The sequence below is a fragment of the Hyperoodon ampullatus genome (assembly GCF_949752795.1).
Source record: "Hyperoodon ampullatus genome assembly, chromosome: 2".
NCBI classification, from domain to species: Eukaryota; Metazoa; Chordata; class Mammalia; order Artiodactyla; family Ziphiidae; genus Hyperoodon; species Hyperoodon ampullatus.
The window spans coordinates 99,500,435-99,572,340 of NC_136915.1; the positions used below are offsets into that span (position 1 = coordinate 99,500,435).

Here is a 71,906-nt window from a genome sequence, read left to right on the forward strand (position 1 = left end):
TACATTTTACATTTTTGTGAAACTGTTAACACCATCCATCTCCAGAATTTTTTTTCATCTTCCCAAACTGAAACTCCATACCTGTTAAACACTAACTCCCAATCTCCCCGCCCCTGGCAACCACCATTCTACTTTCTGTCTATGAATTTAATTATTAACTACTGTAGGTACTTCATGAATGTGGAATCATACAGTATTTGTCCTTTTGTGAGTGGCTTATTTCACTTATTATGTCCTCGAAGTTGATGCTTGTTGTAGCAGGTATCACAATTTCCATTTAAAGCTGAATAATATTCCATTGTATGTACATACTACACTTTGTTTATCCATTCATCTGTTGATGGACACTTGGGTTGCTTCCACTTTTGGCCTGTTGTGAATAATGCTGCTGTGAACCTGGGTGTACTACAAATATGTGGTTGAATCCCTGCTTTCAGCTCTCTTGGGTATATACCCAGAAGTGGAATTGCTAGATTATATGGTAATCGTATTTTTAATTTTTTTGAGGAATTGCCATCGTTTTTCCACATTCCCACCAGCAGTGCACAAAGGTTCTAATTTTTCCACATCCTCACCAACACTTGTTATTTTCTGGTTTCTAAATTTGTTTTGTTTTGTTTTCTTTTGTTAATAGCCATCCTAATGGATGTAAAGTGGTATTTCATTGTGGTTTTGATTTACATTTCCCTAATGATTAGTGATGTCGAGTATCTTTTCATGTGCTTATTGGCCATTTGTGTATCTTCTTTGGAGAAGTGTCTATTCAAGTCCTTTGCTCATTTTGTTTGTTTTTTTTTTTGTTGTTGTCCTTGAGGTTTAGCAGTTCTTTTTTCTGAATATTAACCCCTTATCAGATATATGATTTACAAATATTTTCTCCCATTCCATCTGTTGCCATTTTATACCATTGGTTGTGTCCTTTGATGCACAGAAGTTTTAAATTTTGATGTAGTCCAGTTCATCTATTTTTGCTTTTGTTGCCTGTACTTTTTATGTAATATCCAAGAAATCATTGCCAAATCCAATGTCATGAAACTTTTCCCTATATTTTCTTCTAAGAGTTCTATGGTTTTGCTCTTATGTTTATATCTTTGATCTATTTTGAATTAATTTTTGTATATAGCGTAAGGTCAGGGTCCAACTTAATTCTTTTGCATGTGAATATCCAGTTTTCCCAATACCATATGTTGAAAAGACTGCCCTTTCCTCATTGAATGGTATTAATACCCTTGCCAGAAATCATTTTACCATTTATGAAAAGGTTTATTTCTGGTTTATCTCTTATTCTACAGATTTTGATATGGTGTGTTTATTTTCATTCTGTTGAAAATACTAATTTCCCTTTTGATTTTTTTCCTTGAATCAAGGATTATTTAGATGTATATTATTATAGTTTCCAGATACTTCGGGATTTTCTTGATGTCTTTCTATTACTGATTCCAGTGTGATCAGAAAACATACTTGTATGATTTAAATTTCTTTAAATTTACTGAGACTTATTTATAGTCCAGATTATGATCTATCTTTTTAAATGTTCCATATGCCCTTAAAGATAATATATATTTTGTTGTTATTCATGAAGTATTGTAAAAGTATCAGTTAGATCCAATTGATTGGTGGTATTGTTCAGTTCAGCTATGTCCTTTCTGATTTTCTGCCTGCTGTATCTATCAATTACTGATAAAGGGGTGCTGGAGTCTCTGGGTATAATGGTAGATTCATCAGTTTTTCCTTGTTGTTCATCTGTTTTCTCGTTGTTCTAGAGCCGGGCTCTAGAGCGCAGGCTCAGTAGTTGTGGTGCATGGGCTTAGTTGCTCTGCGGCATGTGGGATCTTCCCGGACCAGGGATCGAACCCGTGTCCACTGCACTGGCAGGCGGATTCTTAACCACTGCGCCACCAGGGAAGTCCCCAAAGTGCGTTTCTTGATCCACTCTGACAGTCTCTTTCTTTTAATTGGTGTATTTAGAGTTGATTTTTGACTAGCGGTTTTTAATGTAGTTGGATTAATAGCTCCCATAGGTGTTACTGTTTTCTGTTCGTTGCCCTTGTTTCCTTTTTGTCTTCTACTCTTTTTCTGCTACCTTCTGATTTTAACTGAGCATTTTATGTGATTTCATTTTTTCTTTTCTCTTACCATATCAATTAGACTTTTTTTTTTTAGTGGTTGCACTTGAATTTGAAATATACATTTACCACTAATCCAAGCCCAGTGTCATGTAGAACTATACCACTTCACAGATAATACAGGTACTTTATAACAGTTTCCAATTCCTAAAATCCTTTATAATGTGCTGTCATTCATTTTACGCATCCATAAACTATAATCATCTAATACATTATTGCTATTATTTAAAATTGTTGTCTGTTAGATCAATTAAGAATAAGAAAAATAAAAGATTTTATTTTACCTTCATATGTTCATATTTAGGTCCAAGTTTCTGGCTTAAATCATTTCCCTTCTTTTAAAGAACTTCTTTTAATATTTCTTGCAGAGCAGATCTATGGCAACAAATTCCACTGAATTTTTGTTTGAGAAAGTCTGTATTTCTCTGTTATTTGAAGGCTAACTTTGCTGGATTTGCAGAATTGTCACTTGATGGGGTTTTTTCTTTCAACAGTTAAATATTTCACTTCATTCTCTTATTTTTGTGTAATTTCTGAAGAGAAGTCTCAGGTAATTCTCATTCTTGCTCCTCTAGAAGTTGGGTGGTTTTTACCCCCTCCAGCTTCTTTCAATATTTGTCTTTGATTTTCTGCAGTTTGAATATATTCCTGGGTGTAGATTTTTTGGTATTTATCCTGCTCAGTGTTCTCTGTTTGGTGTCTGTCTTCTGTTTATTATTTAGTAGCCTTTTTTCTCCCAACTCTTCACTCCTTTTGGCCCTATCTTTAAATATATCTGGAAGATAACTAATTCTAACCACTTCCACTGCTACTGCTTTGGTCCATATTGCCATCTTTTGGGTTTCATTTGCCTTCAAATAGTTCTCCCTGCCTCTGCCCTTGACCTCCTCCTTCCTTTCACCACACAACAGCTAGAGAGATCTGTCTAAAAGTTCAGTGGGAACTTGTCATCCTTTGATCAGAACCGTCCAGTGAGTTCCCATCTCATACCAAGTAAAAGCCAAAGTCCTTACTATGACTTAAAAGCCATCTTTAAGCTGTCTGTTTCATCACTTACCTTACCTCCTACTAATCATCTCATTACTTCCCTCCAATTAGGGTGCCATCTTTTCTCTTTATAGAAGTCACCAGACATCTCAAGGCTTTTCGATTTCCTTTAGAAAAGGAAAGTCTGCATGACTCTGTTCTCTTACTTACCATTGCCTTTAGGTCTTTACTTGAGTATCACTTTGTTTCAAACTACAAATCTTCCTGCCCTGTGAACTCCCTATACCCCCTTTCCTGCTTTATTTTTCCCCAGAACACTTTGCCAACTGACCTGTGTCTGGCAGGAGAGAGCATGGCACATGGAGAAAATGGAATAAAGCCAATTTGGCTGGAGCATTGAGAACGAGAGGGAGAACATTGTGAAATGAAGCTGGAGTGGGAATTAGGGATCAAACTGTGCAGACTCCTGTAGGCCATGTTAACATTTTTTGGCTTTATCCTTAAGGGTAGTGGCAAATCACTGAAGTATCTTAACTGGAGGGATTTGGGAAGAGGGTCGCTATCATGATTAAATATGCATTTTTATAAAGATCATTCTAGCTTCACTATGGGAAAAAGATTGGGGGGGTGAGGGGAATTAGATGTGAAGGGACCTGATGAGGGGCTGTTGCATTGATCTAGGTATAAACTTATGATAGCTTAGTCTACTGGGGGTGTTGATGGCCATCCAAAAAAGAATGTTTGGAACTGATTCTTATCAAGAAATCCATTTACAAACATATGTGGTCAGCAGTTCATAAATCTTAATTGCTAAATTAAGATCTCCCATTTATAGAATCTCCATTTAGTTCCATTATGAGAAAATAAAAATCTCTCATCCAGTGTTATTCTTCTTGAAAATAAATCCTAGAAATTCTATAAATCAATAGTCACATTTTTTTTGTATATTTCTTAGCATTAGGCACAGAATCCAAGATCCCTGATTAAGTTTAATTCTCATTTAATGGCCAGTTTTTAGACCTGATCAAATTGATTTGTCTCATGAAAGAAACTTTAAATAATTTTCTTATTACGTTTTTCTGACCTCCTCTCATCTCAAATATTAAGAACTTGATTAGAACTAAGATTGTCCTGAACAGGATATTTTAAAGACAAAGGTGTCTATGCCTGTATTATTTCTTTTCACAAAGCCAGTAATCTCTGGCAACAGGAACCTTCAGAGTTTTTGAGAATCAGAAACTCATGACTATCTGGCCATCCTAAGATAGATTTGAAGTTCGTAAAGCAAACAGGTTAATAAACTAGGGTCCTAGCAGTAGTTTTCTAATGTGGCAGTGTTTTTATCAAACCAAAATGTTGATCCTCTGTTTTCACTTTAGGAGGGGAAAGCATTTAACTTCTCCTATGTTTTAAGCACTTTATAGGTACCTAAAATATGTTATATTGTTTAATTATCAGGAACCAGTGAGGTATCTTAATCCAGCTTTGTTTCGTTAATAAGGAAATTACATATTAACAAATAACTTGCCCAGGCTCACACAGGGATCCAGATATGCCAGGGGTTCCTTTCGATCAGGGGTTGTTTGGGTTCCTTGGTCTCCACTTCTCCCTGTGTGTTTACGGTTTTCAAAGAACTGATGACCCTTCAATTCAATAAGGTTCAGAATCAATAAATTTTATTATGCTGCCTCCTGATTTGGGGTTCCTAATCTGACAGTACTATCCACTCTTGTCTTACATTACCTTTCCACAGTTCTTCTCAAAATATTGATACCAGTAACACTGTAGTTACAGTAGTAAAGCAGTGATAGTAGTAGTAGTTGTTTTTTAGCCATGCACTGTGCTAAGAGCTATGTATGCATTATCTCACTTGGTGTTCACAGCAAAGTTGCTGAACTATGTCCCTTATTTTAAGACTAACCCTCTCTATGTCTCAAGTCCCAGCCCCATTCCTTGCCCTCCTAACTGGACTCCCTGCTCCAGTTTCTCATTCCCTTTGTTCCTACATCCACAGTTCTCGTAAAAGTTTGTGGGGTTTTTTTCTTTTTTTTCCCTCAGATTATTCAAAAACCTTAGGTGACTTTCCTCCTCTGATAGGAAAGTTTCAAGTTCTTCGGCTATCATACAGGGACTGGTAGCTTGCTGGCCTGCTTACTGTTTAAATCACATCTGTACTCATTCCTTTCCCCTTACCTTTCCCCAAGCTTTCACTGTAAATGCTCAAGCCACCTAGACTTTAATAGTTTTTTTTTAATTAGACTTTTCATTCTCTTGAATCTGTGTGTTTTTTACATGGAATTCCATGTCTGTAATACTCCTACCCCACTCCCCTTCCTCTGCCTGACCTTCAAGAAATATATGTAAGGCATACGGTGAAAAATCTCCCTTCTTTCCTTGTCCCCTCATTCCTCAGTTTCCTTCCAAAGTTATTCTATGTGTATTCAAGTTTCTATGCACATATATGAGTAGAGGCAAGTTAGCATGTTAGAGTGTGAACTCAGGAACCAGGCTGCCACAGTTTGAATTGTGGATTCTCTTCCTAGATGTGTGGTTTGGGCAAATTACTAGTACCTACCTCATAAGGTTTTTGTGAGGATTTCTCACAGCAGTGCCTGGCATGTGGTAATAAGCTCTCAGTAAATGTATGCTATTAATATTGTTTGTTATTGTTATGTTACAAAGCATAATACATTGAAAGAGAATGGCATTTAATATCAGGATAGGTTTGAGTATAGCCGCCTAGTTACTTTGCCCCTAAGTCATTTAACTCAAGTTAAACCTTGGATGGTTTCCTTATCTTTATAGTGGGGGAAATCATATACAGTTTTGATTTTGGTGAACTAAAAAATATAAAGGAAAGAGCTTTGTACATGATAAAATGCTATATAGAGGTTAGTTGCTATTGGTCACATCATTTTAGTTTTCCTTCCAGGAAGGATCTTAGCATTTCAGTTGGTTATAAGAAGTGAAGTAGTCTTTAAGAATAAAGATTTCAGAAATTTGTGACAGGTATGCTGTTTTGCTTTAGAAATTATTTTAAATTCATACTTTTTCATTAGCTATGGCTTGCTTTAGTGTTAGTCTTAAATTTAAAAATTATGATTATATAATTTATGTGGCAATGCGCTTAAGGGAATAAAGTTAAATACCTCTTTTCATGGAAATGTATCTATCAGGATTCTAGAATTGATATACTTAGCATAAATTAGTAAACTTATTAATTTAGTAAGCCTTATCTTTTAAGGAAAAATTTTTTTTGTCAACATAGAAAGTATTAGTCACAGCCTATAAAATTTTCTTCATGGTTTACAAATGTTTTATTTGCCTGCGATGATAAAGATTGCTAAAGAATATTCATCTTACTAAGTAGATTGTACTACATATAAAAAGCAGTCTGCTTTGATGTAGTTTTTGATGATTTACTCTGTTGCTAAAAAAGAATAGGTGCTCACTTTTTTTTTTTTTTTTTTACAACTCATGGAGCACACGTCCTGCTCAAAGGCACAGAGTAAGGAATACTTTTGGATAATGTGATAGTCTCCCGTCTTCTATTTAATAGAGGCATTCCCAATATTCAGGATTTAGGAGGAAAAGTTGTAGACAGAGGTTAGTAAGTGGTAGAGCAGGATTCTAGTCAGGTAGTATGGATCATAAGTTCAGGCTTTTAAACATTTCACTATAATGCTGTGAGAAACAGAATGAGACTATGAACAATTACCAATAGCTTTGACAAAAAAATAAAAGAACTTCTGGAAATGAAAAATGTAAATAAAAATTTTTAAATTCAATGGATAGGTTTAACAATAGATTAGAATTCATGAGCTGGAAGATGACCTGAAAAATAAATTAACCAAAATAGAGAGACACAGATGGACAACATGTAAGAGGAGAAATGAGAATTAGAAAATTGGGGCAGAAATTGCTAGATTTCCTTGATTTCTTTCTCCTTTTAAGCAATAACTGTATTAGTTGGATGCTTTGCTGTCCAGCTACAGCTTCCATTTCACTGCCTTTCTGATAGTGAGATTTGACTCTGTGTCAAAGTTTCAGCAATTTGGATGCAAGTGGAAGTTATGTGTGCATAGGTTTTAGCCTTACGGTTTATGCCTATAAGAGGAATGAGATACTCCATTTCCCACCTCCTTCTTCCTTCCCATAGATTGGAATGTGGACACAGTGATGAACTATTTTTAGCTAGGTAGAAGAGGGCAATACTGTAAGGATGACAGAGCAGCAACAAGTTGTAAGAGCTTAGCTCTCTCAGACTGCTAAGCTGCCAAACCAGCCCTGGACTGTTCCTTTTTACTGTCATGTGTGAGAGAGAAAAAAAACTTGAATTTTGTTCAGGCCATTGTAGAGTCTCTTATTGCATCAGCCTAGTCTTGTATTAGTCTTAACTAATACAAGAAGAGCATGAGAAGATCTACCAGTTATCAAAGCAGAATATAGATGTGAAGAAAAGTCAAGTAGAAATAATATTTGAGGAGTTTATAATTGAGAATTTCTAAAATTGCAAATGGCACAAATTCAAGAAGTCAAATCCTAAACAGGAGAGAAAAAATTAAACCTAAACACTTCATAGTTAAATTTGCATATAGTCAGGGACCTTAAAAATAGCCAGAGGGATGGGCTTCTGGTGGCGCAGTGGTTAAGAATCCACCTGCCAATGCAGGGGACACGGGTTCGAGCCCTGGTCAGGGAAGATCCCACATGCTGCGGAGCAACCAAGCCCATGTGCCACAACTACTGAGCCTGCGCTCTAGAGCCCACGAACCACAACTACTGAAGTCCGCGTGCCTAGAGCCCGTGCTTCACAATAAGAGAAGCCACCGCAATGAGAAGCCCGTGCACCGCAACAAAGAGAAGCCCCCGCTCGCTGCAACTAGAGCAAGCCTGCGCACAGAAACAAAGACCCAACACAGCCAAAAATTAAATGAATAAAATAAATAAATAAATAGCCAGAGGGAGAAGACGGATTACCTTCAAAATATCTACTATTAGACTGGTTTATTGAAAGGAGAAATTGAAACTTGAAACCAGAAGAAAAGAATAACTACAGTGTGCTGAAAAGAAATAACTATTAAAGCTAAAATACCTTTCATGAGTGTAGGTACATAATAAAGTTTTCAGAAAAATTAAAACAGAGATTTTTATCTCCAGTAGAATATCATTAAGACAAATTCAGAAAGATACACTTTAGGTAGAAGGAAAAAGATCCCTGATGGAGGGTCTGAGATATTTGTTGGAAAAGAAGAAAGGCTGAAAATTAACGAGCTAGGAATTCAATCTAAATTAGAAACAAGACAGAATAAAGAAAGGAATGAAATAATAGACATAAAAGTAGAAATGAAATATAAAACGAGTGAACAATGAAGGATCAACATAGCTGAAGTTGATTCTTAGAAAAAGACTAATAGAGTTAACAAATCTGGTAAGATTGATCAAAAGAGAGAGAAGCCATAATAATAAGTATGAAAAAGGAGATGTAACTACAGATGCTACAGAGATTATTATAAAAGAAAAATGTACTCACTAATATGTTTTTTAAGGAATAATTTCAAATGGTAGGTTATTGCATGAGTTATCATAATAGTATAATAAGCCTTTCAAGACCACTTGTCAAATTTGCCAAAAATTTTTACTCCTGAAAAAGTAAGATCGTTGGATTAAATATTTTAATCCTTTACCTGAATTCTTAGAGAATGTCAAGGGAACAATGAATGGGATAACTGCCTCAGTCATAGTTTACTAAAGGTTTTAGTAAAAATTTGTTTAAGGATAATTGATGGGTCAGTGTCTTCTAAAGCAGTAGAATTTGTGTTCCTTTTTTGATACATAAAGAAGAAGTAGGGAAGTGTCATTTAGTAAGGAAATGTAAGAACCTAAGAAATTGTGGAAACCTTGTGCTTTTAAAAGTTTTTTTTTTAAGTTTTAGATACTTGTACCAAAAAGTGACAGCACAATACTGAAAATGATCTATAATTTAGTGTTTTCTTTTCTTTCTTTGTCTTTTAAAAAGATATCGTCACCAGCCCAATAGTTCATATTCACACTGTTCTATTGATTTAAACAGTGTGCTTAGAGAAGATGTTGACTTATGGGGACAAGTGCCTTATTTTCTGGAGGAGCAGTAGAAATAGTAGTGGTAACCTCTGTGGATAGGCACTCTGAAGCACACCAGTACATAAGAAAGTCCTAGGCTGACAGACATCTGTGGGCCTGGAGAGCAGCTGGTACAGATTACAGCAAGCTCCAAGAAGGATTTTCTTTGCGGGGTGGAGGGTGGGGAGAAGGAAATGAAATTCATAGATTATCCGGCAGGTTTGGGTGGAAAATATGTTGGTAGACAATTCCAGAATAAACACAAGTTATACGAAAAAGGAAATGTAATCTTAATATATTACTTTGCTATGTGTTATTTAAGAGAGCCAAAATTCTCATCTACCGTAAGAGCAATATGTAAAACTAAAAACCAAGAGATAGGAGTATAAATATCTTATTTAGAAGTATGGAGAACACTCAAAGAAAGAGCTAGAAGTTTGAAGTAGGTTAAGGGGATATAGTTACTGCTCTTTTTTGTTATAAGCCTTTTCGTAATGCCTGCTAGTAGTACTAATTAGCACATATTACTTTTAGTTTAAGAGAGTGTAAGACCTAAAGCTTTTGAGTAGGAGACAGAATGATTACAGAATTTGAAACTATCATCTGAAAAATGAAATAAGACTGCTTATTGAAAAAGAAGATATGGCGGGTGGAATAACTGTCTTCACATACTTGAAGGAGCGTAGACTAGAAGAGGAATTCTCTTTTTTCTGTTGGCATCAGAGACAGAGACCCAGTAAGTGGCCACTACAAAGAAACAGCAATGTAAAGAACGTTCTGACAATTAGGTTATCCAGAAATGGAATGGACTGTTTTGTGAGCATAGAATTCAAAGGGTTGGATGACCGTATCTGGAGATATTTTTAGAGTGAATTACCACAAAAGAAACACTTACTATGGTTCAGGCATTCTGTTGTTAAATACTGACTTCAGTATTTAAAACAAGAAAAGACAAAACCAGCTATTCATATAACATGTTATAAGATTTGCTACATGTAAATTAAATGCATTATTTTCTAAGTTTGTCATCATAGTCTTCATAGAATAAGCTTTTATCATTTGTGGTTTGCAAAATTAGGATTTAGGACGATTTCTTTTTATTGGGACTACTGATCTATTTTGTCTTCTTCCTATTATCTCTTCTTTACCTTTCTTTCCTGTTGTTTATTTTTCATATTCTGACTCTGGTTGATTGGTCAAGTTTTCTTTGCTCATTTTTCCTCTAGTGATTTTTAAGTTATGTGATTTAGTTGTTGACATTACATTTTTCACATGTTTAGATTTATATTTTTTTAATGTATAGAAAAAGAGAGATTCAGTATCTTTATCCTTTTCCCAAGAAGAGAAAACCTTTAACATGCCTTTCTTCCTATCTCCTCCCAAACAAAAAGGTTGAGATAATCAGTTTTATTTCCAGATTTTTGTACATATTTTAGTGATAATTAGATACCTAACTATAATTTTTACTGATTTATTTGCTTGGCATATTTCTTGTTCTTACACCTTTCTGTTTCTTGAATCATTTTCCTTTTTTTGTGTTGGAGTACCAACTCCAGTAATTTTTTTTAACATCTTTATTGGAATATAATTGCTTTACAATGGTGTGTTAGTTTCTGCTGTATCACAAAGTGAATCAGCTATATGTATACATATATCCCCATACCCCCTCCCTCTTGTGTCTCCCTCCCACCCTCCCTAACCCACCCCTCTAGGTGGTCACAGAGCAGAGCTGATCTCCCTGTGCTATGCGGCTGCTTCCCACTAGCTATCTGTTTTACATTTGGTAGTGTATATATGTCCATGTCACTCTCTCACTTCATCCCAGCTTACCCTTCGCCCTCCCCATATCCTCAAGTCCATTCTCTACATCTGCATCTTTATTCCTGTCCTGCCCCTAGGTTCTTCAGAACCATTTTTTTTTATTCCATATATATGTGTTAGCATATGGTATTTGTTTTTCTCTATCTAGTAATTTTTGATACGTATTCTTATTATCATTTAGTTCTAATTGTTTACTTTCCATCTTGATTTCTTCTTTGACCCATGTATTATTTAGAATTATGTTGTTTAACTTACATTTTGAGATTATGTAGTTATATTTTTGTATTGGTTCCTAGTTTAACTACAGTATTGTAGTTAGAATGTACGCTTTTATGATTTCAGTCCTTTGAAGTTTGTTGAGACCTGATTTATGGCCCAGCATTGTCTGTTCTAGTAAATAATCTGTGTGCAATTTAGAAAAATGTGTAATTTGCAGTTGTTGGGTGTGGTGTTCTATATATGTCTACTAGAGTAAGTTGATTTGTTATTTGATCAAATCTTTTATATATCCTTACTGATTTTTATCTTCCTTTTCTATAAGATACTGAGTTATGTGAAAATCTAATCATGATTGTGTATTTGACTAGTTTTTCATTTAGTTCTGTCAACTTCTGCTGTATGTATTTTGTCTTGTATTTTAATTTTTGCTGTTGAACATTTACTCACGTAATTAGTGATATTTGAATTATCCATTGTTTTCAGTTTGTCCATCTGTTCTTTGTTCCTTCCTTTTTTTCCTTTATTCCTTCTGTTTTTAGTTATCAAACCATTCAAAATGTAGTGGCTTAAAACAATAACCTTGTGTTATCGCCCGTAGTTTCTTGAGTATGGAATTAGGGAGTGGCTCAGCTAGGTAGATCTGGCCTAAGGTCTCTCCTTTGGGTGTTGCAGTCAAATGGTGGCTGTCTGGGATCATCTTCTTCATTCACAGGTCTGGGAGGACTCACAGCTGGGGTTCCTCCAGCAACTTTCTCGCATCTCTGTGGTCTCTCCAAAGCGGCAGCTTCAGGGCAGCCTTACAGCCTGGGCCCAAAGTCATGGCTGCAAAGATAAAGGTCCAGGAGGAAATTCTGGCACCCCTTCTAGCTTCAGAAGTCAGACAACACCACTTTTGCTATATTTTATTAAATCTGCCCATATTCAAGGGGAGAGGAATATGTTTTTCTCTAGAAGTTTTTTAGGATGAGATTTATCCTTCTTACCTCTTTCACACTTTCTATCTCCCCATCCTTTTGTTCTGCTCTGTTTGGGTGGGTTCAGTATATTGGTTCACTAACCTGCTTTTTTCAGCTATATCCATTTTTCTCTTCAGCCCAGCTACTGAACTTTTTTTTTTTTTTTTTTTTTTTTTTGCGGTACGCGGGCCTCTCACTGTTGTGGCCTCTCCCGTTGCGGAGCACAAGCTCCGGACACGCAGGCTCAGCGGCCATGGCTCACGGGCCTAGCCGGTCCGCGGCATGTGGGGTCTTCCCGGACCGGGGCACGAACCTGTGTCCCTTGCATCAGCAGGCAGACTCTTAACCACTGCGCCACCAGGGAAGCCCTGAACTTTTTTTTGATGCTCATATTTTTATTTTCTAGATTTCCAAAGTGTCTTTTATGTAGATTTAATAACTTCACAGGTTTCTTTAAGGATATTACATTTATTTTATAGCGTTTTATAGTCCCTCTTAACTCTGTTTTCTTTGGTTTTTGTTCTTCTGTTTGTTGAATTTATTGCCTCTGTCAAGTTGTTTTTCTCAAATCTGTGATTAATTGTCTGCTCTTTTTGAGAATCCCTACTGGCCTCTTCTATTTACAGGAGCTTACCTTCTTTAATTTGGGAAAGGGTAGGAAGTGCTGTTGGGCTGAGTATACCTGGCTTTAGAGTGTGAAGACTATTAATTTATAAACTTCATTTATAAGTACATTATGTCTGATCACTTTATCCCTATGTACATCCTCTCCCCAAAATACTAATCTTGAGAAGAATAAGAGGAGAAGGTATCAAGGAAGATATTCTCTCAATGAGATAATGTGATTTTATGTTACAAAAACAGTTGATGTTGCATTATGATGTACTATGAGGAACGTTGTTCTTTATTTTAGAAACTTAAGTCTTACCATCATTTCCATATTTATTCACCACCATCCCCACCCATCTCCAACATGTTGTGGTCAGTTGTCACATTTAAAATATTCACGGCTTCAGTAAATATTTAAAATAACCAACAGTATAACTGCTTGTTAAGCTTCAGTGTTCCTTAATGTAAAAAATGTTTTCTCCAAAATTTCTTGTCACAACTAAATTTCCTTTAATGAATTTTGTTTCATAGGTTCAGTTGTGCAGGAGAAACTATTTCGTGTTTTAATTAGTTTAAATATTTAAAAACAGAAACAACAAAGTTGGGGTCTATTTGCATCACAAGGAAATCAAGTTGTTACTTTATGAAATTTAGAAGTAGTTTTGCTGAAGTTCGAAGAGTGAAAAAATGTTATAACTTGGACCATAGTGTTAGGGATTCAAGATTGACTTAAAATGTAAGCATAGTGTAATGTTTATTCTTATCCTCCTTATTTGTCAGGGAATCTTAACCAGAGTGAGAAATTTTCTGGTGCTGTGTTGGGAGTGCACGGCACAAGAGATTTCCATAAAAAGGCATGGGATTTGCTTGGAAGAACATAGTAGTTTTCTAACTTGGCAGTAATGAGTTAGAACTAACTCCCTTTAAAAAGAAAATATTAATCTACATTATTCCTCATTGGGTATTTGTATGTGTTTTCTTATCTGAGCTATATTATTCTTGTATCTGCATTTGTGCATATGTATATACATTTATAATCCATGGTACTTGTTAGGTGTAAAGAAAATAATTTTCTATGCATACAGTATGTATGAAAAATGACTTTGGAAGTCGACTCTCTTACCCCTCGAGTTGAGGAACAGGGGACAAATATTTTGTCCTTACAGATTACCCATAATAATTTGGCAATGTCTGAGTGCTTTTCCCCAAATTCTATTGCCCTAAGAGGCAATTTGGGGAGCATAAATAAGCCTTACTATATTAGGATTCCCTCTCGAAAGGTACACATTTTTGGATGAGAGAGGTGATGAATTCACATCTCGTTAAAATGACAGCAATCCCCAGAGTAAGAATCACTGGGAGCCTCGAAAGGGGGTTACGGATATGGGGATCTGTCTGGTTGAAATACATGCGCTTGTGTTTAACAACTTTTTTTTTCCCCATAGAAATGAAAGAATTATTTGATACAGATAGGATTACTAGTATCCAGCACAAACCTCTCCCACGTCACTTTTTCCTCAGGTTTCCTGTCCATCTATGTAGTAAAATGTGGTTGTTTTTCAGCGCTCAGTTCTTAGCTTTCTTCTGTTTTCACTGAATAAATAAATTCTCTTTGGTTGATCTCATCTGCTATGGTTTCAACTACTACCATCTTTTATAACATCAGCTCCTAAGTCGTACCAACCCATTGGTTTCTACTGAGCTTCCAGACTTGGATTTTTAAATATCTATCAGATGTATCTATCAGATATCTACCTGCTTTTGCCATAGGAATCTCACACTTAATTTTTGGCAGAAGGCATTAACTTTCTTTTTAAACCTTCTTTTTATATTTCCGGTCTTAATTGGAGGTATGCCGCCAGCCACCTAATTTGCCCAAGGTAGATATCTAAGAGTTATCCTCAGCTGTTCTTCATTCCCCTTAATAATAACCTCTAGTCAGCTACGGAGTCTTGTCAGTTTTACCTTCAGTAAACCACTGCCCCCTCTTCAGCCCTAGTGCTACTATACAGGCCTGTGTCATTTTCCACCTGAGCTATTACAGTACCTTCCTAACTATTCTCCCTGCCCCTCTAGTCTCTCTTTCCTTCAGTCTATTTTATATACTGTTATCAGTTATCTTTCCAGAATATATATGTTTATAATTTTTTTAAAAATCCTTGTTCCCAATTCATCACACCACCACACCCCCACTCCCCCTGCCACTTTCCCCCCTTGGTATCCATACGTTTGTTCTCTACATCTGTGATGATGAATTGGGAGATTGGGATTGACATATATACACTAATATGTATAAAATAGATAACTAATAAGAACCTGCTATTTAAAAAAATAAAATTCAAATATTAAAAAAAAGTAATAAAACTTGACTTTTACAAAAAAAAATCATTGTTTACTCCTCATTGCTTACTAGATAAAAAGTAAACTCCTTAATGTGGCAAATGCCTTTGCAAGCATAACCCAGTCTCCATACCTGGCTTCATTATCCATACCTTATTTTTAAACCCTGTGTTTTACCCATGCTGAGCTATGTGGCATTCCCTAAATCTTCTGTATTTAATAGTTTGGAGTATTTGCTCAAGCTGTTCCTCTGCTTAGCATGCCCTTTCCTACACACCTATAACACTCCTCTTCTATTTTTCACTTATCTTTTATGTAACTTCCATTGAAGAGCTATCCTGTATTTATTTATAAGTATTTATTTCTTATTGGATGCTATTGTAAATGGTATTTAAAAAATTTTATTGCCAGTTCTTTTCCAGTATATGGAAATACAATTGCTTTTTTTTGTATCAGTCTTTTATCCTGAAGCCACTTATTAGTCTGGTAGCTTTTTTGTATATTCCTTAGAATTTTCTACATACAGGATCATGTCATCTATGAAAAAAGTTTCACTTCTTCCTTGTGCATAGGCTAGAACCTACTATACATAGCTTAGTACAGTGTTGAACAGAAGCAGTAAGAGTGGTCATATTGGTAGAAGAAAAAGAAAAACCATGTAATATCAATAGATGCAGGAAAAGTATTTGAAAAAAATCTAACATCCATTCCTGAGAACCCATATAAACAAAAGCTCTTAAGAGTGTAAAGAAGACCTGAAACCAAAAAGTTTGAGAACAGTCTGACTAGAGTAACCTAAAATGCTAACTGCTTAGAATAGGTAGGGATTCATAATTTAAGGTCCCCAGCACTTGTATGGGGGGGGGGAGATACATCTTTATTGATTGATTGATTGATTGATTGGGCTGGCCAAAAAGTTTGTTCAGTGTTTTCCATAAGATGGCTCTAGTAGCACTTAGTTGTCTTTAACTTCATTTGAAACAATTTTGTTAGATTGTATTGTGACAACTGTCATATCAGCGTGCACTTGAAAAAAAGACATCAAAATTGGTGAATTTTTGTGTAGCCATTTTAATATTGAAGATGGAAGGAAAACAACATTTTTGGCATATTATGCTTTATTATTTGAAGAAAGGTAAAAACGCAACTGAAACGCAAAAAAAGATTTGTGCAGTGTATGGAGAAGGTGCTGTTACTGATCAAACGTGTCGAAAGTGGTTTGCGAAGTTTTGTGCTGGAGATTTCTCGCTGGACGATTCTGCACTGTCAGGTAGACCAGTTGAAGTTGATAGCGATCAAATCAAGACATTAATTGAGAACAATCAATGTTATAACACGTGGGAGATAGCCAACATACTCAAAATATGCAAATCAAGTGTTGAAAATCATTTGCACCAGCTTGGTTATGTTAATCGCTTTGATGTTTGTGTTCCATGTAAGTTGAGTGGAAAAAAACCTTCTTGACAGTATTTATTATCGCATGTGATTCTCTACTCAAACATAACGAAAACGTTCCGTTATTTAAAACAAATTATGACGAGCCATGAAAAGTGGATACTGTACAATAATGTGGAACAGAAGAGATCATGGGGCAAGCGAAATGAACCACCACCAACCACACCAAGGGCTGGTCTTCATCCAAAGAAGGTGATTTTGTGTATATGGTGGGATTGGAAGGGAGTCCTCTATTATGAGCTCCTTCCGGAAAGCCAGAGGATTAATTCCCACAAGAACTGCTCCCAATTAGATCAAATGAAAGCAGCACTCAACAAAAGGCATCCGGAATTAGTCAACAGAAAACGCATAATCTTCCATCAGGATAATGCAAGACCGCATGTTTCTTTGATGACCAGGCAAAAACTGTTACAACTTAGCTGGGAAGTTATGATTCATCCGCTGTATTCACCAGACGTTGCACCTTCAGATTTCCATTTATTTCGGTCTTTACAAAATTCTCTTAATGGAAAAAATTTCAATTCCCTGGAAGACTGTAAAAGGTACCTGGACAGTTCTTTGTTCAAAAAGATAAAAAGTTTTGGGAAGATGGAATTACGAAGTTGCCTGAAAAATGGCAAAAGGTAGTGAAATAAAACGGTGAATACATTCATTGTTCAATAAAGTTCTTGGTGAAAATGAAAAATGTATCTTTTATTTTTACCTTAAAACCGAAGGAACTTTTTGGCCAACCCTATATTTATTGGCCCGGCCACACAGCTTGTGGGATGTGCCCCCTGCATTGGAAGTGCTGAGTCCCAACCACAGGACCGCCAGGGAATTCCCAAGATACATCTTTTTTACTAACCTCTAAATGAAATTGAGTATTTGTTTCTATTTTGAATGCAGGCAACATACCACAGTGGTAATGTAAGCACCAACTGTGACTTTGTCACCAATAAATGTTACTTCTAACTTTTCTTGTATTTGTTTGTTTCTTGAGGACAACATATAATTAAGTCTTGCTTTTTTATCTTACCTTTGAATTTGAATGTTGGATATTAGAATAGATGATTTACATTTAATGTAATGATGTGGTTGCCTTTTAATTCTATCCTATTTGTTTTGTATTTCTCCCATCTTTTCTTTGTTCTTTTCTGCTCGTTTGTATTTTTCCTGCTATTTTGTGGATGAGTTGATTTTTGTTTTTTTTTAGTATTCCATTTTATCTCAGCTACTGGCTTATTAGCTATGCCTCTTCTCCTCCATACCCCCCCACCCCCAGTTGCTTTAGGATATACACTATGCATCTTTAATGTATAATTATTTACCTTCAAATAATATACTACTCCAGATATAATGTAAGAACCTTGAACATTATACTTCCAGTTCCCTTCCCTTTCTTGTGCTATTATTGTAATATATTTTACTTCTACGTATGTTGTAAACCCTGTGGTACATTGTTATTTTTGCTTTAAGAGGCCAAAAAAGTCTTGTAGATTTACTCTCACCATTTCTGGTACTTTTTATTTCTTTAGTAATGTCATTTCTTTTTCTTTTTTAAAATTAATTAATTATTTATATTTTTGGCTGCATTGGGTGTTTGTTGCTGTGCACGGGCTTTCTCTAGTTGTGGCACATGGGGGCTACTCTTCGTTGTGTACTGACTTCTCATTGTGGTGGCTTCTCTTGTTGTGGAGCACGGGCTCTAGGCACATGGGCTTCAGTAGTTATGGCACACAGGCTCAGTAGTTGTGGTGCATGGGCTTAGTTGCTCTGCGGCATGTGGGATCTTCCCGGACCAGGGCTCAAACCCATGTCCCCTGCATAGGCAGGTAGATTCTTTAACCACTGTGCCACCAGGGAAGCCCCAATTGTCATTTCTTTATGTAGGTCCACATTTCCATCTGTTATCATTTTCTTCCACCTGAAGATTTTTTTTTGCTTTTTTTAAGTGCAGGCTGGTGAACTTTTTTCTTCCCCCAGCTTTTCTTTCTTTTTTTGGATCTGAAAAAAAAATTTATTTCACTTTCATTTTTGAAGGATACATTAATTGTATTTAGCATTCTAGGTTGACCATATTTTTCTTTAAGCATTTGGAAGATGTATTTTCTTCTGTCTTGCATAGCTTCTCGAGAAAGTCTATATATTTTCTTAACTTTGTTCCTCTGTAGCTAAACTTTTTCCTTTGGCTTCTTGTAAGATTTTCTCTCTTTGACAGTTTTTCAGGAATTTGATTATTGTGCCTTGTGCTTTTCTTTCTATTTATACTAAGGAGAGGGCTCATTGAGTTTCTTGGATCTATGGATTTATAGTTTTTATCAAATTTTGAAAGTATTTTATTATTTATTTTATTATTCAACCCCCCCACCCCACTCCAGTTACACACATATACTTGATAGCTGTGGTTTTCCTCTTCTTTTATTTTTCTTCTTTTCTTTTCTCTCTCCCTCTCCTTCCATCTCCCCACTCTTTACCCTCCTCACCAACTTTTTTCTATCTTCCTCTCAGTTCCTCTGAAATTTCCTTCTGCAGTATTTAATATAATGTTAATCCCATCTGGTTATATTTCCATTTCAGATACTGTTTTTGAACACTAGAAGTTCATTTTGGTTCTTTTATGTCTATTGTTTCTCTCCTCATATTTTCCTTAAATCCTTGAGCATATTTATCAAAGCAGTTTTAGAGTCCTCATTGGCTAATTCCATTATCTCACTTCTGGGTCTGTTTCAGTTGACTCATTCCACCCTAGTTTCAGGTCATATTTTCTTTCTTTCTTATGTGTCTATTAATTTTTATTGGATGCTGTGGACATTGAAAATTTTATATTGTTGAATGGTGGAATTTTTTTTTTCTTTAAAAAAATCTTGGACTTGTTCTGACAGGCAGTTGTTATCTATGGATTGACTCAATCCTTTTGAGGCTTATTTTTAAGGCTTTTTAGGAAGCATGTAGAGTATTTTTTATTCCAGGGTTTGTTTACTCCTGTACTAAGTATGAATATTCTGGGGTTTCAAGTGAATTGCCTATTTTTCAACAAGGAAGACTCTTCTGGTCAGAATGTCAGTATTTCCCAGCACTCTGGGAATTGCTCAGCTTACAGATTACTATTTATTCTTTGCCTTACCTCATGGAGTTTCATCCTGCATGCCTGGCTTAGTGTTTGGCCGCAGACTCAGGTGGACCCCTGTGCAGATTTCTGGAGTTTTCTGTGCATAACTCCCACTTCTCTGGTAACTTCTCTGCTTGAGTTTTTTCTCCCTGCATCACAATCTGAAAAGTACCTCTAGGCAGAAAGCCAGGGCAGGTGTAGATCTCACTTCATTTCCTTCCCATCTCTCAGAGATCACAGTGCTATACTGCTTATTGTCCAATGATGTCTTGCAAACAGTTGTTTCATATATTTTGTTTGGTGTTTTAGCTGTTTATTGTGGGATGGAAAGTTCATTCCTATTTACACCATCATGGTCATTGGAAATTCTTTTGTATCTTTTTAAGATAATCATGGAGATAAAAAATAAAGTTTTTATTTCTTCCCCACCCCGTCCCAGCAATTTCGGCCTTATGAAATAAGCCAGCAGTACCTACCTACAGAGTTTTAACAATTTCATCTACATTTTCCCATTTGTATCATAATAATATTTCAGGTAACAGTTTATGTGGTTCACCAATAATACAGTAATGAACAAAACAGTATAGAATTATATATGATATTTTAAGCAAATAAAATAGCATTTTCATTATATTCAAGCTTATGAGTGAACTTTTCAAAAAGTATGTAAGTTTAAGTGATAGCTTCGTAAAGAGTCGGGCTCGTGATTGTAGCTATAACTACTAGTTTTAATCATCTTATTTTCTGATCAAATACGAAGTAACATGAACAGGCTAATGATTGATGACTAGTCAAAGATAATCTGTAATGAATTAAAATGCCTGGCAGTGGTCCTATAAATTTATATTAAAATATTCATGGTTTTGTTGTATAGCCTCTGTCTTCTTCTTGATAGTTTTAAGGGAAAAAACAAACAAAAAACAAAATGTCATGTTATTTCAGGTAACAGTGGTACATTCTTAGGCTATTCTTAGCATGCTTATTAATTTTTGATTTTTTTTTCCCCCAGATTGTCAGTATTTAAAAAGACCACATCATGCGTGAGTACAAGCTAGTGGTCCTTGGTTCAGGAGGCGTGGGGAAGTCTGCTCTGGTAAGTTAGCCACCTAACTATAATTAATTAATATAATACAAGAAGAATGGTGATATTTTCTTGCTTTACTACTTCTAGTCAATCAAGAGAAAAGGTGGCAGTATGTTTTATATGCCTAATATCTGGCCTACCAGGGTACAAGGACTCATTCAGTAACCATGGATGTGTAGTTTTATAATGGTGGCTCATTCATTCTTTCATTTATCAAATATTTATTGGCTACCTATTTTATGTTAAGCACTAGTGTTTGTGATTCAAAGAGGAATAAAATTGTTTTCATTGTTAAGGAGCTTACATTCTAGTATGGGAGACTGATTATTACAAGTACCAGTGGAGTAAGTCCTACCCTACCCCCATCCCAGACTTAAGTGGAATAAAGGTCATTTTTTTGTACACATGCTGTATTTATTTAGTAAGTGTTCATTGAGCTTCTATAACGTCAGACTCTAAAGTTACAACAGTCACAGTCTCCCTCACAGAGCTTACATTATAGTGGAGGAGATGTAATAGATACACAATTAATCAAAGAACTACTTGATTATAATTGTGAGAGAGATACTTTGAAAGAAACGTGTATATTGTTTTTTTTTTTTTTTTTTTTTTTTTTTTTTTTTTTTTTTTTGCGGTATGCGGGCCTCTCACTGTTGTGGCCACTCCCGTTGCAGAGCACAGGCTCCGGACGCGCAGGCTCAGCGGCCATGGCTCACGGGCCCAGCCGCTCCGCGGCATGTGGGATCTTCCCAGACCGGGGCACGAACCCGTATCCCCTGCATCGGCAGGCGGACTCTCAACCACTGCGCCACCAGGGAAGCCCGTGTATATTGTTAAGAGACCCCTATGACAAGGGAACCTAAATTAGCATTTGAACAACTGAGAAGGGTCACAGTTGCTGGGATAAGAGTGAACTGGGAAGAAAGTAGAGGGAAATGAGGTGAGAGATAAGCAGGGGCCAGATCATGACTTGAAGACCATGTAAGAACTTGGAATTTATTCCTGATGACAATGAGAAGCTGTTGAAGGTAGGGTTTTTGGAGGGCGGTGGTGGTGACAGATTTGGATATATGTTTTAAAGAGAGCACTTTGTTCTATAAAGAGTAATTTAGAAGACAGGCAGAGAAGATGTGGGAAACAAGTTGGGAGTTAATGCAATACACCACATTATTGTTTGTGGAAGCTTATATTAGCAGTGAAGAAGAGAAAAGTAGATATTTTGAGAGTTAAATAGGAGATAGAATTGACAATTAACTTAGTGCTAGATTGATATGGGGTCTAGGAGAGAAGGAGCTGTCGAGGGTGACTCCCAAATTTCACAGTCGAGCTACTGATTTTATGAATGGACCGTTAAAGAAGTAGAAGGAAAGCACTGGAGAATGAGCAGATTTGAGAGTGAAAATCAAGAGTCATGTCAAATGTCATGTGCTTGTGAGATGTTTGAGTAAATACATCAAATAACCATCAGATCCTCAAGACAATAGCTTAAAAGAGAGACTTGTGTTATGATTTGGGTTGCCATGAATATATCTATGGTATTTATTTCATGGGAATTACATTACTGTTAGGAGTGTAATTTAGTACCTCTGTGGTGAATGTTTGCGAGTATCTGTTATTTTATTATTATTTTTTTTTATTTTTTAACATCTTTATTAAAGTATAATTGCTTTACAATGGTGTGTCAGTTTCTGCTTTATAACAAAGTGAATCAGTTATACATATACATATGTCCCCATATCTCTTCCCTCTTGGTATCCGTTATTTTAAATGCATGTAACTTTCAATTCAGCAAGTCCCTTTCTGGAAATGTATCCCACACATAAGTTCACATATACAAAATGACATGGTCAAGGATGTCTATGACAACATTCTTTACAGTGGCAAGAGTTTGGAAACAACCTAAATGTCTACCAGTAGGGGCTAAATAAGTTTTGAATACGTATTTTGAGTAGAATACTATAAACCATTAAAAAGAATGCAGCAGCTGTGTATATACTGATAATTAATGATATCTAAGCTGTATTACTTAGGAGGAAAAAGATACCAAGCAGTGTAGAGTACCATATGTGTTTTATAAGAAAGGAAGAATGAGGAGGGAGATATTATAAAAGAACAGAGGCTATTTTTGCAAGGTTCAATAAGCTACAGATAACATATCAATTACTTCCTTGGGAGTGGAATTGGAAAAGGTGGTAAATAGAATTAGTTACCATTACATATGTTTTTGTGTCTTTTGCATTTTGTCCTATGTCCATGAATTACCTTTTTAAAATAAATTAATTTAAAATCCATAGGAATTAACTAGAGACTAGGGAGAGACTAGAGAGAGAAGAGAACTCAGGACTGGGCTCTGAGTACCTCTCAACCTTTAAAGAGTAGGTAGGATTGGAGGATCCAGCATAAAAGAATGTATCTTGTACTTGAATGTAAATAATGTACCTTTACTTGACTGCTCAGAAGTCATAGCATAGTAGCTGGATGTGATAAAAGCAGCTACAGTAAGGTGATGATGCCATAACCATCCTGGGGGGGGTTGAAGAGTAAATGAGAGCTGAGGAAATGGAACCACCATTATAGATAGTTGAAGAAGTTTACTATATTCAAATTAATCTATTTAATTCAAGCTAAAATAGTGTATAAAATATTCCTCTGGCTAATTGAAGTGTGAATGACCTCAGTCCACATTCTTACCCTTGATTTTAGGCAGTGATGTACCAGACCCCGTTCTAAAGCTATCTAGGAAATATTTCACAACCATCTTCTGTACTTCTTTTCATTTACTGAATGGTAAAATACCTAGTTTCCCATCTTTGCTTATAGAAATTTTAGAGATAAAAGTAGATTATCTGAAAAAGATGAGTAGGTAATGTTTTCCTATGCAAAGAGTAAGGCTTTGGAATCAGGAAGACATATGTTTGAATCTCAGCTGGCAAATCAGAAAAATAACTACTTCTGGGGTGAATATGAAATTTGAATGTCATTATAAATTTAATAAACTCAATAAATTTTAATTCCCTCTTCTGTTTTCCCCCACAATTAGAAAGACTGTTTCAAGACTTTTTAAAATTTACAACCATTTGTCTCTCTCCTTTGAGGGTATGAGATAAAACTTGCTATAGATACATAGAGGGGTAATAGGAGTTTAAATACTGATAAATTTTCACATTTTAGTAAATTAGAATCCATGTCCTTATTTGTATCTTCGTTGTATTTTAAAACTTAATACAGTAATTATTTTAACAGTGTAGTGTCAGCAGCAGCATTGCTGACAGTCTTTAACATGACCACCTCCTTTTATAAGTGTACTCTTAATTATGAATGTATCCTTATGTTGAAAAATAATGACACTTCACATTTGCATGTTTACACAGAGTTTTCATATAATTACATTTAACCGTTACCACTTTGCGAAGTTAAGTAACATTTAAGAGGGGCTGATTTTTCTTTTAAGTCCTTAACTTTTGTCTGCTTTTTTTAAATTTCTAGACAGTTCAATTTGTTCAGGGAATTTTTGTTGAAAAATATGACCCAACGATAGAAGATTCCTACAGAAAGGTAAAATATGAAACTTGTATACACATGCTTACAAGTAGTTTCTTATGACTTTAAAACTTGATCCATGGAATTGCTTTTTTGAAAATAGTTTTGAGAAATGATACAGATGTTCTGTATTTGTTTTTAAAAGTTTCACCAAGACAAAATACTTTTCGTAGAACACTGCTTATTAGCTATAGAAAGCTCCATGTTCTGTTACTGATTAGTAATCTGTTCTTTAATGTACACATTTTCCTGGTGGGAATTCTTTTAATGTAGAAGAATTGCATATAAATAGGTATATTTTTGATTACTCTTTTTGTGAACTAAAATTAAGAACACTTTATGCTTGAAGTTATATAGTAACTGAAAGTTATTTTTGTTTAGTTGCATAATAACTTAAAAAATATTTCTCCTTTAAACTGTAAAAAGTTAAAGAGTTGGATTCTGTATAATACTCTAAGGGTGGATACATGACATTGTACATTTGTCCCAACCCATAGAAAGTGTAATATCAAGAGTAAAACTGCTAACTGTGGACTTTGCATGATAATGATGTGTTGATACATGAAAGTTCATTGATTCTCACAAATGTACCGCTCTGATGCAGGATGCTGATAGTGGGGGAGGCTAGCAGGGAGCAGGAAAAGGGTGTATGGAAACTCTGTACTTTCTGCTCAGTGTTGCTGTGAACCAAAAGCTGCTTTCCAAAAAGTAAAGCTTATTTAAAAGGAAAAAAAAATTTAATAGTTGGTCTTGACAAAAAATACTATTTTATTTAACTATAAGACTAGCTAGAATTGTGGAGAATTTTCATGATTTTATTTCCCAAGTATGTTATGGGGGGGAAGAGACAGTGTTGTAAGAAGGCCTAGTAACCAATGATATACCCCACTGCCCCCCAAAAAGATTGACCTGCTTTTCAACAAATAAGGAAGGATTGCTTTGGTAGATGTTTTAAAATTTACCTTTAAATAGTGCTATAACTTTTGCTGAATTAAGTTCATCAAGCCTACTGGCAGAGCAGTTTCGTTATCTGTAAATTGGAAACAAAACTGTGATATATATTGAGAAACTACAGACCTAATTCATTGTTCATTGAACATGCCCATTCACAGATTGTGCAGGTTATTATCACATTTGTCCCATAAGTGGTAGACAGTGAGTTTGTACATCCACCTGTGGTGCTCCTCATCAATTCCTGATCTGGCAGAGAAGCAGAGTTTAAAATAGTCCTTAGGTTAATATGTTTATTTTTAGAAGACCATGGTGCATTACTGAAATTTCCCCCAAATAAGCTGCTGGTTAAAGCTTTAACTACAAACGGAGATCTGTACTTTGAGTGTTGAAGCACTTTTCTTAATCCCTTCTTTATTAAAAATTTTCCTCACAGCTAATAGTTGATACTTTCTTTAGGACAACCTTCTCTTCTATAAAGCCCTGGGAAAGTAGAATTCAGTATATGAAATTTCACCTTATACACACAGCTTTTCCAAAGAAGTACCTTTTTTTAAAGTCTTGAGAACTATATAGGTTCAATGTTATTGTGTTCCCTTTATCTCTTAAAAATTTCCTTTGTATTAAATTTGGGGCATATTTTAGTAAAACTTTGACAACTTGAATCTGGTAAATTGGCAAAGTTTTCTTTACCCCCAGATATTGGCTGTGTTTTGAGCTGCTTTTGTGCTTTGTTTTGAAGATAATATAAATATACATACTTCATACATTTTTTTTCCCTGTTAGAACTATACCTGTTTGTTGCAGTTTTTCTTAAATTGCAGAATATGACCATTGGCTTCTAATAATAACAAAAATCATTACTCAGAGTTCATAATGGTCAGAAAAATACCTAAACTCAGGATTAACAGTCCTAGCTTCTGTATTATTAATAGAATGTGTTTGAGACCTCCTGTTCTTTACTGTAGTACCAAGTTGGTCTCCACCAGTACAGCAAACTGCTAGAGAAAGGCGTTATAGTTGTAAATAAGGACTTTGAGTGAAGAGGTGGGAGGAAAACAGACTGACATTTTGATGTTACTTTTTCATCCCCCTCCACCCCCCGCCCGGACCCTAACAGCAAGTTGAAGTAGACTGCCAACAGTGTATGCTCGAAATCCTGGATACAGCAGGAACAGTAAGGATGTTTTCTCTTTTTTTTGGCGGGGGGGTGGGGGGGCAGATTTTCATTTGTGAACAGTATTTGGTCACCTGAATGATTTCTGTGAGTAAAAGCATTTGTTCTGATTAAGAACGTTAAGTCTCTAAATGTAGGGCTTCTTAAATTTTCTTATGTGCGTGAAACTATCTATGATGTACTTAATGCCCACATATCACTATTAAATTGTATGTTGCATTCACCTACAGAATCTGTGTGTTGAGTTTCTTTTCCCTGTATTGAGGTAAGGATTATGCTCTTAGTGCTTTAAATGAACAAACAAAAGGAAAGTATTTTAAATACAGAATTTTAGTTAAAATAGGTATTTCTCTGGGTTTACATAAGACTAACTCTTGACACCATGGTCATTCATTTATTAAAAAACTTTTTTGCTTTTTATTAGCATTTTAACATCTCAAGGGACTGGTGACAGATACGTGTATTCTGACAAAAATCTTTAGGATTATTTTGAGCCTCATTTTTCACATGCTTAAATGAGTATAATGACGTTTAGTACGTTATAGGGTGCTTATAATGATCAAATGAGATAGTGATTATAAATCACTTGGCACAAAATGTCTTTTATATAGTATGAACTCTGTGTATTTGCTTTTATTTTCATTGTCTTCATTTGTCATCACCTTTTTAATTGCTTAATTAATTAATGATGGTTTTATTCTGTCACAATTATACTACCACAAAAAATGCACACATTGAATGATTTTCTTTCTTTTTTTTCCTCCATATACATAGACTTTACCTATTAGGCAATTCCTAGCTTTAAAATGGATGGGTTTTTTTGTTTTTTTTTTTGCGGTACACAGGCCTCTCACTGTTGTGGCCTCTCCTGTTGCGGAGCACAGGCTCCGGACACGCAGGCTCAGCGGCCATGGCTCACGGGCCCAGCCACTCCACGGCTGGGAGTGGGATCCCCCGGACCCGGGCACAAACCCTCATCCCCTGCATCGGCAGGCGGGCTCTCAATCACTGCACCACCAGGGAAGCCCTGGATGGTATTCTTAAATGTTTTAAGTTGTTTTAAAATTCAGCACAAATATTCCCACTATAATTTTATAAATGGTGAGAAAGCTTCAGATCAAAAAAACTTAAGCAGACTGGAGCAATTAGAGTACGAATTATACCATATTTTTCTACTCTTTTGTGGGAAAATGGATCTTGATTCCAATAGGAAACTTTGGATCATTGGAACCCCTTCTTTCTTATATCAGCTGAATTGAGATCTCCCTGTCTTGCCACTTCGCCCAACCCCCAAATTTCCTAGCTTCTGAATCAGCAATGATTCTCCTTTGTTCCCAAAGACCCCAACAGTTAGAAAAAAAAAGTACTTTCTATTTCTTCCTTTCACAGCCTCCACAAGTGTAAGGGCATTGTTTCTTCCTCCTCTTGTCCAAATTAAGAAAATTTTCCCCTTCTGCAGAGATCTTCCGCTTGTGCTCTCAAATATCTTGTATTTTTACCATCCTAGCACTCAGCATGCTGTGTTGTAATTTTCTGTTTACTTCTCTGTCCCCAGTGCCTTGCATAACGTTTGGAAAGTAGTCGATGCTTTTTGATCTTGTTCTAGATCACTCCTTACTCCTTGAGGATTTTTGCTTACTTTCTCCAACACTGCTTTAGTCCGAATTCTTGGTGATTTTAGTATCCAAATAGAATCTTTACGGGTAATATAGATGATCCAGTAGCTGGCCTCTCAGTTCCTTGACCTCCACCCTGCTTCAGCCATTCATGCCCGTGGTCTTTACCCTAGACTATATGATTACCAGTAACATAATACCATCTTAAATCTCATTTTCAAGTGTCCTACTCTCTACTAACCATCTCTTGTTTCTCCATCTCACTTCCTTTCATAGCCTTCAACCTGACTGTAATCTGCAGTCTGTTAAATCTAACATCTTTGATTATCCATCATATCCTCAACCCCCTCTTTACACAGCTTCAAGTCCATGGTCATTCATAGTCAATCCCTTGGATATATCCTCAACTTCCTTGACTTTTCAGCAACTTTTGACTCAGTAGATCATTATCCTTATCTGTAAAAATTTTATTCATTTGACTTCTAGGAAACAACACTTGCTTGGTTTTCTCCCTGTATGATTCATTACTCCTAAGTCTCCTTTCCTGATTTGTCTTCATTTCCCCAACCTCTTAGTGTTGGAGGGCCTTAGGGTTCAGTACTTGAACTTCTCTTTTCCAAAAACACTACCTTGGACATCATCTTTTGTAGCACCAAAATAATTAAAATCTGTATATAAAAAGGAACTATATGCAGTTTTTCTAAATCACACAGAAACAATTAAAGTGGTTAAGATTTCCCTTCTAATTCTGTAGTTGTTTCTAGTCTTGTACGTAGGGGACAGGAACATTCATCTCAAATTTTCCAGAAACCGTGTGTCACGTCTTACATTTCCTGTCATGATAACATGTAATAAAGAATTCAGGGCTTCCCTGGTAGCGCAGTAGTTAAGAATCTGCCTGCCAATTCAGGGGACACAGGTTTGAGCCCTGGTCCGGGAAGATCCCACATGCTGTGGAGCAGCTAAGCCTGTGTGCTACAACTACTGAGCCTGCGTGCTGCAACTACTGAGGCCTGTGTGCCTAGAGCCCATGCTCCGCAACAAGAGAAGCCACCGCAATGAGAAGCCCGTGCACGGCAACGAAGAGCAGCCCCCGCTTGCAACTAAAGAAAGCCCGCGTGCAGCAACGAAGACCCAATGCAGCCCAAAAAAAAAACAAAAAAAAACATGCATACATACATTAAAAAAGAAAAAAATTCAGAAGCTCACTTGTGATTATTCTGATTTAAATTGTTTCAATATACATTTAAGAAGTCATATTTATAATTGTATATTTTTTATTATAGGAGCAATTTACAGCGATGAGGGATTTGTATATGAAGAATGGCCAAGGGTTTGCACTAGTATATTCTATTACAGCTCAGTCCACGTTTAATGACTTACAAGACCTGAGGGAACAGATTTTACGGGTTAAGGACACAGAAGATGTAAGTATTTCTCTCTATATATAGCATACTGCCATCTCTCTGTGGCCAAATAAAAAGTGTCCATTTTCTCTATCAGTAGAGGATTTAGAGGGTATTTACCATGTGCCTAAGAGCCCTGGTGACCAAAAACATTTTTAAGCTTTCTAAATTTACCTACAGATAATATGCTGAGATGGTTAGAAAAGAAGGACACGTATGTAAAGTTCTTCTTTCTCTACTGCACTTATGACCTACATGGTGCTATGTGGGTCATAAGTGCAGTGGAGAAAGAAGAATCGAAGAGTACTTGGTAGAAGAAGGGGGACTCCAGTTGGGCTTGGAAAGTTGGTAGTTATGTCAGAAACTGTTCAGAGAACATTATTAAGAACCATAATGCTGTGTTCCTATTTCTAAAATTCTGTTGGTACAGTTTTTACTTAGTTTTTTCCTTTGAATTATGTTAAAGATTTTAATTAACTTGCATTTTTATATTTTTTAATTTTGTTTTTGTTTTAGAATTCTTTTTTAACGTTAATTTTTTATTGTGGTAAAATATACTGTTTTAGAATTCTTGTCTTACTTGATGAATAGCATCATTGTTGTTGTGCCTCTTTGCAAAGATTAAATGTATATTTTACGTTTGTCTCAGTTTTGAGCTACAGAAAGTTCCTTTTCAAAAGTTGTATAAATTAGGATATAAAATTTCATTTGTACCTTCTTCTCTGTTTTTGTGTGTTCTCTCTCATTATTAATGGGAACATAGGCACCTGCTTAGGACCTCAACTTTGGGTAACACTGTAGGCGGGAGGAATTTGCACCATATGACTCATGACCAACCATAACCTAATGAATAGTTCTCTTTCTTCCCATGACTAATTCATCTAAGAGAGTTCTCTTTTCATAGGCAATTACATGCAAATCACTGAACTCTGGTAATGTTAATCTCTTTATCCCATGTAATAAACTAAAGATTGAGTTGTAGATGAAGACATAGCTACTCAGTGGCTGTATTTTTATTCTTACTTCTCTTTAATATCCCGCCTAAGCTAGCCTTCAGATCTAGATGTCAGTTGTAGAAGTGAAACTTATTAACGTGTTGGTCTTGCCGCTACTATTGGCATTTTTTGGTCCTGTGAGATGAGGCACTTAAAACACACCAAGACAATGAGTATTGCAGGAGGTTCCTTTTCCTTCACATTTTTCTACTTGGAATTCAGCCATTAGCATTAGTCCACCTGATAATTTTGGGATTATAGTCTTAAAATAATTTAGCAGATCAGTGTTGTAGAATCTCGTCCATATTTTTTCTGTCTCTTCCCCCTCCATTTTCCCCCCAACACACATACATACACTTTTTTTTAAGCACTTGATGAAGATTATAGTCCTAAGTAACACATTTCAGTTGGTGGCTGGTAGTTGCTTACTTATAAAAGGCTGAGTAACAAGTATGTTAGGGCTTATTATATGAATTTTTCCTTCCCGCAGGTTCCAATGATTTTGGTTGGTAATAAATGTGACCTGGAAGATGAGCGAGTAGTTGGCAAAGAACAGGGTCAGAATTTAGCAAGACAGTGGTGTAACTGTGCCTTTTTAGAATCTTCTGCAAAGTCGAAGATCAACGTTAATGAGGTAAACTACAGCTGCTAGGCAGCACAAATAAGTGCCTTTTTAGTTTCCTTTCTTTCAAGTTAACAGCCAAAAACATTTTTTTAAAAAGAAAAAGTGGTGTTCTTTTAAGTAGCCTTTATCTGTCAATTTATGGAAAACACTAAGTAATTCCTAGAAACCATATTCCTTCTCTTATATGAAATCACTTTGATGGCTGTGATGAGGACACTTACATTTACCTTGTTGGCAAAGAGGTAGTTTAAGTTAAAGAATATGTTTTTTAAAGTCCTGCTAAGCCTCTAAATGATAAGCCAGAAAGTGGTGTGTGAAAATTGTCACATCATCCTTGTATTGTAACAATTACCTATGCAGATGTGTGTAAAAAGGTTGTAAAGTCAAGTAGAAAAATAAAAAAATCAAAGTAGTTACTGTAATGAACTTATGTTGTACAGAAAGATATCATGGAATTTGGTGTTTTGAGTCCTGCTTCCCTTTGGTACATGACTCAAAGGGAAGAATCTGTGAGTGTGGATGGATATAGAACTATAATTCACTCAGTCTTTTAGGCCTGATACAGCAGGTGCATAAGGCTTTTTTTGTCCGTGACTTAACTACTCCACTATCCTGAGAACATAGCTGGGGACAGGAATGCTTAACAAGTAAGCTTGCCTGCCTGGATATAAAGGGCCAATAGTTTACTGGATCCCTAAAAGATTAGTGCAATCCCCAACTGTGACCACTACATCAAGCAAAATCTTCAGAGGTTCCTTTCCTTTTGTTAATTTTAACATAAGGCTTTTTTTTTCTTTAAAACAAAAAAAAAGCAGAATAGGCTTCTTTCCTTTCCCAGTAGTACAAAAGTCTTCATTTGCCAGTGTGCTTGCCATTTGTAGCATCACAGGTAATCAGTCAGAGTTCAGCACACTTACAACATAGATGAGAGTTAAGACTGGTTTAGGTTATCAGAGTCCTCTGGTGTGTTTTTGCTTACAATTTCTCTCTGGCCTTTGGTTCTTTTGGTCACTTTTCCTTCACTGATATTATGGTTGTAGACTATTATTTGACTTTTTAAATGACCAAATTACTTTAAACATGTGGCACGAAAAAAATTTAAGGTTGTGGGACTTCACTGGTGGTGAGGTGGTTAAGAACCTGCCGGCCAATGCAGGGGACACGGGTTCGAGCCCCAGTCAGGGAAGATCCCACATGCCGCAGAGCAGCTGAGCCCATGCCCTAGAGCCCGTGCTCCACAGCAAAGAGAAGCCACCACAATGAGAAGCCCGCGCACCACAACGAAGACCCAACTCAGCCATAAATAAATAAGTTTTACAAATAATAAGTCAAAGCTTGCCTTTCAGGTAAAACCAGTTTTAATAAATACATAAAAATAAGAAATTCATAAATTTTATTTATTCAGCAAATATTCATTGTGTTCCTATGTTCCACTGTGTTAGACACCAGGGTAACAGTCCTTTAGACAGACACTATTCTTGTCCTCAAGAAGCTTACATCCTAATGGGGAACAAGTCCTGCTGAGATCTTCAACAACAGTTATTTCTAATTCACTGCCAAGTAAATGAAAGGAAGTATGAAATGCTTCCAGTTTCAACTTTCTCTGTTGTGGACTTACAGTTTCATAGATGTTATCCTGAAAAACATGGCTGATCATAAAATGTTAATTTTTGGTTTAGTCTCCCCCCCACCACCACCAAAAAAGAAAAGAGAGAAAACTTTGAGGTAAAACACATAAACACATGAGGTAAAACAATGAGCTTGGCTAGGGGAGTAGTAGTGCACGGTGACCATCTGCAGGATGATTGGCCTTAGAGATCTAGTTCCTGCTGTCCTGTGATCACCCTCACTGGTACCCGACCACCAAGTTCATAGCGCTCGGCCAAGGTTGAGTTGGGCCAGGGTCCAGTGAGCACAGTGGACCGGAGGTATTCCTTACCTTTCAAGCATTACCTGTTTGTGGGAACTTACATGCTACTAAATCTCCCTCCTCTGGTTTCAGTTTCCCATGCAGCAGAGGTACTTTTTCACAGTATCCTCGTTAAAATCAACCGTTGACATGAAGGTTTATAAAACAAAAATAGAAAAAAAAAATACAACAAAATGAAATATATCAGCTACTTAAGGTTCTTTACTGTTTTGGAAAACATATAAACTTTATGCTAGAAATTCTTGAAAGTGTAATAATTTCTTTCTTTTAATATTTTTCTCTTGATAGCCTAATAATCCAACTACAGAGTTTTGGGGGTAGTTAATAGTTCCTCAGATAGCTAATGCCTTGAAAATATGTGTGTGATTTCTGAGTGCCTGAAGATAGAGAGATCATACTTTCACACGATTGAACTCTTGGACTCAAGTTTGAAATCATACAGGGACATCCTGCTTAACTAAATTGCCCTCTAATGCTCTACTATCTATATCAGAGAATATATAATATATAATTTTTTTAAAAAACTGTTAGGACTTTCCTGGAGGTCCAGTGGGTAAGACTCCATTCTCCCAGTGCAGGGGGCCCAGGTTTGATCCCTGGTCGGGGAACTAGATCCCGCGTGCACTCCGCAAGTAAGAAGTCCGCGTGCCTCAACTTAAAAAAAAAAAAAAAAAAAAAAAATCCCACATGCTGCAACGAAGATCCTGCGTGCCACAGCTAAGACCCAGCACAGCCAAAATAAATAGATAAGTAATAATAAATATTTTTTTAAAAGTAAAAAAAACTCATCATTTTTGTTGTGTTTTGAAAGTAGTACATAGTTGTATCAGAATCACATCAGTCTTAAGAGTTAATTGTTCTTTGCTGATGCTGGAATAATAATTGGAATCAAAACATCCCAATTAAGGAATGATAGAGGGATTGAGAAATTATTCTGTGTTCCCTTTAGATTTTTCTGTAGTTCAGAAGGATGAGGAAGAACCTAGACTGAGGGCTTTCAGCATATCTAACCAAATAACTATAGTTCGAACTTGCCCTCATCACTGCTGCTGTGAGGTAGGCACCGTTTGCCAAGGAAATCCTTAAGGGTAATACCACAAAACCAGTTACCATTTTGTTTAGTGCCAGAAACCCATGGCTACCATGAAGAAACATGCTGTTTTGATTAATTTACTATTTTAGTTTATCCTTTTGTTGTTTTTCACTTATAGATTATGCACTGAGGCTGGGGAACTAATGAGATTTTGTTTATGGCTTATGAATATTAAGTTCTTGAAGGGCTTTGGAGTTGTGAAACAGAAACTACCATTTTGTTCATAAACTCTTATGTTTTCAACTTCCTTAGAAATAAGACAATAGAATTAAATGGTTTAATGAAAATGGGAGAGTGGGTAGGATGGACCAGAAAGAAAAGAATATAAATGAGTCAATAGCTTTGGGATAAATCTATTTATCCCAAAGGGGGGTAAATGAAGGGGTCCCCCCTTCAACAATTAATTTAGGCTTATAAACTTAGGACCATTATTTTTTAAATTGAAGTATAGTTTTGCTGTACAATATTATGTGTTATAGGTGTACAGTGTAGTGCTTCATAATTTTTAAAGGTTTTACTCCATTTATAGTTATTATAAAATATTGGCTATATTCCCCATGTTGTACAGTATATCGTTGTAGCTTATTTTATACCTAATAGTTTGTACCTCTTAACCCCTACTCCTATATTGCCCCTCCCCCCTTCCTCTCCCCAATGGTAACCACTAGTTTGTTCTCTATATCTGTGAGTCTACTTCTTTTTTGTTACATTCACTAGTTTGTTGTATTTTTCAGATTGCACGTCTAAATGATATCACACAATATTTGTTCTTCTCTGTCTGACTTATTTCACTTAGCATAATGCCTTCTAAGTCCATCCATGTTGCTGCAAATGGCAAAATTTCGTTCTTTATAGCAGAGTAGTATTCCATTGTATATATACACCACATCTTCTTTATCCATTCATCTGTTGATGGACACTTCCATATCTTGGCAGTTGCAAATAATGCTGCAATGAATGAACATTGGGGTGCGTGTATCTTTTATGTAATATTTATTTATTTATTTATTTACTTCTTTACTTACTTACTTTGGCTGCACCAGGTCTTAGTTGTGGCACTAGGGATCTTTTTTTTTAGTTGCAGCATGCGGACCTCTTAGTTGCAGCACGCATGTGGGATCTAGTTCCCTGACTAGGGATTGAAACCGGGCCCCCTGAATTGGGAGCATGGAGTGTTACCCACTGGACCACTAGGGAAGTCCCAAGGGGTGCATGTATCTTTTCAAATTAGTGTTTTTGGGTTTTTTTGGATATATACCCAGGATTGGAATTGTTGGGTCATATGGTAGCTCTGTTTTTCGTTTTCTTGAGAAACCTCCATACTGTTTTCCACAGTGGCTGCACCAATTTACATTCCCACCAACAGTGTAGGAGGGTTCCCTTTTCTTCACATCTTCATCAATATTTGTTATTTGTGTTCTTTTTGATAATTGCCATTCTAGCAGGTGTGAGGTGATATCTCATTGTGGTTTTGATTTGCATTTCCCTGATGATGAGCGATGTTGAGCATCTTTTTATGTGCCTGTTGGCCATCTGCATTTCTTCTTTGGAAAAATGTACATTTGGCAAAATGTTACTAACTGGTGAATATGGGTGAAGAAAATACATAAGTTCTTGGTACCTGCAACTTTTCTGTAAGTTTGAACTTTTTAAAAAATAAAGCAAGTATAAAGATATAAGTGAAGCATTAACTATTCTCTTAATAATTAGGTTTTTGAAGCATCGAAGATTCTACTTCACTATCTTGTTTTTTTCACTACTAATTCTTTTTATTAATTTGTTATTGAATATCTCTAAGAGCAAGTGTATTTCCCTCATTGTAAGTAGGTAAGTTGTGCTTTACCCTGACTGAAAATCAGCTGAGGCTTCTTAGAAACCTGCTGTTAAAACAAAGCAGCAAAATACAGATCCAAGAGCAGAATAATATTTCACAGAATCAAGATTGTTTTCTGGAACAAGGTCTCAAATATTGGTTGAATAAGTACTTTTTCTTGCTTTTATTTAGATATTTTATGACCTGGTCAGACAGATAAATAGAAAAACACCAGTGGAAAAGAAGAAGCCTAAAAAGAAATCATGTCTGCTGCTTTAGACCCACAATAAGCAGCAGCTCTGAGCCAGGTAAGATGCTAAAAGCAGAGCAAATATTTTTCTCATCCTCTTATTTTGGGCTTTTCCCAACATGAACCACTTCCCATTTCACCTCTTCGGGTATTTCCAGGCTTCTGTAATTTCTAAATGTTTTACATAACTTATAGATATGTTCATCTACTGGATAATTTGTCTCTTTCTCCATGAGATTCTAAGCTGTCTGAGGGAGGGCAAGGATCATGTCTGTTTTGCTCACCAGTACGTCCCCAGTGCCTGGTACAGAATGGGTGTTCAAACAATAGTGGTTGAATGAATAGAAAGCCTTCCAAGGTCACACCGAAATTCAAGCTGAATTGAAGTGGAACAGTGGTTTATCTGAAAATAATTTTTTTTTGATGAAATATTTCAAAGTGAGCACACTCATATATATCAGTAATAGTCATTCCTCCTCAGATGTAATCCCAGCCCTGATTCCTGACACAATGGATTAGTTTTGCCTCTCTTTGAACTTAACAGAAACAGAAACACTTAATGTGTTTATGTGTGGCTTCTTTCACTCAAAAATGTTTTTGAGAATAATCCTTGTTGCATACAGCAGTAGTTTATTTTTATTGTATGACTATACTAGCAATATATTTATATGTTCTGCTGTTGATGGACATTTGGGTTCTTTCCAGGAACAAGTATGGTGCCTGTTCACTTTCTATTTTTTCCTTTTTTTTTTTTTGAGATGATCATATGGTTTTTATTCTTCAATTTGTTAATATGGTGTATCACATTGATTTGCATATATTGAAGAATCCTTGCATCCCTGGGATAAATCCCACTTGATCATGGTGTATGATCCTTTTAATGTGCTGTTGGATTCTGTTTCCTAGTATTTTGTTGAGGATTTTTGCATCTATATTCATCAGTGATATTGGTCTGTAATTTTCTCTTTTTGTAGTATCTTTGTCTGGTTTTGGTATCAGGGTGATGGTGGCCTCATAGAATGAGTTTGGGAGTGTGCCTTCCTCTGCAATTTTTTGGAAGAGTTTGAGAAGGATGGGTGTTAGCTCTTCTTTAAATGTTTGATACAATTTACCTGTGAAGCCATCTGGTCCTGAGCTTTTGTTTGTTGGAATATTTTAAATCACAGTTTCAATTTCATTACTTGTGATTGGTCTGTTCATATTTTCTATTTTTTCCTGGTTCAGTCTTGGAAGATTATAGCTTTCTAAGAATTTGTCCATTTCTTCCAGGTTGTCCATTTTATTGGCATAGGGTTGCTTGTAGTAGTCCCTTAGGATGCTTTGTATTTCTGTGGTGTCTGTTGTAACTTCTTTTTCACTTCTAATTTTATTGACTTGAGTCCTCTCCCTCTTTTTCTTGATGAGTCTGGCTAATGGTTTATCAATTTTGTTTATCTTCTCAGAGAACCAGATTTTAGTTTTATTGATCTTTGCTATTGTTTTCTTTGCTTCTATTTCATTTATTTCTGCTCTGAATCTTTATTATTTCTTTCCTTCTGCTAACTTTGGGTTCTGTTTGTTCTTCTTTCTCTAGTTCCTTTAGGTGTAAGGTTAGAAAGGTGTAAGGTAAGATTGTTTATTTGAGACTCTTCTTGTTTCTTGAGGTAGGCTTGTATAGCTATAAACTTCCCTCTTAGAACTGCTTTTGCTGCATCCCATAGGTTTTGGATCGTCGTGTTTTCATTATCATATGTCTCTAGGTATTTTTTGATTTCCTCTTTGATTTCTTCATTGATCTCTTGGTTATTTAGTAACGTATTGTTTAGCCTCCATGTGTTTGTGTTTTTTACATTTTTTTCCGTGTAATTGATTTCTAATCTCATAGTGTTGTGGTCAGAAAAGATGCTTGATATGATTTCAATTTTCTTAAATTTACTGAAGCTTGATTTTGTGACCCAAGATGTGATCTATCCTGGAGAATGTTCCATGCACACTTGAGAAGAAAGTGTAATCTGCTGTTTTTGGATGGAATGTCCTATAAATATGAATTAAATCTACCTGGTCTATTGTGTCATTTAAAGCTTCTGTTTCCTTATTAATTTTCTGTTCGAATGATCTGTCCATTGGTGTAAGTGAGGTGTTAAAGTCCCCCACTATTATTGTGTTACTGTCAATTTCCTCTTTTATAGCTGTTAGCAGTTGGCTTATGTATTGAGGTGCTCTATGTTGGGTGCATATATATTTATAATTGTTATAGATTCTTCTTGGATTGATCCCTTGATCATTATGTAGTGTCCTTCCTTGTCTCTTGTAACATTCTTTATTTTAAAGCCTATTTTATCTGATAATGAGTGTTGCTACTCCAGCTTTCTTTTGATTTCCACTTGCATGGAATATCTTTTTCCATCCCCTCACTTTCAGTCCCTAGGTCTGAAGTGGGTCTCTTGTAGACAGCATATATATGGGTCTTGTTTTTGTATCCATTCAGCAATCTTGTGTCTTATGGCTGGAGCATTTAATCCATTCACGTTTAAGGTAATTATCGATATGTATGTTCCTATGACCATTTTCTTAATTGTTTTGGGTTTGTTTTTGTAGGTCCTTTTCTTCTCTTGTGTTTCCGACTTAGAGAAGTTCCTTTAGCATTTGTTGTAGAGCTGGTTTGGTGGTGCTGAATTCTCTTAGCTTTTGCTTGTCTGTAAAGCTTTTGATTTCTCCATCGAATCTGAATGAGATCCTTTCCGGGTAGAGTAATCTTGGTTGTAGGTTCTTCCCTTTCATCACTTTAAGTATATCATGCCACTCCCTTCTGGCTTGTAGAGTTTCTGCTGAGAAATCAGCTGTTAACCTTATGGGAGTTCCCTTGTATGTTATTTGTCATTTTTCCCTTGCTGCTTTCAATAATTCTTCTTTGTCTTTAATTTTTGCCAATTTGATTACTTTGTGTCTCGGCATGTTTCTCCTTGGGTTTATCCTGTATGGGAGTCACTGTGCTTTCTGGACTTGGTTGGCTATTTCCTTTCCCATGTTAGGGAAGTTTTCGACTATAATCTCTTCAAATATTTTCTCTGGTCCTTTCTCTCTCTCTTCTCCTTCTGGGACCCCTATAAAGTTGTTGCATTAATGTTGTCCCAGAGGCCTCTTAGGCTGTCTTCATTTCTTTTCATTCTTTTTTCTTAATTCTGTTCCACAGCAGTGAATTCCACCATTCTGTCTTCCAGGCACTTATCCGTTCTTCTGCCTCAGTTATTCTGCTGTTGATTCCTTCTAGTGTAGTTTTCGTTTCAGTTATTGTATTGTTCATCTCTGTTTGTTGTTCTTTAATTCTTCTAGGTCTTTGTTAAACATTTCTTGCATCTTCTCGATCTTTGTCTCCATTCTTTTTCTGAGGTCTTGGATCATCTTCACTAATATTATTCTGAATTCTTTTCTGGAAGGTTGCCTATCTCCACTTCATTTAGTTGTTTTCTGGGGTTTTATCTTGTTCCTTCATCCGGTACATAGCCCTCTGCCTATTCATCTTGTCTATCTTTCTGTGAATGTGGTTTTTGTTCCACAGGCTTCAGGATTGTAGTTCTTCTTGCTTCTGCTGTATTCCCTGTGGTAGATGAAGCTATCCTGTGCACTTTCTTGTACAAGTCTTTATGTACATGTGCATGCATTTCTGTTTGGGGTGTGTGTGTGTGTATGAATGAAGTGGCCAGACTATACACTATATATGTGGTAGCTTTGGTGGAAACTGCTAAGAAATTTTTCCAAGTAGTTGTACCAGTTTACACACCTACTAGCAGTTTACAAGTTCCACATCCTCCCCAAATTTGGTATTGTCAGTCTTTGTAACTTGAGCCGTTCTGCTGGATGTGTGTTGGTATGTCTGTAGTTTTAGAAGTCATTTCCCCTCAGGTGTGGGTTGACTTCTTTCAAATGTTTCTTCTGTACGTCTGTAGGTAGTAGTCGACTTTAAATACCACTTAAGTTTTCATTAAGTGAACTCATTGGAGAGAAATTAGTGGCCGCATTGAAGCTGCCTATCACGTAAGCAACCAGGCCGTGTGGGACCATTTGTTTTCCTTTAATTATATATTTAAATTCCCTGAACAGTTTCTACTTATGTTCATCAACTCTATAAACATTACCATAAAAGAATATTTTCATGGAGTGGATTTATGATGTAATTTGATGCTAATTATGGGACTGTTACTAAACTGGGTCTGCTTAGAGGAAAGTTGGTTGTGCTAAAACTCTTGTAAGTCTCTTGGGTCTGTTTAGTAGATTACATCTTCTAGAGCACCAAATTAACTAATATGTGCTTCCTTAGAGATATGAATGAATCTCTCTTAGGGGAAACAACTGAGTAATTGTACCCCTTTTTGAAATGAAGTAGAGGGAAAACAGACAGAAAGGAGTAAAGGTCACAGATTGCCTCTGGTAGTGAGATTTCGGAAAAACAGCTTCTGGCCAAATGCTTGCTTAGGCTTTTAGTGAAATCTTGAGTCAGTAACTATAAATCATCAGCTCCTTGAAGGTGATTATTGTTAAAGTTGATGGTATTTGTGTTTCTTTAGGTAAGGGTACAAAGGTAGAAAAAATGAGAACTCCAGTTCCTGTTCTGAAATGTATTTAACTCTTCTATAGTTGTCTGGCTTTTTTTTTTTTTTTTTTTTTGGCTGCTTTGGTTCTTTGTTGCTGCGCACGGCTTTCTGTAGTTGCGGCAAACGGGGGCTACTCTTCGTTGCAGTATGCGGGCTTCTCATTGCAGTGGCTTATCTTGTTGCGGAGCATGGGCTCTAGGCGCATGGGCTTCAGTAGTTGTGGCACATGGGCTCAGTAGTTGTGGCTTGCAGGCTCTAGAGTGCGGGCTCAGTAGTTGTGGTGCATGGGCTTTGTTGCTTCATGGCATGTGGGATCTTCCTGGACCAGGGCTCGAACCCGTGCCCCGTGCATTGGCAGGCGGATTCTTAACCGCTGCGCCACCAGGGAAGCCCCTGACTGGCTCATTTTTATCATTATCTTAGCTGACCCTCGTTTAATTTCCAGTTCTCAGAAAATGTCCTTTTAGCTTATGTCTAAAGGAAGAGGTGCCATCTCCTGGCCTATTGGAAAAATTCATTCACACACACCCTACAGTGTACTACTATGAGTTTTACCTTAGAGGAGAGAAATCTTGACCTAAATCTAGAAATAAGACTTTCATCCTGGTTGCATAAATTCTTAGACTCTGATAGGTAATTCAGCTTACAATATATTTAATGTTACCTGAGATCTCTGTGCATATTTTTTTTCTGTGCATATTTGATAATACCAAATAATAGGTCACTTAGTAATCAGAATACTTTGCAGAGCACTTTCCTGTGATTATAGACTTGAAGTGCCATGTTGATCCCATTTAAGAAGTACTGAGATATGGAATAAATTTAAATAGCCACTATAAATGTTTTTAGTAAGAGTACGTGAACCTTAAGGGCAGCTTACCTAGCCTTAGCTGTTAGGTAAAATCATACTGAAACATGTTAGTGTCTTTCTAATATGTCCTACTTTTGAAAACTGAGGAAAGAAATTCATCTTCAGGAAATTATTCCTTTAACCTAATTCTTTTCTGCTGAGCAGTAAACCTAACTTTGAGTCTTCTGCCCTTGAAAATGGGCATCAGCTCTTTCTGTATCATTTCTTCTTGTCCTAGCCTGAATTGGAATAGGTAACCCTAATATAAATAATCATAAAATGGTTGAATAAAGCATTTCCATTGGGAAGTTGATGCAGGCATGAGTTGTTTCCTTAGTGGAAAAGGAACCTTTAAAAATAAGATGACAGTGGGGTAGAAATGAAATAATCAGTGTTTTCCTCTTTACAGACAGGACTGCCAGATACATTGTGAAACACTAAGTATAATAAAACTATTTTTTAAACATTTTTAAAGGGAGTTTAAAATCCCTTGTTACTATATATGTTTAATATAATTTAGCTATCTAATAATGATCAGCCAAGATCATTATTTCTCTCTGTATTATTAGATATCTACTTATTTACTATCATCTTCTGATATCAAGGTTAACCATATATATCAGTATATATATATCTGTATCTATTCAATGTTCTAGATTACAGGAATGAAGAACTGTTGCCTAATTGGAAAGTGCCAGCATTCCAGACTTCAAAAAATAAATCTGAAGAGGCTTCTCCTGTTTTATATATTATGTGAAGAATTTAGATCTTATATTGGTTTGCACAAGTTCCCTGGAGAAAAGAATTGCTCTGTGTATATCTCTTGGAAAATAAGACAATAGTATTTCTCCTTTGCAATAGCAGTTATAACAGATGTGAAAATAAATATACTTGACTCTAATATGATTATACAAAAGAGCATGGATGCATTTCAAATGTTAGATATTGCTACTATAATCAAATGATTTCATATTGACCTTTTTATCATGTTTCCTCCCTGTCAAGCACTAAAAAGTTGAACCATTATACTTTATATCTGTAATGATATAGACTATGAAAATTTCCCCTCAGACTCATTGCAGCAGATAACTTTTTTGAGTCATTGACTTCATTTTATATTTAAAAAATTATGAAATATCATTCTGTCATTATATTCTAATTAAAATTGTTTGTGCATAATGCTTTGGAAAAATGGGTCTTTTATAGAGAAAAAAAAACTGGGATAACTGATTTCTATGGCTTTCAAAGCTAAAATATATAATATACTAAACCAACTCTAATATTGCTTCTTGTGTTTTACTGTCAGATTAAATTACAGCTTTTATGGATGATTAAATTTTAGTACATTTTCATTTGGTTTGTGTGTTTTTGTTATTGTTTATAGATTTAAGGCCTTTATTTTATAATGATCACATTGTTTTAAATGCAGCAGTAGCTCCTTCCTGGCTGGTACCTGCAGAACACTTGGCTTTAAACCCCTAAGTAAATGGTGATTTCTCTACAAACAGACCTCGCACTTTCTGTTCTATATATATTTATTCCTATTATACAGTAAAATACATCAGACTACATACAATAGTTTTGTATATTCTCTCTTGATCTTAAAGATTGTATCTTATTGAATAAAATATCCCACTGTGTATTATTTTTTTATATGTAAAAAGATAAGTTTAATACTGTATCAGGGTTTAACTTTTACTACTTCAAATCTTCCACAGGTTGTAATTTCAAGGGAATCATTTTGCCATTGTTAATTTGTTGAGTATAAGTCCACCAATGAAATGTTATGTAAATATTTTCAAGTTTGCTTTATAATAGATTGAAGAATCTAAGAGAAGTGGGTAAAAGTGAAAAAGCATATAAAGGATGTGTCAGTTGCTTTTTCTTCAACTGTATATGGAGTAGTATAGTGGTAGTCATATGGAAAAGATTGCTAATTTAAATTTTTAGCTGGCTATATAGTGGTGCTTTTCCTTTCCTTCCCAGTTTTTTTTTCTATTTTTTACAAAAAGTGGGGCGTAAGTAGGACATGGACCTAGGGTGATATGACTTATGTACACCACAGAGGTAGAGCAAAACAGCTTGTTAGCCACTTAAGTGCTAGAGAAGGAAAGAAACAAGCTTAGGAAACCCTGTGCCTTGTCCCTGAATGTTGAGGAGGAAACCAGTCCTAGAAGGTCTAAATCATTGCTCAGGGATCTAGATGCTGTCTCGTTGCAACTAGGTGTGAAGTAGTGTTCATGCCTTGTTGAGACTTCCTAGGAGTGTGGTCAGCCCCATCAGTTACTAAATTGAAATTTAAAGATCAGATTTCAAATGTAAGCTCTGACCAACCTGAGAAAATGTTAAAATACTGTAAAAAGCAATTTTGGAAATTGTATTCTTTTAAGTTTCTAATAAACTTAGTTACCTAATACTTACCTTCTACTGATTCAGTTATACATATGTCTGGGACTGAGGGGCCAAAAATCTCATAAATGCAATAAATTTTTTTTAAAAAGTGAAGCATAAGGGCCAGTCTGTCCAGGTCAGTGTAGCATATTTTAAGGTCCTCTAAAGTCATTCTGCTTTGAAACTCACCTCTCAGACATTCCTTTGGACTTAAAATCATAGATAAACATCTCATAAGCGAGCAAACATTTCTAAATATTACCTGTTACATAGATTGTGTCGTTATTTGCCAGATTAAGTAGGAATTATTTTAAATAAGAATAACTCCCAAGTTACAGTCTGCTTGACAAGTAGCATAACTCGATGTCCTCTGTTTTAGGACATGGTAGGAAAAGATGACAGGTACTGGATTTCTTTGTTACATCTTACACAGTCTACTTGGGATAAAGGTAGAACTGAGAAGAAAAATGCCCTTGTGGCACACAGTAGTGTGCAGAGCAGGACCAGCTGAATTCAGAGACATGCATTGTTATCTCAAAGAAGTCTGCCATTGCTGAGCAAGGTGGAAAGGTATCCTGTCAGAAAGTGAGATAGGTGTGCTTTTATATTGTCCCTATGTGAAGTCCTTAGTCTTGGTTCCAGAGGGGAGGGTGCCTGAAAATACGATATATTTTTATAGCAGAAAAATCAAAAAGTCCTCAAGGATATTATATGAATCTCATATGGTGAATATTCAAGAACTGACACCATATTAGTATTTATGGCTATTTAAAGTATATTAACTTTGGTTATATGAGTAATATCTAATTTAAAGGAGGCTTGATGTCACAGTCGGTAGTTTGCTTTTTTCCACTAGAATACGAACAACTTTAATGGCTTAATAGTGTCCCCAAACAATCTTAGTTTTAGAAACTAAGTTAATACATAATCTATAATTTTACCCTCCACCAGGGGGAGCTTCAGTATCAGTTAACACTTCTACCATTGAATTAAAAGTATATATTCAAGCCATCTATTCTATAAATACTGTGTGCCTCACAAAGAGGTGTGAAGGCCTTCCCTCAAGAGTTTGCAATTTAATTGGGCAGAGAAAATATAAGAAATTCGTCAAAGATATGAATAGCATTGTAATTCATTGAACTGTGGCCGCAGGGCAAATTCTCTTAGGAATGTTTAGAGAGAGATGGATATTGGTGTTTTTCTCTTCCCCTACAACTTTGAACTAACCTGTATTTGGCAGCTTGGTTTGCCATCATAGCTGGCTGCCTTTTACTCCTTGGTGAAACAGTGTGCGTCTTTGGAGTTAGAATGTACTTGGAAAAAGTCAATCCTTGGGAAGATACTGATCTTTATTACCAACTTTATTAAAATAGGTTACTTGGTCTGAGGCTATTTTTCTCCACATATGAACATTCTGCATTTTCTGGACCTGCCCAATTTCAAATATTTTGCCTCATTATCCTCATAGGTACACATATATTTGTCAGTTCATGTATCCGATTTTTGTTTTCAGGACTGAGGGACAGAAAGATACAAAGATTACCTCAGTATTTTCCTTTGTAAGCAATCATAGTAGAACGTTAGAGGGCGTAAAATACACTCATAAATATGTGTGTAGTGAAACCAAAGTGTGAAGAAATTGTCAGGTATTCGGAGGAGGAAAATAACTTGTAAAATAACCTTTTGTTTTGTTTGGGTCTTATACTTATTTAAGGTGCTACTTAAATGTGTGTTAAAATAGCCCCTCTTGACTCAGCTCCAAACTTAAAAGGGCAGAGTGGTTTGGGTGCTTGTCCAGGATCTGGAAAGAGCCCATCTTGCCGGGAAGGAAATGAATGTGAGCTTTGAGGCAGTCTAGCCACCCAGCTTTTAGCATTTCTAGTCCCCAAAAATGTAAAAAAAAATGCAAGTTATTCTTGAAAATGTAGCATAGACATTGCATTGAACATGGATTTTTCTTACTATAACTTCATCTTGGGTTTGTTGAATGTGTTGAATGTGTAGTGCACTTATTTAATGCTATATATCTTGCTTAAATATTCTTGTTGAGAACAGCTGGAGACTTTGAACTGGGTGCCTAGTTCTGTTTTCTGGGAGGCAACATGGATTCTGTTTTGCAGACATCAACAAGAGCTTTAAAAGTGAATTGGGGATGCAAGTTCTTTGGCTTGTTAAGAAGCTTCCTGTGGTTCTGGGCCCAAGGTGTGACATACATTTCCTGCTAATCGCTTCTCTTAAGAAGCATGGGCTTGGCTGTTCGTTTTGAGGAAAAACCTTAATAAACCTTCCCATTTTAAGCAGTGATGTGACTCTTATTTTGAGCTGTTGTTTTCAGTGCATTTTTTTAAGCTTAACCAAATGCAAGTTCTTGTGCCTACTTTTAACCATGTAAAAGTTCTTGTAGGGCTTACAAAGCAGAACAAGGCATGATCCTTATAGGCCTACCAGCAAATATTTATTGTGCCTCTACTGTATGCCAGGTGCTGATCTGTGTGTTGGGGCTACATCAGGGAATAATACAAACCAAAATCCCTTCATCCCTTCCCTCGTGGAGTTTCTGGCAGGTGACAAAAGCTGTGTGTGTGTGTGTGTGTGTGTGTGTGTGATGAGTACTGTGGAGAAGAGTTAAGCAGTGTAAAGGGGCAGGAGTGCTGGGCGGAAGGAATGTGGTGGTAGTGGGTTACAGGTTTAGGTTTCACTGAAGTTGCTCATGCATAAATATTGGAAATATGTAGCCCATACACCTGCCTGGGGGAAAGCACAGCCTTCCATGCAGTGGGAAGGGTCTGCAGATGCCATAAGGTGGACATATGCCTGGTGTGTTGGGGGATCAGCAAGGAGGCCAGTGTGGCTGGAGCAGAGGGATCAAGGAGGAGAGTAATAGGAGGTAACAGAGAGGTAGTGGGATGGGGGAGGACACACTTCCTTCCGCATTTACTGAGTGGAATCCACGAAAGAGCTTTTGGCAGAAGATAAAACATGGTCTGACTCGGCCTACCATAAGGAATACTATTTGAGAATAGCCTATAGAGGGCCCAGGATGGAAGCAGAGAGGCCAGTTAGGATACTGGATAATCAAGTAGGAAAGTGGAGCCAACAGGAAATGCTGACACATGGAGAGAGAGAGAGAGAGAGAGTGTGTGTGTGTGTGTGTGTGAGAGAGAGAGAGAGAGAGAGAGAGTCAAAGATGACTCCAAGGTTTTTGGCTAGTAAGGTAGTGAAGATTATGACAGGAGCGGGTTTGGCAGGGGAAGAGGGAGGGGTCAGGAGTTGGATTCTGAACATACTAAGTGTGAGAAGTGTGTCACGTTCTAGAGTTGTACGATAGGTGGTTGGATATGAGTCTGGAAGTTAGAGGAAGAGGCCTGGACAGGAGACTTACATTTAACATTTAAGAACATGAAGCTGAATAGGATCACTAGGGTCGAGTATAGACAGAAGCGATCCAAGGATTCTGTCATGGGGTTGGGAGATGAAGAATTAGCAAAGGAGAACACGGAGGTCACTGGTGACCTTGATGGGCTGTCAGTGGAGTGCAAGGGGACAGTGTCTGGAGTAGGTGTAGGAGAAAATGGAAAGAAAGATAGTGGAGATGTCAGGCATGGATTACTGTTGAGCTGGTTGAAACTGCCTGTTTGTGTGCTAATAGGAGTGGTCACTGAGGAGGCATGTAAGGGAAGAAGCTGACCCAGATAGGAGCATGGGCGGGTATAGTGGCAGAAGGCAAGCAGTATGTGGTATAGAAACTGGTAGGTTACAAAGAACTAATAAAAGGTACCATAAAGAAGTTTTAAGCAAAGTAGCATGAGACAGAAGAGACAGATGCTTTCTGTTCTGGGAGATCTGAAATGCTTCCAGAGAGGGGAGTTGAACCAGGCTTTAAAGGGCGGAATTTTCAACAGGTGTTACAGGCAGATTGCAGGCAAAAGCAAGTGCAGAAAACAGGAACCAGGAATGATCTAGTTTCAGTTGATGTTAATGTGGAGAGAAGAGACTGGAGCCGTATCATGACAGGCCTTGAAACAAGAAGTCAGCAACTAGTAGGTTGCGCTAAGCAAATAACAAGCGCATAGCATCATCTGGGTGAGACTTGGAGAGGACAGGGATGAGGGTATTTCAGAAGTGAAGAGGATTGGCAATTACGAGGTTATAAGGCCTTCTCCGCACGGATTCTAGTGGTCTTCCCAGGCTTCGTATCGCACTTCATTTTCCCTCTTTCTCTAATGACGATGACCTCTGAGGCTTATAGTTGTGATCATTCCCAAACAAAAGCTCCGTTTAGAAGGGAACCAGCATTAACACTTTGGCACTCAAAGATGTTAGGGAGGATTGAAGAGAAAAGTCTTTTTTTTGCTCTGTATTCCTCTGCTTCACTTGATATAATTCTCCCCTCAGACCCTCTGGTACCTACAGGATGGGTAATTAGTTCCCACCTTCACACCCTCCCAAGTTTTCCTTTCTTTACTGTTACTTCACAGCAGGAGACAGCAGCCCCTCTGGCCCTTCAGACCCTTCCTCTCCCTGGGGATCTACCATTTTGATTAAGAAGGCTCTTTTCCTTAATCCACTCCTATTGGGTAGGTGCCAGCTTTCCCACCAAGACCCCATCATTCAGGCCTTCCCTCGCGGGTGAAAGCAAAGCCACAAGCCACACTTCTGTAGCCCCCGTCTCCCTTGCCCTTTGCATCACTAGTATCTCTCTAGTTGGGTGGGTTGGGAAGTTTGAAGGAGCCACCGGCGTTAAGGGATGCTAAGCATGCAGTCTTCCCATTATGGAGAGTAGGACTTGGAATTGTGGGACTAGGCACTGGGCCCTGCCTGCCTTCCCTGGGAGGGGATACATTTAATGGAGAAGTTTAAAGAAGATGGGCTTCCCTGGTGGCGCAGTGGTTGAGAGTCCGCCTGCCGATGCAGGGGACACGGGTTCGTGCCCCGGTCCGGGAAGATCCCACATGCCGCGGAGCGGCTGGGCCCGTGAGCCATGGCCGCTGAGCCTGCGCGTCCGGAGCCTGTGCTCCGCAGTGGGAGAGGCCACAACAGTGAGAGGCCCGCGTACTACAAAAAAAAATAATAATAGTAAATAAAAATAAAAAAATAAAATAAAAAGAAGATACTTGATCCCTATGTTCCCTGTAGGGTCCCGAAGCCAAGACCAGGAGCTTTGGAATTCTTCGGGCCTTTGAAATCGCTGATACAGTCCCTAACCCCATATTTTCTGGAATATAAATTGACTTATTTGAACAGATGCTTGGAACCTCAGATCGGGGATTCTAACACCTGCTTGAGTCAGTCTGCCCGGTGCTCCCTGTGATGAGGAGGAAGCTCCCTAGGCCCGTCCCTAGGCAGTGCACGTAGGAGGCTTTGAGTGACTACTTAGTGGCCGTCCGGGATGAAGTCACCAGCCTTGGCACTTCTGCCTGAGGAGCAGAGTCTGTGCGGGGGTTTCAGTGGCTGCACTTGAACACCATCTGGAGGAACCTCTGTTGCTGCTTCTTGCTTTTAGAAAACCTTTTATGCCTGATACCCTCCCCTTTCCCACCACTTCTACACAAACGACTGATCCGCATGCTGCCTTGCTGGGAGACAATGTCTGGAGTGTGGCCAGTAGTGGGGCTGGAGGGAGGGAAGGCGCTGAGCACCCAGCTTTCAACTTCCTTCCCCCTTGCCCCACCCTGACCCTCCACAGTCACAATGGGGGAAGCAGAATCTAGCAGACTCGATGTCCCCAGCAGGGGTGGGGATCCCTGGCAAAGCAGGTTAAGAAAAACTCCTAGGGTAGGGTAAGTCTGGGGCCAGATGTTGTTGCCAAAAAGGACAAGGAGATGAGCCAGGTCAGGACGACCTGTTGAGGGGGAGCAAGTAGAAGGGGACAAAACTTGGAGGCTGGTGTAAAAGCAATGTCCTCCAGGATGGAAAGAGGGAGCCACTGGGATTGAGCAGGCGTGGAAGAGAAGTGGCTGCAGTCATCTGCAGGACCTGAGCTCTGGGCAGCCGGATGACAGCATGCCAGGGGCAGGGAGCTGGGTGGGAGGGGGAGGGCCAGGGCTCCTCAGACAGCCCGTGTTACAGTAGAATTGGCCTGGAAAGCTAGGGTGGAGGCGCCAAGGCAACAGGCCAGGGACAGAAGGCACCACACAACAGCTTGGGGAGGGGGGCTCAGGATGGGGAGTTTACTCTCTTGAAAGTGATGTTGGCCCCAGCTCCCCTCTCCTGGGGAGTGGACTGAGGAGTGGAGTGAGAAGTGGGCCCGGGGAGGCAGCTGAGGAGCCGTGACTGCTGGTCTTGCCTAAAGCAGGAGATGCAGGAGCCGGGCTCACTCTGAGGAGTGGAGGTCACGTCGAGAGCCCTGTGCTCCGCGGTGCTGGAGGTACAGGAGTGGTGGGAGAGGAGTTGCTAGGGTGACTTACAAAGTAAGTCCTGTGGTTGGGTGCAGGCACAGATAAAGCCCCTGGGGAGGGCCTCGCAGAGGAGATGCCCTTTAAACTGCAGAGTGAGAGGTGCGTTAACAGGTCAGCCAGTCAGAGGCAGTGGGGAAACAGCAATGCAAAGACCTAGAGGCATAAAAACCCCAAGCTTGGAGCAAAGTGCTCACCTCCCTGGAGCATCAAGTTGGGGGGTGGCAAGTGCCCAGAAGTAAGGCTGAGGAAGTCCATTGGGGCCTGTTGGGAAGGACTGGGCCTCCAGACACCCACGGAAGACAGGCCAAATGAGGATGAAGTCACAGGATCTTGAAGACACTTCCTTCACCTCCTCTGTCCTCCCAGAGCCCAGGCAGCATTTCCTTGCAGCTGCAGGCTCCAGCCTCCGGTCAGCTGGGGGAGGTGAGGAAGGGGCCTGAGGGGGAGGCACAGGAGGAAAGGGAAAGCAGCCAGGGGAGTAACATGTGCAGAGCGGGGGAAACAGGGAAACAAAACCTGATTCTTCCCTTGGATGGGGGCACCTCCCCTGAAAACCAGGTGGCATCTGCTGCGCCTGAACCCACCCCCCGCCCCCCCACCCCCGGCCAGTGGGAAGAACTAGGGGGCAGGGCGGAGAGCCCAGAGCTGGGTCGTGGTGGGCTCCTGCTGGAGGCGCGGAGCACGCAGGAGGGCATTTTTGGCAGTGATTCCTGTGCCCCCGGAACAGGGCGGCTGTCTTGAGGGATGGGTCCAGAGGGGCGTACAGGGAATGGATTCAGTGGAGTGGAAGCCAGGGAGCGGAAGCGCGGCAGCTGTGGCCTGAGACCTGGTGGAGAGTCAGAGACCCTGCTCCCTCCCCGACCCAGGGCCCAGCCTGGCCAAGATGCAGGGAAAAGGCAGAATGTGAGGTGCAGTCATGGCTCCCTGCCAGATTATTTTTGCCCCAAGTGTTGTGTTGAGGAAGAGGTGCCCAAGAAAGGCTCCCTCCCTCTTTGTTCCTTGGAGGCCTCTCTCTGGCCAGTAACACAAAGATGCTTTCAGAGAGCGATGGGGGTGAGAGTGTGGGATGGGGACACCGACTCCTCAGAACCATCAGAACTTGGCTCTCCACCTCTCTAGTCCTTGCCAGGAATGCGCGGGCCCTGAGGGTTTACTGTGAGGGAGCGGGCGGGGGTGGGGGTGCTCCCTAGAGCACATCCTCAGGCAGTGGGGGGTCTTCAAGCACCATTCCTGAGCTCAGCCTATGCTGCTGACCCTCCGTACCCAGCCCCCTACACACGTGCACACACATATCCTTCCACGGAAAAGTGTAAATTGTTTGCCGTTTGGCAAACAGCCCATCCGGGTAATATTTTTACAATGTACAAAAACATGTTCACACTTATTGTCTTCTCTGATCCTTGTTACAGTTCTGTGAGGTAATAGGGCCAGAAGAGGAGACCAAGGCTCTGAGAAAGCTGTTGTTGATCTTTCAGTGTTTTTTGCCCTGGGTCACTTGGTCCGCGCCTGAAGTGATGTTCGCTCGTCTGATACATACTGAGCTTCTGCTGGGTTCTAGAGCCCGAGGTGCCTCATGTCCTTCACATCTCACAGCAGCCCTGCGTTTTCGCCGTTTCACACCAAGAACAGTGAGGCTCAGGGAGGTTAAGCCACCCACTCAAGCTTACACAGTGACAGGCAAGTGGGTCTCCTATCCTGTTTGACTCCGGAATCCAGTGCCCATGCCCGGGTACCGGCAGAAGTGCCGTGACTGCCCTGGCTGGGGAAGGCACCTGGCGGGCGCTGAAAGCCAGATACCAGCCGAGAGACAGGCTGTGCTCCTGCTTTATGGGGGCCCTGTAGGAAGTGTTGCTGTGACTCGGGAAAGATGGAGGTGCCCCGCTTGCCACAGGGCTCTGCGGAACAGGGCCACGTGGCAGGGACAGAGCTGAGCCAGGTCCCTGGTCCTCGGGGCAAGTTTGAGTTCGGATCGCCACCTGAGGGGTGGTGCAGCGGAAGTGCTTGAGGAAGAGGGACCTTCTGGGAAAGAGGGGTCCCAGGGCTGAAGGGGTGGGAAGAGAAAGGAAGGGGACTAGGCAGGCCCTCCGGCCACAGGGACTCTTCTAGCTCCTGCCTGTGGCCAGGGATCATCTACAGACATACTCTGGTCTCAGGGCCACAGAGAAGCAGGTGGGGTCCTGAGCAGATGCCTGAGCCAATCAGGGAGCCCCGGTACCTGCCAGGGAAGTGGGCCAGGTGTGAGGCGGACCCCACGCCAGGGAGGGTATTAAATGAGCTTCCAGCTTATTTGCATGTCCTAATTAACCATAAAATGAGCCCCAGGGGCAGCATTAAGCTGTCAATTTCTGTCCGCTTCCTTCCACTACTTCCCCTCACACATGGCTCCCCCCCACCATTCCTGTATCACTTAGGCGGCACACATTCCCATTCACCTCTCCCCTCAGGGTCAGTAAAGTAGTCTCCATCATTTGCCTGGCAGGAGCCCAGAAGGGGATGGAGAAGGAAAAATAATGGGGGTGGGGGGACACACATGAATCGGCCCTAATCTTTCATCAGCAAAGCACCGGACGGGGCACTACATCAGCCCTGTCAAGACCCGTGCAAAATTCTGCCCCTGGCAGCCAGCATTCCATTTATTCTCCATGCATGGATAATGCGGGGAGGATGGGTTTTGTTGTTGTTCCTCTTGACTTGGCTTTGGAGTAAATATGGACAGTTTGTGGGGCGGTGTGAAAAGCGCAAGCCTGCAAGTCAGCTGGAACTATTTCCATCCCAGCTCTGGCACTGGGACCCTCGGCAAGTCGCTAAACTTCTCTGAGCCTCTCCATGTGAAATAGGAGTAACAGCAGCCATTTCCAGAATGTCTTAAGAAGGAAATAAGAGCACGAAGAAGGCAGCGCCCAACACCTGTGAATTTTGTGGCAGCATATGTCACTAATTGTTTTGTTCTGGCCCAAGTTACAGTGAGTTTTCATTCCCTTGGATCCCTTCTGGCTAACCTTTGGGTTAAGAGTTTCTTCCTTCTTCCTACTGGACCCCTTGAGTCAGGAACTGGGTCCTTGTCATTGCTGTTCTTAGTTCCTATCACAATGCCTGGCACTGGGAAGTGTTCAGAAAGTTTTGTTCAGCTGGTCTGAATCGCAGTGACCGGTCCACAAAACTGATGCGTCACAGATGAATGGCCAAGAGGTGACCTGGTTTCCTGTAGGATCATTCCTGACTTGGACCTGGTGCCTTCTTGAATAACTGCTGGGTAGCTTCTCCCCCATCCAGCAGCCCATGGCTCCCTCCTCTCCGGACTCAGCGATTCAGTAGGTGGAATCTTCACACACACACGTTCTACACGTGTGCGCACACACACACACACCACTCCACCACCCAAGGCAGCCACAGCCAATGGGCCTTCACCCAGGATGGATTTCAGATTTCTGTGGGGAGACAGGAGGGATGGGCAGGGGCCTCCTCCTCCAGAAAGGGCTAGCTCGGTTGGTAGACTCCAGGGAGACACGAGGAAAGAACAGGCTTTGGAGCCAGACATCCCTCTGTTTCAAATCCTGGTTCTTTCATTTGCTAGTAACCTCATATGGGCAGCTTACATGACCCCTAAGAGCCTCCACTGAATTACCAGGTATTAACAATACCTTCTAGGGTCATTTTGAAGTTTGAAAGACCATGTGCACACTGCCTGGCCAATAGCCAGCGCGCGCGCACACACAAACAAAAATTAAGCACCTTTCCTCTTGTAGCTTCTGCCACCGAAAACTACACATCTACCATTTGACTGCGTGGGAATTTGAGGGTGACCCTAATCACTTCCCAACTAGAGCTGTGGGGCTGTTCACTCTTAAGTCCCCTCCCTCCATCTCTGCCCCCAGGGGTCCAGGATGCAGGAAGAGCCTTTCTTGTTATTTTTTTCCTCTACAATTTGGTATTAAATGCTCTGAGGGCAGGAAGGCATCTTGCCTCTAATTGCAGCTGTCACTCCCCATCAGGCAGAGGGGAGTTCAGCCAGGAGGAGGCGAGGGAGGAGAAATGGAGTGCCCTCCTGGTCAGGCTCGGCCCAAACAGGGACCCACATTGTCTTTTCCCAGCCAGTGGGCGTTCCCTGCCAGGGTGGGAGGGACAGGCAGGCGGGCCCTGGATCTGGCAGCGTTGCTCTCCGGGCCACATGCCCAACACGGCTTTAGGTGTAGCCACGGGTGCCAGAGCTGAGCTGCTGCCCCTCCACCCTGGGTTGTCCTGGATGTGGTGGGAAGATGAGGCCAAAGGCATTTTAAAATGAGTGCGTATTTCTTCTTGGCTCACCTTGCCTCACTGGTGAATTCACATGTTCTTGTGCCCTGGGTGGAGGTTCTGGGCTGGAGACAGGGTGTTGGGGAAGCAGTGTGTGTGATTCCAGGGCCCGGCGTCTGTTCTTCAGTCAGCCCCTGCCTGCGGCCTGTACCTGGACAGGTAGCACATCCAGGCTTACTTCCTCATCTGGAAAATGGGGATAATACCTGCCTTTCTCGCCCATTTACGAAGGAGATAATGGATATGAGAAGGCTTTCAGACGTTTAACGTGCTATACAAATAGTAGCTTTCCTTTCCTGTGCTTCTGAAAAGGCTTGGGGCTTCCCCAAGCACTCCTTATACACACTCCTTATTCAGCCGTTTCTCAGGGTCCAGGGATGGGCTGAAATCTCAAGGGCAACAGAAGCGGGTGGGAATTTGCCTCTCTGCTCCCACTCCCAGGAGGGCCAGGCTTTACTACTTGTGCCTGGAGCAGCGCTTTGCCAAGGAAGCAAACAGTTATGAGGCTGGGGACACGAGAAAGAAGGTCTTTATTGGCAGCATCTCTGGGGAACCTGCGGCCCCAGTGCCCGATCCATGCAGAATGTTACACTGAGGTCTTTGGGGGCAGTGAAGGAATGTCAGAAGGATTTCCTGGTCTTCTCCCCCTGCCCCTCTCCTGCTGTCACCTCCAGCCCCAAAGCAACACACACACACATTCTCTCTCTCTCTCTCTCTCTCCTCTCTGTCCAGGAACTCTCGCCTCCCCCACCAGCCAGCCCCTAGCACAGCCTCGCCCAACTACAGGCCTGTCAGCTCTGCTCCAGACCCTCTGCTTCTCCCTCCCTTCTCAGCGGAAGGGACGTGGAGTTAGGCTTTTGAAAGCCATACCACCTGGCCTCTTTCCCAGGGGCCCAGCACTGGGACCTGGCCCTTTTGGGTCAGTCAAATTTCTATCTCTAGGATTCAGACCCAAACCGCTGTGTTAACATCAAAGCAAGAGCGTGAGGATTCCAGGGCCTTGGGGCAGCTGGTGGAAGGATTCTCCCCTCGTCTGGGCTCCGAGGCACCTGGGAAGGGGCAATGTCCAGAGCCCTTGGAATGGCCCCGCTTCTTGCCCTTCTGCAAGCGTCCGGCTCTGGGCTCAGAGGCCGTGGGTGTCACCCAGCCTGGTTTCTCCTTCAGCAGCCGGTCACGGTCAGGCCGCACACTACGCAAGAACTTCCTAAAGATGTTTGCTGTTAGGGCAAACCTGCGGCCCAGCTCCCGCGGCGGGCCCCTCCCTCCTTTGGGGGCTCCTGCCTCCCAGGTCTCACCCTTCTCCCCACCCTTCTCCAGTTCCGGCAAGTCCAGCCAGTTGCCCACCAGGTCCGCAAAAACGTTGTCACCTAACACCAGAGGCTGTCGATTCCGGCCCCGGGACATCAACGTGGAGGTCCAGTCATCCGGTTCCACCAGCTCTGGCCCCCGCTGGGCACAGCTTTGGTGCTCTGGCAGCCGTGTCCTGGGCGGGGGAGCCAGTTCCCTCCCACACACACTCCTAGGAGATGGAAGCTTGGCGCTACTGCCCAGAGAGGGTTGGCTGGAGGGAGAGCAGCCCGCAGGCCTGGCAGGACCGCTGCCACCCTCCCACTGATGGGGCTCGAGCTGCGTCCGGGGGCTTTCAGGGCAGCCTGGGGCAGGCCCCCCTCCAGAGATCTCCAGCCGCTCCAGTGCTGTCTGCACCTGCAGGAGCTTCAGTTCTTGCAGCGCCCCCATCATGCAGTTCATCTGATCCTGCAAGCCATCGCCCACTTCCTTCATGGACATCTGCAGGGGAGAGAGCACAGGGCCTGTGAGCCAGGGGGAAGGGCTGTTCCCCAAACACACACCTCCAGGGTCATTCCAGCCTGCCACTGACCCCATCTCTGTACAGCCTAGTACAGTGCAGATCAGGGCTGGGAGAGGAGGAATTTTGACACGGATATGGCTGGATAAAGGAAATACTATTAATAACAGCTGACTTGCTAAGACAAGCACCGTCCTAAGCTACATATATGTATACATATATGCATATGTATAATTAATCTATATTTAATCTCCCCAACTACTCTATGAGGTAGTATTATCGTTCCTATTTTACAGATGAGGAAACTGAGGCACATAAGTAACTTGCTCAAGATTACATAGATAGTAAGAGGTGGCGCTGAGATCAGTTTGACGGTATAGAAAGTTCCGGTGGCCATCTGTGTCCTCTGTGTCTGTGCCCTCTTCTCCTGAGCCTCCCTGAGATGAGGATGATGAAGAAAATAACAATTCGTGAGCAGTTACCGTGTAACAGGAGTTGAGCTAAGTATTCTGTGCACATCATCTCATTTCATCTTTATATAAACCCTAGGAGGTTGGTATTATAATTCTCATGTTAACATATGAGTTAACCACGGTGAGGGTGAAGTAACTTGCCTAAGGTCACACGGCTCACGCTGCTGGGACTCAAACACAGGACGTCTCACTCCAAATGCTAGAGTCCTAACCACCAAGCACTGCCTCAGGATGGCTGGGCAGTGGAGGAGGGCTGAGAGGGACGCTAGGGAAGAGGAGGGGCTCAGATTCCCTAAGAGAAAGGGAGGGTAGGCCTGGGGTTTCCTTTCACTGCTGTTCACATCTGGCAGGTCAGGAGACAGATAAGGAGCCACAAAGCTCCTGTTTGCTGAGACCCCTGCCCAGCTCTGCCCAGCCCTTCTCTCCCTTCCAAACACCTGTCCCCTCTCAGCTGCTCTCAAACTTGGCTCCAGTGCTCTTCCTGCCTTCTTGGCCCAATTGGCTCCGCTGTCCTAGCCAAGAGTGGGGACACTGGGGGCCAGTTCCCCAGCTCCTCTGTGGGTGTCTAAGGCCCGAGTCCCAGGTGCCAGCTGGAAGGGGCTAAGAGATTGACTTGGGTGAGGGCCGAGTTTGGAGGCTGGGCAGGGGATGCTTCGTCTGATAACATTCACGAGGTTCCCGTCCCCGGGCCCAAGCTGCCTTGGTTCCGCCAGCTCCCTCCGCAGATCTGCTCACGTTACAACGGCAAACCTCAGGCAAGGGGACCATCTGTTTCTTAAGCCCCCCAGAGACCCACCGGGATCATCTTACCTCCCAGCCTTGTCCTAATGCACAGAGCTAAGCCCACAGGGTGGAGGGGTGGAGGGCCTGGGAGGGCAGGCGCAGAGGCTCTGCAGCGCTGTGCTGGCAGCTGACCCTCTCAGGCTTTAGGGTCACACCCTCCCCTGCCAACTCGGGCTTTGGTGGGGGTTAGGGGCCAGCCCAGGCTCTCCTGAGCCAGCAGTGCTAACAGACAGTGGAGGACTGACTGTCCCTGAGGGCAGGGAAGCTGTTGCTGAGTGTAGGATTGCCCACACCCTGCACCTTCCCCAAGAAAGAGCAAGAAGAAGTGGTGGTTCGGGGCCTGACAGCCTGGGGTTTGCCAGGCTGCTGGGCAAGTATGCTCCATTTGAGTGGCAGCAGCAGAAGACACAGCCTGCGGGGTGGCCACGCTTGCTGATGGCCCCCTGCTCTGGCCTCTTTGGCTTCTACCTTCCTGACCCCTTCCTTCTGGAGGCAGCTCAGCCACAACTGGAAGACCCGGAGCAGAGTCAGGAGACTCTGAGCCCCAAACCAAACTCCTCAAGGTCCCTTCCCGGCAAACTGCTGCACTGACTCTCCTATTTCTGCCCCCTGCCTCATAGCACTCACCCCAACCTGGAACCTCAGGGTCATATTTGGCTTTCCCACCCCACTGCCCGTTCTTGTCCCCAGAGGCTGCACATCTGCCCTTCTACCCCCTGCAATGCTGCAGAAGCCTCCTTGCAGGCCACCAAATCAGTCTTCCCGACACACACCTCCGACCGTGTCACTCGCCACTCAGAAGCGTAATCTACTCCCATATACACCCCACACTCCCATCAGAACCTTTTCTGTGATACTTAAAATGCTCTTCCCTGTCGTCCTGCTACTCACAGCTCCTCTGTGCATTTAAGTGCTGGGTCACTGATGAAACGTTCATTGAGCATCTACTTCTTGGGGGCAGGGACTGAGATCTACACATCATTTTGTTGCCCCAGAACCCAGCTAGCACCTCTGCATTTACTACATATCCATAAAACATACACTGAGTACCACTGAGCACCCCAAATTGCTTGCTGCCCTCAGTAAGTCACTACCCAGGGAGAAGGGGTTAGGAATGTTTCTCAAGGTTTCATTTCACCAAGAGGCACAGAGTCGGAGCTTGCCAGCTTCCTTCCAGAAGGCTAAACACAGTCCAGGTCAGAGGCGGTGGAAGGAATGAAATGACCCCATTCAATCCTTTCCAGTATGGAAAAATCCTTAAGAAATAATGCTGACATTTTGTACCTTTTTCGAGTGAGAACGAATGTGTGGGTATGTATGAATTCAGGGATGCCCATAAAACAGAGGCCCCATTTAAGTAAATAAGAGCTGAAGGTGCAGCCCTATGGAAAATGATAGTGCATTGGTTAAGATCTTGGGTTCTGGAGACAAATGGAACAGGGTTCAAATCCCAGCTCTGCCATGTAATAGCTGTGTGATCTGAGCAAGCTATTTAAATTCTGTTTTTTAATTTCTCCATTCTTGCTTTTTTTGGCCACCCTGCACGGCTTGCGGGATCTTAGTTCCCCCACCAGGGATTGAATCTGGGCCACTGCAGTGAACGTGCTGCATCCTACGAACCACTAGACCGCCAGGGAACTCCAATTTCTCCATTCTTTAAAATGGGAATAAGAGTTCCTGCCTGGTCCAACTTTGGACAGACGAGATGAAGTAACGTGTGTTTATGCATGGCCTACAGGTGAATTTTGGCTGTTATCTTAAGACTTCCTGAGAACTTCCAGAACATTTCTTCCTCAGTGAACCTGAACACGCAGTAGTGATAGGATTCCGTTCACCTGTCTGGTCTGATTGAGGAGAAACGTCTCGTCTGGTCCCTTTTCCCACCCTGGCACCACACAGAGGAAGGAAAGGGAAGCCTTGCATCCTCCTGCTCACGGTCCAGCCAGATTAGGTCAGCCGGCCACAGAGTGCTGACCTTGGAGGGCAAGAAGGCAGCCGTGAGGGGGCTGAGGATGGAAGAAGGAAGCCCGAGTGTGGGAAACAGGGAGGCCAGGGAGTGGGAAGGCAGGAGCATCGGCTGGGGCCTGATGGAGAAGCGAGCTGCCTTTCCCAGCCCCGGGGGAGTGATGTCACCCAAGGAGAAAGAGCCAGAGGGCAGGCTGCTGTCCTCCCCAGAGCGTGGGACCTGCTCAGATCCCAAGGTTTCTCTTGCCGAGAGGGAGAAGAGAGAGCAACGTGGGGTGGGCATAAAGGAGAGGCGCCAAATCTGAGAAAATCCCAAGCTAGAAACAAACACTAACTCCCATGCTGTAGGTGATGAGTTCCTCTCTGGCCCCCCAGTGCCTCAGGACGGCGCCAAGTCATACCCAACTTGCCCTCAGGGCTCAGGTGGAAAAGTCACAAGAAGGCCTAATTAGTTCTGATTAGTTTAAGTGGGAATGGCTCTAACAGGCACTACCCTCTTTCTCCACCCCAGCTCGCATACACTCACACGCTTGTACACACACGTGTGCACACAGGCACAGAGCTAGCCTGCTCCACCGCCAAGCACAACACCTGTGATAAGCGTATCCTAGAGACGGCTGTGCGAACCCTTTCTGAGAAAGGTCTCACCACCCTCCTTGTATCCACCCCACCCCACAGCCCATCTCCCACCCCCGGCATCTTCTGGGCCTCCAAATGTCTCATTCTAAACATTTTCTTCCTGTCAAACTTTAGTCTCTCCCACTGCAGTCTAAACCAGCCCTTGGCTAGCTCCCTGTGGTGGAGCTGGATGACCCCCGGGGCACCCTCCTAGGGTTTGTCAAGAGCCCCATGCTGTCCTGTGGAGACCTGGCCCACTCCAGCTGACTAACTTGGCCACTCCACATGGGGCAGATTCACCAACCTTTTGTGCTTCGGATTCTGACCGTGAAATGATAACCCCTCACACATGTGTAGTACTTGCTCTGTCTTCTACATGACCTTGTCCGACCCCCACAATTGTTCCGGGAGGCTGACGAGGCAGTTGGAGTTATCCCCACTTAATGAATTAGGAAGCTAGGGAGCTGAGAGGTTCGTTTTCTCCGTCAGTGTTTCCTAAACACACTTCCCTAGACTTTCCTTCATGATTTCACCATATCTATATATGACCTAGTCTCCTACTTAATACTTTACTTAAATCTGTTTATATAAATTAATGGATTTATATGGAAACTTATATGAAATGTATATCACTTGCCATAAACAGACGGTAACGCCACCTATCTATCTATCTATCTATTGAAACTAAGTTTTTCATCTGAGTATCACCTGATGTCATCTTGAGCACCTCCAGTGGAAACACGGATCTATTGCCTGAGGTTCTGAGGTAGATTAGTGGCAGGGCTGGGACCCCATGCCTGGCCCTCTTACTCCAGGCCAGTGAGCTTTCCATGTCATCATAATCCCTCACTCTTCAGCCTCGTGGGATTGTTGTGAGAAGAAACCAGGAGAGTCAGTGGGCCGCGCGAGGGCGATTATCATCACATAGGGAGGAAGAACGTGAAGTCTTGGAGGGACTCCAAGACCCCATTCAGTTCACTTCCACTGAAGGTGTTTCTTCACTGACTCATCTGAAGGGGGAAGATGCTGCTGGGAAGCCAAACCCCACCATCCTGGCCCTCCAGCCCTGAGCCCTCCGTGGGGTGGTGAGGGCTCAGCTGCCCATGGACAGCTCCCTTCCATGGCACTCGCTGGGCCCTTTGTGGTTTGGGAGGAGTAAGGATGGGAAAATGTGACACCAGCATCCTCGGCAACCTTCCCAAGCCCTCTCCTAGGCCCCTGACTGACCCCACAGCTGTGCCCTCCATCCATCCATCTCACGCCCTCTCCCAGCTCAGCCGGAATCCTTTGACACAGGCTCCGGTTTTGCCCATGGACCTGGCAGTGTGCCCTGCCTCTCTCCCCCCACCCCCATTACTCACAAGATCCCCACACGGTTCCTTTCAGCCCCTCTGGAAGCTAGAAGGGGGTTCAGGGCCGGAAATGGGAAAAGCCCAGCTTTTGCCAAGTGGCCCATTCTCCACCTCCGTGAATAGGGACCTTCACAGCCCCCTGCTCTTGGCTGGAACTCTCAACAGGAAGGTAAGGTAGAAACTGTGCCAAGAGCCGGAGGAGGGAGAAGGGTAAAGAAAGGAGGAAGTGTGAAATGGATGAGCCCACTCTCCCAACTGAACAATCTACGGGTGGCCATGTGCTTGGGCAAGACGCAGACAGACGGAGAGAGGGGCCCAGTCTCGCCCCTGCAGGGAGCTTGCCTCTCAGCCTCACCTCTCCCCTGTCCAGCTTTAGCCCCTCTCCAATGCAGCCAGTCAACCAAGTTCCTTGGGCACCCAAGGGACCTCAAAGAGTTACCTTCTTTTTCTCCTTTCTGATTCAGGCCTTCATACTCTCCTGTGTGGACTCCTGTAATAACCTACCTCATCTTCCCGCCTCAATTTCCTCCCTCCCCCCATCCCCACCACCACCACCTCCTAGACCCCAAGGCAGGTCTCTAACCACGCTGCTCGGCAATGCTTATGGAAAAGGTCAGACTCTTTGGCATGGCATTCAACCCCGCCCCCGCTTCTGCTCTCAACAGCTCTCTCAGCCCTGTTGCCCACTCTTTTTCTGCATATACCCTATGTTCTAGCCATAATCCAGTGAGTCTTCAAATGTCTCCTCTAGACAGTCTTCAAACACCCCCATTACTTTCATCTCTGCACGTTTTGGTCATGTTGTTTCATCATCTGCCTGAAATGCTCTTTTTCTCCTGTTCCCATCCCTATTTATCCCTCGAGGTGTGGTTCAAATGCTACCACTTCCATGAAGCCTTCCCGATCCCCTAGCTGGAGGTAATTCCTCCCTCTCAGAGCACTGAATGTGTGGCTCTCATCTAGTATGTATCCTCTGTTTCTATACGAGACATTTGCACGCATATAATGGCTAAGAGTGTGAGATCTGCAGTCAGACTGGCTGGGTTTGAATGGTAGCTCTGCCACTTATCAGCTCTATACCTTGGCCAAGTCACTTAACCTCCCCATTTATAAAATGGGGATAATGGAAGTACAACTTCTTAGTGTTGCTTTGGCAATTGACATAATACCTGAGATATCTGGCATATCAATAACTGTTAACATCAATATATGTTGTTATTATTATCACTCCTATTAAAGTCTAAGTTCCCTGAAGGCAGGATCAGTGTCTGTTTATACTTGTAACCACAGTACTTGTGCCTGGCAAAGTGCTTTAAACATAGAATGAACTCAATAAGTGTGTTCTGTGAACAAATGACACATGCACACCAGTCTGATCAGTTCATCACTGTGAGTTTACCAAGTGCTTACAATACATCAGGTACTGTGTTATGTGCTAGGGACATACAGCTGGGGAGGCACTTGACATAATCTTCACGGTAGCTGTATAAAGTAGGTACTTTTAAAACCCCATTTTACAGATGAGAAAGCTAAGGCACAGAGACATCAAATAATCTGCCAGGGTCACACAGAGCCAGGTTTTGAGTTCAAGTTGGCCTGACCCCAAATCCTGTGCTCCATGCTCTTCCCACCCCACATTGTCTAGGGCAAAGTCCTCTTCACTCTAGCTCTAAACATCAAGGGAGACCACATTATGAGATCCTTTGCAGAAGCTTTTTTCTGCCTCAGGAAACTTGCTCTTTTGTCCCAAGAGCTGAAGGCTGTTCCTAATGTACCTCCTCTATCACCTTCTTATCTCTTCCTTATTTTGCCGTTATGCTCTGGTACTCCTCCATGTACCAGAATCTCCTGAACTTGTGGCCACTAGTGGCTAGATAACTGCCTTCTAGGAACACCAAGTTGTTCTAGAAGGACCTTCCCCAGCCTGAGAGAAGTCTCTCTGCTGCTTCACCATGCCTCAGCTAGGATCGACATTAAAGGAGCTGGTTCCATCAACCTCCTCCTCCTCCAGGAAGCCTTCCCACCCTGGCTGTATTTTACTCAGCCTTTATGCACTCTGTTTGCTCTACACTGATCTGAACTTATGAGCAACACCCTGTGAGCATCTTACATCTGCTTCCTCTGTGTGCCTATGTCTACCCCATTTGTTGGAAGCCCTCAAGGGAGCAGTGTATAAGGAACAGCTGGTCCCAAGGCCTGTGTTCAGGCAGGGCCCCTCTTTGGCTGCTGGAGGGGGGAGAGATATATTCCCTACTGAGTAGTTGCGGCCCTGACCCCCTCATCCTTAGGAAGAAGTGTGTCAGCTGCTGCTACTCTCCTGCTACATTTCAGCCCTGAAACCAGATCCCTGTCCTCTTCCAAACAGGGGAGAAGGGCCAGTTCTCCAGACATCAACCTAATTGAGCCAGGATCCCCAAATTCTCAGCCTCCCTCCAGTGCTCACTTGTTACAATGCAAATTTTCTGCTTCAGGAAATTGGGAAATTCTGCTACTTTGGTTTTCAAGATCAGACTCTTCTTGTCTCGATTTTCTGGGCCAAGGGCAGGACCAGGAGGCAGGAGAGGAGTGCACAACACCCTCGACAAAGATAATTTCACAACTCCTTAATGTTTCTTTTTCTAGCAGCTTTAACCCACAGTGTCTGTAGGACGTATGCTTCTTGAAGGGAATTTAACGGCATAAATGAATGTAGAACTTGACTAGTATTACATGAGTGCCATTCCTGGGCACACACTAACTTAGGGCAAAGCCAAGCACCACACAGTCCTCCTGGGTGGCAGGGAAGATTCTGCCTGGGATGAACACACACACACACACACACACACACTTCAAGCTCATGACACATACTGACTATAAGCCTTTCCCACCCCATTGCAGACCCAAGGATAAACAAGCCAACACCTTCCTAACCCAGGCACAACCAAGCTGTGGTGAATTCAAACCCCAAAGTCCTTAGAGGAGCCAAAAGGCTGAGCCTGAGCTAACTCAGCTCCACTTTCTCCTTCACTCCATTGGGAAAACAGAGTCACTGAGATTTGGCTCTGCCTAAGCGCTGGGCTGAGGTGTCAGGGAGTGAACAAGACTCTAATAGCTCTGCCTGCCACTCTGCTCTGTCTCCTTTCTGGGCAGACTGGCACTGGGGAGGGGGCGGAACACCATGGGTGGAGGGAGGGTGCAGAGCTCTCCCATCTGAGTGTCTTTCTGGGCCCCAGGCCAGGCATTTGGCTTCCTCTCCAAGAGAGTCAAAGGCTGAAGCTGTTCAGACAAAGAGCCAAATGAAAGCTAATGGGGAGCTGGGTGACTTCAGCCTCTCCCCTTCCTCCTTCCGGGACTGGGGCTCAAGTCCTTGGCAGGAGAGCGTGCAAATCAAGACCTGGAGCTCAGCTCCGTGCAGATTCCTATTGCCTTTTTTATTCTTCCGGCGTCCACAGACTGTCTTTGCCCTCCCCCACCACCTCCCACCTAAGGTGCTGTAAAAAATGCAGATCAGTAGGATTTTAAAATTCAAGCCCGTGCCAGGAACACCCACAAACCCTCTATTAAGGCAGATCCTGAGGTGGGTGGTGTGGTCCCAGATTCCAAGCAAAAGAAAGAGGATTCTGTTAGATTCTTTTCTCAACATGGCCCTTGGACTTAAGACGTTATCTGTGGCAACCTTGACCTTTCTTTCTGGTATATGGACAAGTGAATGGGACAAGTCAGAATCATGTGTGGGCTGGGGCCAGCCATCCCAAACTGACATGGAAAGCATGAGAAAAGGAGTATGGGAAAGGACATGATGGAGACTCTTCTGCCCCTCATCTAAGAAGCATTCCTCTGGGTAACGTTCCCATCTGAGTGTCACCACCAAAAGGGCTTGGGGAGGAAGTCCCAGAGAAGTGCCCATTGACCTGAGAAGGCAGGCCCCATAGTGGGACAGAGAGAAAGAGTGCCTGGGCCACTTGACCAGGAAGCATCAACAAGAACACCTGCTGCTACAAGCTCCCCCTCCCCCCATGCTGGCCCCTGTTAAAGCTGCCAAGTTCCCTCCCCAGCGGGAAGAGTGGACAGTTTGCAGGCAGGAGTGGGAGAGGCTGTCAAGGAATCTGGAGAGCCATGGGCTGGCACTTTTTGGATCCAGGTCTGCTGTTGTCAGCCTGGGTGCCCCTGGCCCTGAAAAGCAAGAAGAAAGAGGGGAGAAAAGTGAGACCGAAAAGAGGTCGACTCCAAGAAAAACAAACTAAAAGGGACAAAAAGAGGCGGAGGCAAAGCCCTAGGAGAGCCTGGTTGACAGAGACGGCTGTGGCGGCCCACGTGGGGGACGTGCATAATATCTGTCTGAATTCTGGTGGTGGATAGAACAAGAGAGGGGGCAGGTGGGAGGGGGAGGGATATTAAGTCAGTAAGAAGCAATGCGCCTCCCACAACGGAGTTTCGGCAGGCGCCGCTCTCCCCACTTGGGCGATCTCCACGCCCCGCCGCCCACCCCCCGACCCCGAGACTGTGCCACTTCTCCCGGCCCCCGCACCCCGGCCTCTTCACGCTCCCTCCTCGTTCCCCCAGCCCAGACCCCTGACATCTGGCTGGGCCTCCGCACTCCCGCTCGCGAGCTGCCAGGCGGCGCCCGTCCTCCCGCGCCGGGCCCGCCCCCGCCGGTCCAGCTGCCAGCCCCCTCCCCGCTGGCAGGCAAGTTCGGGCAGACAGCCGGCAGGGCCTGCCCCTGCAGCCGCGCCAGCCCTGCCAAGCCCGGCCGCCACGGCTGGGGGGTGCCCGGAGGTGCCAGCTCCCCTCGAGCGAGCAGTCCCTGGCCGACCTCCTGCCCCGCGCAGGGTTGGGGCCACGCACCCTCCTCCCGGCGCCCCGCGCAGCCCCAGCTGCCCGGCAGCCGCGTCCCGCTCTTTCCGTGCGGGCGCCCTGGTCCCACCGCGTCTCGGGTGCGCCCTCTTTGCTCCCTCGGGTCTCTGGGCACATTTCGGTCTGGGCTTGCTTGGCTCCCTCCGTCTCTCTCACTCGTTCGTGCCTGCCTCCCTCTCACACAAGTCTCTGCTCCAAGTTTCCTCGGGGCCCCTTTCCCTCAGGACAGGCCCTGTCCTCCGCCTGCTCGCCGTGTGCCCTCCTCTCCTCTCTGGGCTTCGGCCCCGCGCGCGTCGCGGTCCCGGGGTCCTGGCGGAGGCCAGTTACCCGTCGTGGTGGAGCAGCCCTCCCAGCCCCCGGCTCCCACTCCGCTCTTACCAGCTCCTGTTTGAGGCGGCGCAAATAGCAGTCCATTTCCCTTCTCTTCTTCCTCATGCGCCTATCGGCCGGGCTCGGCTCCACGAGAGAGTCCCAGGATGGGAACACCGGTCCCACCGAAACTGCGCTCGGCCGGCTCGCGGCCCCCGCGCTCCGCGCCTCTCTCAGCGCCGAGCCGAGCCTCTGCTCCCGGGTCCGGACTTGGAGCCGCTTCCCGGCTACTCGCTGCGCGCAGTCCGTGCTGGGGGCGGAGGGAAAAGTGGGACAGCCTATGAGAATGCAGGAGGGATGGTTTCAGCCAATGAGAAGAACGCACGGGGGGCGCGGGCTGGGCTGCAGTTGGTGGGCCCTGGAGCGGGTGGGTGCACCAGGCGAGGGCCTCCGCTCCTGGGGGGCTGACATAGGGGACACCTACCTGGTCCTGGCCGGTGCGGCGGGGGATATCGTGACGCCAGACTGTACCGACGTCCCCCCAACAAAGCACGTGACCCCCAGAGAGAGCCCCGTCTTACGGATGGGAACTGGGTAGCGGTCTCGGAAGAAGCTGAGTACCACAGTGTCAACACTGTTTCCCAAACTCCGATCAGAAAAGGAACACCCTCCACCCCAAATGCCACTCGGCAGCTCTTTTGAATTCTGAAGTGTTCAAAAAAGTGGACTCTGGAAGTGTGGGTCTACCTCACCTTCCAGTCTACTCCTCACCCCTGGAGTGGAGGAGCCGCCGCTCGGTCCGTTCACGTATTTAACACGAAGCAATGGAGGCTCTACTGTACTCTCTGCAGGGTTATAGGTCTGCGGTTACTGAACAAGACAGGCTAGGTCTCTGGTCTCAAGAACGTACAAGGGGTAGCGGAAGGGAAGGGGATAAGACAGACAGGTAAAAGAATAAAAACTAGACACCATAATTTCAGGTAATGATTCTTCATGAAAACATAAAATGGGGTAATGGGACGGAGGCTGCCTTCAGTAGGGTGGGCAGGCGTGGAGGAGCAGGTCTTTCTCTCCCGCAGTACTCCGGCGGCGTCAGTTATCCTAATTCTTGCTCTGGCCACTTGCGAAGCTCTCTGTAAGGTCGGGGGAGGGAGAGAGGGCTCAAAGATGCTAACATTCTATTCAACAGACGCGGCCCATGCCCCGGAGGTGTGCGAGCTCCAGCCAGGTCCTGGGCGATGGACCCGAGAGGGGCCGCAGGCCTGCCCGGGCGCTCCTCGCAGCTGAACCCAGGACCCCCAACGCCGGCCTCCGCGTGCGTCGGGGCTGCGGTTCCCACCCGGTGCCCAGGCTCCCTGCAATACGGCCTGGCCCGCGGGGGGGCGGTGTTGCAGGGCCCGAGAATAATCAGCGCAATTAGCGACTTGTTGTTTCAAGGTAATTAACGGGGGAAAGTTTGCCCCAGGCAGAATTTAGGGATCTCCGAATGAGACAACTTTGAAGACGCGAGAGAAGGGGCAAAGAAAGAAGGCAGAAACTTCGGCCATTCCGATCCGTGTCAGCAAAGAGCGCCACCTCTGCTTACCATGGAGAGGTGAGAGCGAAGGAGGGAGGGAGGATAAAAATGAACGTCTTCAGAAATGAAGACTTTGCAGAGTCCAGTCGGATGGCCTCCACCTAGCCCCGGGTTCTCAATTATAGTGGACCTTGCCTAGGGCTCTCGGCCTAGCCCTGACTGCCCCCTTTGGATGAAGCCGGGCAGCGGTAGCCGCTGGATAGAGAAAAGGAAAAGGCACACAGGTGGGTCAGAACCCAGTCCGAAGCCTGTGTCTCGGTGGCCGCTCGCCAACTCAGGTGGCCTCGCTCCCTTCGAGATCGCGGCACAGGATCCCGCGTGGGTCAGAAAAGCCGACGGCCGCGGGGTGGAGCTGAGAATCCGCCCCCGAGTTTCCAACGCCCCCTGGGAGAGCCCGAAAATGCATTTCCTGCTGCTCTCCCAGGCCGGCCACCGCCCTTGGCGAGTCCGGCCCGCTGGTCCACTCAGCGTTGCAGAGCCCGGCCCCCCGCTTCCTGGCAGTTGTGAATCGAGATCCCCAAGGGGCCCCTTTGGGTAGGACACGAGGAGAGTTCAGAGTGGGAGCCATTCCCAAGGATGGGGCTGAGGTCTCCAGCCCAGGAGAACCAGTTTTTGAGTTGAATCATCTGGGACTGCCCGTTAACATATAGCTCACGGAGGAAGTTTTATGTGGGGAGAAACACCACAAAAGAGCTCCTCAACCCGGAGGGCCGGTTCTTTGCTGTGCAGCACCCAACAGCAGTGGCGGGTATAGGAGGCACTGAGTCTGCGGGTGTGTGGCTGAAATAGTATTGGGAGTCAAGTTTCAGGCCTAATTTTCTCCATGCCTGCGAGCTCAAGGACTGGAATCCTCTTGGAAGTTAGTAGGAGAGCAGCTATGGTTAAAACTCCCAGAGATGCAAGCTGATGTCTTCACAAGAATTTAGGACCGGGTGATTAGGCCTTCTAGAGTATTGACAACACGGTATGACCTTGCACAGATGCTTTCCTTTTACTGGCCTCAGTTTCCCTTGCTATAGTTTAAACCTATGTGAATCTTAACACTTTTATATGCCTTACAAAACTCTATTTTGACAATGATCTGTGAAGTAGTCAGGACAAGGGGAATCCATCTTAGAGATGAAGAATATATTGTTAGCAAAGCCAAAGATTGCATTCTACCCACTTTTAAGGTCAAGGATATGGCAAGAAAAAAAACTGATGGCCATAAACTCAGTGCAGTGATCAAAAGAGACAGGTCCCAGCCAAGTCGTAAGTGCTATTACCGTGTGGTTCCCACAGGACTTTGGAGGACAATTACTGTCAAACTCTGGAGTGCTTTTATGATGCTGGGCCACTACAATTTTCTTGCTCCCTTGCCTCTGAGAAGGCCAACATTACAGCCCGGTGTGTGGAGCCCTCTCTCTTACCTGGTTTCTGAAGAGGTAGCTCTGTCTTCCACCTTTTCTTTTTCTTTTTCTTAAGTGGTAGAGAATAAAGCCTGTTGCCATGGTTGTATAAACAGGGATAAATATTCTTGGGCTGAGGATGGGGGTGGGGGTTAGGGGACGATTCATTTTTGCTGAAGAGGAATCAAATGGTTCAGCCTCCTCCCTCCTGCCCCCTCGCACCACTCAGCCTGGGGGGAAGATGAGATTACCTCATTTGAAAATAAAGAATAAATCAAAGGTCTTGAGATTGGATGTGAACTTACTTTCTCAAAGCCGTCCAGAGCTGGAGGAGAAACCTCAGAAGCATCTCAGCTTTGCCCCTTGCTGGTGGGGATAAGTGTACTGTGGGTACTTTTCTTGAGGAGCAGCTCCTGGAAACGGTGCCTAAAGGTGTCAGACTCTTGTGGTTTGCCCAGCCTAGTCAGGGAAGGTGGTCCACTCTGCCCTACTGCCAGAGCCTGAAGGTCCTGGCACCGATCACTGAGCTCAAAGGGAGAGGCAGAACCAGTTGTATCCCAACGGAACTCAGATCCTAAACTAAACAATGGCAACACTGCCATTCTCCTGGCTCCAGATCCTATGGTTCCCACCTGGACGTCCCAACCCTCCAAGTCCTAGCCTGCTCTGGATGAGGCACCCCTGGCTAAGGCAATGGCCATCTCATCTCCACTGGCAACACAAGAGCTGAGGAGCTCATCCTGATAACCTGATGTGAGGAAAGAGATAGGTGGCCACACACAGCCTGGAAACCTCATCATAACATCGCCCTCCCAAGGGTGGGTCCATGTCCCCATTGCCCTCATGCCTCCCCCCTTTGTGGCTGCCAACAGCCATTATCCCAATCCCCGGCCCCACTCCCCCCACACCTCCTGAGCATCAACAGGAAAGGCTGACCCTAGTGATAAACACGTGCTGTTGGAATGTGTTCAGATATCACTGCAGAACAGTTTCTCTCCAGGCAGAGGACCTCTCCTGGCAGGCAGGCCCAGAGGTGCTGAGCAGAGACTGCGTGGCTGGTGTGAAACACTGGGATGGTGGGGGAGGAATTGGACAGAAGCCTAACTCTTCTTAGAATAATCTAACTCTCAGTTTTCATGACATCTTCCTCTGTCCACCTTAGACAGAGGCCTGGGCTCCTCTGCTTCTTACAATCCCAACACCAGGAGAGACAGCAGAGCTGTCTCTGAAAGATTCACTTTGGTGTTTAAGGGAAAACTCTTCTGACTGGGTGGTGGAATCAAAGACTCAGTCATAGGAAGCTTGTTAGCTTTTGGTGTCCTCAAACATAGAGTATCATTCTCCTCACTTTCAGATAGAGCAACTGAGGTCCAAAGAGATGGGTCTGAAAGGTGATATAATAAAATCTCCCTGTTTCCAAGGTAACCTCTTTCTACTGCCCTCCTCTGTGGAAAGCAGCAGGCATGTGGATTACTGAGATGATGAGCCATTGAAGGAGAGTCCCAGTACTTCCCCATCTGCAGAATGGCCATCACTCTTGTATACTGTGTTAACTTAGACGCCACAGTCACAGCCATCACTTCTTTACAAAGTCCCTGGGCTGCAAGACCAGTTATGCAGGTGCTAAAACTTTTTGGAGAGGGACAGAAGGAAGGTGTTGGAGGAAGCAGTAGCAGGATAGTCGTCTGAGAAAACTTCATGAATGAATGGATTATTTCACCTGAACAATTCAGAGGAATTGTAAGTGCAAAATTAGACTAGTCTGAATAATGAACAGTTAGTCTATGGGCTGCTACCAACCCCTATTTGGAATTATTTGCAGCTATGGGCCTGTGCTTATGGTGCCTAAGCGATGGTCTCATTGCTACTAGGAAGTAAACATTTCCATTTTGCAAACATTTGCTGGAAAAGCAAGTATTTTTCAACTGCAAAGAACACCTGAAGAATGTCAGGGCACAGCTTGGGGACATACTTATGGAACTTGTGCAAATTAATGCTGGTTGATGCAAACTGCACTGAGAAGGAAAGTGACTTGCTCCCTGCATTCTTCTGGGGATATCCTGCCACATCTGGCTCCCTAGAGGCCCAGCGCTGACTTCCCTGTAACATCACC

At 42.2% G+C, this 71,906-nt stretch overlaps 2 protein-coding genes across 2 annotated transcripts; one reads left to right on the forward strand and one right to left on the reverse strand.

Moving 5' to 3' along the window:
* Positions 1 to 20,719: 20,719 nt before the first annotated feature.
* Positions 20,720 to 42,959, forward strand: RAP1A (RAP1A, member of RAS oncogene family). The gene is made up of 7 exons (XM_079696504.1): positions 20,720 to 20,799; positions 24,277 to 24,345; positions 26,402 to 26,458; positions 29,361 to 29,501; positions 30,966 to 31,109; positions 36,129 to 36,244; positions 42,264 to 42,959. The coding sequence occupies exons 1-6, from the start codon at positions 20,743 to 20,745 to the stop codon at positions 36,213 to 36,215; spliced, it is 555 nt and encodes a 184-aa protein (XP_079552630.1). The 5' UTR covers positions 20,720 to 20,742; the 3' UTR covers positions 36,216 to 36,244; positions 42,264 to 42,959.
* A 12,244-nt stretch (positions 42,960 to 55,203) lies between these two features.
* On the reverse strand, positions 55,204 to 56,477 carry INKA2 (inka box actin regulator 2; the record flags this gene model as incomplete). Its single annotated transcript, XM_079696664.1, has 1 exon — positions 55,204 to 56,477. One exon carries the CDS (start codon positions 56,475 to 56,477, stop codon positions 55,635 to 55,637), a length of 843 nt encoding a protein of 280 aa, XP_079552790.1. The 3' UTR covers positions 55,204 to 55,634.
* Between the last annotated feature and the right edge of the window lie 15,429 nt (positions 56,478 to 71,906).

Coding starts and splice junctions, on each gene's coding strand:
- RAP1A (XM_079696504.1), top strand. CDS start 20,743: ATGCGTGAGTACAAGCTAGTGGTCCTTGGTTCAGGAGGCGTGGGGAAG. Junction 20,800..24,276: donor GCGTGGGGAAGTCTGCTCTG/GTAAGTTAGCCA, acceptor TTAAATTTCTAG/ACAGTTCAATTTGTTCAGGG. Junction 31,110..36,128: donor CGAAGATCAACGTTAATGAG/GTAAACTACAGC, acceptor GCTTTTATTTAG/ATATTTTATGACCTGGTCAG.